Source organism: Ailuropoda melanoleuca, chromosome 2 (genome assembly GCF_002007445.2).
Source record: "Ailuropoda melanoleuca isolate Jingjing chromosome 2, ASM200744v2, whole genome shotgun sequence".
Taxonomy (NCBI): Eukaryota; Metazoa; Chordata; class Mammalia; order Carnivora; family Ursidae; genus Ailuropoda; species Ailuropoda melanoleuca.
In genome coordinates, this window is record NC_048219.1 from 7,378,151 (window position 1) to 7,449,034 (window position 70,884).

General features: G+C 48.0%; 2 protein-coding genes and 1 long non-coding RNA gene across 9 annotated transcripts in view; 1 reads left to right on the top strand and 2 right to left on the bottom strand.

Moving 5' to 3' along the window:
* Window positions 1-1,413: 1,413 nt before the first annotated feature.
* PTAFR (platelet activating factor receptor) lies at window positions 1,414-50,521 on the bottom strand. 7 transcript variants are annotated; one of them, XR_004621961.1, is made up of 3 exons: window positions 50,370-50,469; window positions 22,068-23,920; window positions 1,414-1,846 (listed from the first exon to the last, which is right to left on the bottom strand). XR_004621961.1 is itself a non-coding variant. In XM_011229101.3 (2 exons), the coding sequence occupies exon 2, from the start codon at window positions 29,714-29,716 to the stop codon at window positions 28,688-28,690; it is 1,029 nt and encodes a 342-aa protein (XP_011227403.2). In that variant the 5' UTR covers window positions 29,717-29,761; window positions 50,370-50,521; the 3' UTR covers window positions 26,489-28,687. The 7 variants fall into 7 exon arrangements, 3 of the variants coding, with proteins under 3 accessions (XP_011227403.2, XP_034503549.1, XP_034503541.1); XR_004621958.1 differs by lacking the exon at window positions 1,414-1,846 and having other exon boundaries at window positions 19,610-22,250; window positions 23,780-23,920; XR_004621960.1 differs by lacking the exon at window positions 1,414-1,846 and adding an exon at window positions 19,610-21,012.
* A 17,815-nt stretch (window positions 50,522-68,336) lies between these two features.
* Window positions 68,337-70,003, top strand: LOC105239027. The gene is made up of 2 exons (XR_004621966.1): window positions 68,337-68,518; window positions 68,905-70,003. It is a non-coding gene; the product is annotated as an uncharacterized LOC105239027 (long non-coding RNA).
* The window catches only part of DNAJC8 (DnaJ heat shock protein family (Hsp40) member C8), a 23,983-nt gene continuing 22,733 nt past the window's right edge, over window positions 69,635-70,884 (bottom strand). Inside the window, exon 9 of the mRNA XM_002913328.4 lies at window positions 69,635-70,125. Within this exon, the coding sequence (XP_002913374.1) occupies window positions 70,003-70,125 (123 nt within the window). The 3' untranslated portion in view covers window positions 69,635-70,002. The remainder of the gene's footprint in view (window positions 70,126-70,884) is intronic.

Consider the following 70,884-nt stretch of genomic DNA (forward strand, 5'->3'; position numbering starts at 1 on the left):
AGTGAATATCTTAAAAACCACCGAGTCGTGCTCTTTAAAATGGTAAGTTTTGTGATATGTGAGTTATATCTCAAATAAAATTGTTATTAAATACATATATTTACACATGGGCAACTAGGTACAGTGTAGCTAGAAGGGGAAAGAAAATTCCCATGGTCTCTGGAACTTTGTTTGAGACAGGAGAATCATGTCTTATACTATTCTCTTGAGCTTTCCCAAAACAGGTGGGAAAGGGACCCTAGCCTAAGAATTGAATTTTATTAGCAGAAAAAAACCTGTAATTTTCAAGTGTAGTTGGTCCTTTGTTTTGAAGGGCACGTGACCAAGTGTTCAGTGGGTCAGTTTTAGCCTGACCTTTAGCCTGGGGTCTGGTACAGAGAAGAAAATCCTTTGTGTTAGGGAGTATGAGAAGTTTCAGAGTAGACTTCAGGAAGCCGGAATGGAGCTAGGGAGAGGCTGGAGGAGATGGGAGTGAGCTGAGTCCCAAGGAGGGATACAGCCAGAAAGAAATTCCTCTTGGCAATAATGGCCCATCTAATTTCAGGACAGTGATGTCTTCCGGATCATTTTAAGTTGGTGCCCATACTATGCTGAACTTGCCCTGTTTCCCACAAACCCCAGCAGAATCTGCTAAGTGCTAGTGATACTTGGATGAATGGAGGAATCAGGAATGTGTCCAGAAGTGTCTGAGAGGGCCTGTGAGAAAAAACAGTACCAGAGGAGCAAGAGTAACTGTGAAAAACACTGTTCTTTGGGCTTGCCAAGAGGTTGTCCCCCTACATCCATGCTATTTCTTGCCAACAGCCCAGAAATTAGGGGGAGAAAGCTGGAGATCAACTTAAGGATGGCTTTGGGGGTGCCTGGGTGGCTCAGTGGGTGGAGCATGTCACTTTTTTTTTTTTAAGATTTTATTTATTTGAGAGACAGAGAGAGAAAGAGGGAGTGCACAAGCAGGGGCAGGGACGGAGGGAGTGGGACAAGCAGACTCCCTGATGAGTGGGGAGCCCAACGTAGGGCTTGATCCCAGGACCCTGAGATCGTGTCCTGAACCTAAGGCAGACACTTAACTGACTGAGTCTCTCAGGCACCCCAGGAGCATGTCAGTCTTGATCTCGAGTCATGAGTTCAAGCCCCATGTTGGGAGTAGAGTTTACTTTAAAAAAAGGGGGGATGGGGGCCTCTGGGGGGCTCAGTCAGTTGAGAGTCCGACTCTTGATTTCAGCCGAGGTTGTGATCTTAGGGTCCTGGGATCAAGCCCCAAGTAGGGCTCCATGCTCAGCCACAAGTCTGCTTGAGATGCTCTCCCTCCCTCTCCCTCTGTGCCTCCCCCCACTCTTTCTCTCTCTCAAAAAAATAATCTTAGAAGGGGGGGGCTTTGGCTACATGTCATAAAAATAAATCAAACTCCAAAAATAATTAACCAATAAGGAAATTTTATTTTTCCACATAACGAGAAGGCCTAAATTAGATGGGCCCTGGGGTTGGTTAATTCAGCAGCTTCATGAAGTGGTCAAGGGCCCAATGGTCTTTGCCTCTGGCTTCTCTACTAGTCACAGCTTGTTGGCTTGTCTTCAGGCCACCAGAGACCCAATTACTCTGTTTGCATATTAAAGTGAGCCAATGTGTTCGTGACCAGAATTCTTTTGGGTGCAAATGTCAGAAATCCAGTCTAGACCAATTTAAGGAAAATAGGAAGCCCATGGGACTTGAGGCACGTCTGGATCCAGGAGGGCATCAAACTCTCTTTTCATTCCATCTTTCAGGTTTATTTGATTCCGTTTGGCTTTGCTCTCAGGCAGCAAGATGGCTGCTGGCATACCAAGTCTTCAATGCCATGTATCTCATGCTTTGCGGGATTATGGGAAGGGCAGGGAGGGAGAGGTGGGGGGAGGAAGAGAGAAAAAGATTTTCTTCCTTCTAATGTCCATATTACAAATTTCATGAAGGGATTCTGATTAAGTCACAAGCCCAAACCTGGACCAATCACTGGCGACAGAAGACACAGACCTTGGATTGACCAGCCTGTGTCTTCTGCCACTCCTGGGACTTAGGGTCAGGACCACCCAAACTGCAAAGACCGAGCTGAATTTAGGGAAGGAAGAATGATTTCCCACGGGAAGACTGGCTGAGCAATAAAAATGTGTCTGCCACTTCCCAGAAGACTGCAAGGCATGAGGACACCAGGATTCCAATGCAAACTGAGCTTACAGTCACCTTCCAAGAAACCAGAAGGAAAGAGTGAGAGAAACTGGAATTCTTGGAGGGCCTTTTATGTGCTTTCCCAAGGTCACAGAGCTAGGATATGACAAAGCCTGGATTTAAATCTATGCCTTTTTAGTTCCAAAGTCCATGTGCTTATGGGGCACCTGGGTGGCTCAGTGGGTTGGGCGTCTGCCTTTGGCTTGGTTCGTGATCCCAGGGTTCCGGGGTTAAGCCCCACGTCAGGCTCCATGCTCAGCGGGGAGCCTGCTTCTCTCTCTCCCTCTGCTTGCCCCTCCCCCTGCTTGTGCTCTCTCTGTCTTTCTGTCAAATAAATAAAATCTTAAAAAAAAAAGTCCATGCACTTAGCACTGAGGGGACTGCACCAAAGCAGAGGACTCAAGATGGAGAGGAGCTATACTCTTGGCAGAGCACTTAGCCCAACCTGGGAGCATGAATCAGGGAGGCCTTTCTGGAGGAGGAGATACTTATACTGAGGCTTGAAGGACTACAGGTGTTTGTCAAAAAAGTAAAGGAGAGGAGCAAGAAAAGCGGTTCTCTGGGTAGGCAGGGGAGGTCCCAAAGGCCTGAGTTTCAGCTTTGGACAGTCGCTGCCTCCATGGGGTGGGGGCTTCCTCACCCCGCCTCCTCCCAGCTCTGCCCCGCGCCATTGCACCACGACAAGCCATCATTTTTCTGAGACACACAGTTATTCCCGTGGGGGTTTCCAGACGCATTCTCACAGTGGTTAAGGCAGTGGCCTACATATTGCCAACTACTCTCTGTATGACTATTGGCGATTCACTTCCCTCTTTGGGATGGAGGAATCCATAAAATTACATTGGGCAAATTGACTGCCGTGATGGTTGTACATATCTGTGAGTATACTGGGAACCACTGAATTATACACTTGAAGCAGGTGAAATGTATGGTATGTGAATTATATCTCAATAAAGCTGTTTTTAAAGGACCCCTAGTGGGCTAGGTGATGGGGCAAGTTGCAGAACTACTGCCACCAAGGCTTTGCTACTCTATAGCCAGGGGACCCTGCGCTGTGTTTTACGTTCTCTCTCTGAGCCTCATTTTCCTTGTTGTAAGAAGGGAATTATATCCTTATCTTATTTGGGTAGTTAAGGAACAGGTGCAGCATGGGATGTTGGAATGTTTGGTTAAAATTCTGTCTATCACTACAGTTGCTCTGTGCCTCTACTTCCCCATCTGTTCAATGGGGATAAGAGGACCTGGTTCATAGCATTGTTGGGAAGATTGAGTGGATACCCATCCAGTTCTTGGAACTATGCCTGCCACGTGATTCAATAGTTCAATAAAAATAGTGGCTCATTTATGATATCCTTTTCATATCCTGGATTCTCTGTGGGATCTTCTTTATGAGGTTAAACTGCCCATTCAAACCTACTACTGGATTCCCTGAGAACTGAGGATTCCCCGCCCCTGAGTCCTGCCCTCAAGGTACTACACAATTTGGGGAGGTGGTCGGCCAGCCTGTGCTCCTCTTCTCTGAAAATGCCTTTTCCCTACCAGCGGGCTTTTGTGGTTCCCAGCCATGGCCAAATGGACAGGGGCAGACCCCTCACCCGGGCTGGAACAGTCACCTTCTTTCTCCCGGAAATTTGGAATTAGGACCCTGGTATGTGTTAGCAGGTGGCACTGGAGCTGAGAGGTGCCAGAGATTCAGGCTAGGGCAGCCATTTTGTGCTACGTGACTGGGGGTGCTGAGAAGCCAGGGAGGAGCCAAGGAACAGAGCCACAAAGAATGATAAGAAATCCCTAGCCTCAGAGGGAGAAGGAGATTGTGGTTCTGCCTTGAACCCTGGTGCATTTCTATTCAGTCATTGAACAAATATATTGAGTATCTACTATGCTCCGTGCCCAGGGCTACAGCAGTGAAAAAGAGGGACAAATTCTTGCCCTCAGTTATAATGGAAAACCACTGAAAAGTTTTGTGGAGAGAAACAACACAATCTTACTACACTTTTAAAAGCTTGGGGCAACTAGGTGGCTCAGTTGGTTGGGCATCTGACTCTTGGTTTCAGCTCAGCGCGTGATCTTATGGGTTGTGGGATTGGGCCCCACACCAGGCTCCTAGCTGGGTAGGGAGTGTGCTTGAAGATTCTCTCCCTCTCCCTCTGCCCCCCCCATGCTCACTCACGCTATCTCTAAAATAAATAACTAACTAAACCTTTTATTTTAAAAAGATTATTTATTTTAGAGCATGCATGCACACCAGAGAGCATGTGAGCATGGGAAGGGGTAAAGGGAGAGGAAGAGAGAATCTCAAGCAAACTCCACACTGAGCGCAGAGCCCTATGCGGGGCTAGACCTCACAACCCTGAGATCATGACCTGAGCCAAAATCAAGAGTTGGACATTCAATCCACTGAGCCACCCAGGAGCACCAAAAAATGAATCTTTAACTTTTTAAGGGACCTCCACACTGTTTTCCAGAGTGGCTGCACCAACCTGCATTCCCACCAACAATGTAGGAGGGATCCCCTTTCTCCACATCCTCTCCAGCAAAGATACAGACATAGTGAAGAGAAGGGCCATATGCACCCCAGTGTTCATAGCAGCATTGTCCACAGTAGCTAAATCATGGAAGGAACCAAGATGCCCTTCAACAGATGACTGGATTAAGAAGCTGTGGTCCATATATACAATGGAATATTACTCAGCTATCAGAAAGAACGAATTCTCAACATTTGCTACAACATGGACGGCACTGGAGGAGATAATGCTAAGTGAAATAAGTCAAGCAGAGAAAGACAATTATCATATGATTTCTCTCATCTATGGAACATAAGAACTAAGATGATCGGTAGGGGAAGAAAGGGATAAAGAAAGGGGGGGTAATCAGAAGGGGGAATGAAGCATGAGAGACTATGGACTATGAGAAACAAACTGAGGGCTTCAGAGGGGAGGGGGGTGGGGGAATGGGATAGACTGGTGATGGGTAGTAAGGAGGGCACGTATTGCATGGTGCACTGGGTGTTATACGCAACTAATGAGTCATCGAACTTTACATCAGAAACCAGGGATGTACTGTATGGTGACTAACATAATATAATAAAAAATTTTTTTAAAAATGAATCTTTGAAAAAAAAAATCACTCTGGCTGCTATGTAGAGAACGGGTTGCAGGGGAACAAGGGGAAAATCGGAGAACATGTCGCAACAGTCCGGGCAAGAGACGATGATGGCTCGCACTAGGGCAGCTCAGAGTGAGTGGTAAGCACGAGGGGAGTCTGGATCTATTTTGAAGTTTCTAGTTCCTGGTTCTAGTTCCTCATGAGATCTGTCTACTTCCTGCCTGTGAGCTCAATCCAGATCTCCCCGCCCTTTCCCTTCTCCAACATGTTTTTCTTGCTAGGCTAGTGTGCGTGGTGGGATCTATTATTTGCAGTTGAACTAACCGTAAGTCACCTTGGCTCTTCCGGTTGGTTTAATTCACCCCTCGCTAGGACATGCCCGGTTTTATTTTCCCTATATGTATGAGTCATACGTATAGGAATTAACAGCCTTCCAAGGAAAATTGTTCTTCTGGAGAACTTTCAAAGGAAACAGTCAAAGAAGATTTATTTCGTGATATGGGAAAAATGTGTATGATGTATCATAGGCTCCCTCCTGTTATGCCTACAGCATCAGATAAGGGGAACGGATCATAACAACACTTGCTAAAATGTTTGACTATTGTGTGCCAGGCCTTGTCCTAAAAGCTTTGTATATATATTTTTAAAGATGTATTTATTTATTTGAGAGAGAGCACACACACGTGCACAGGGGGAGGGGCAGTGGGAGAGGGAGAGCAGACTCCCCACTAGCACGAGCCAGATGCGGGGTTCCATGTCCTGACCCTGAGATCCTGATCTGAGCCGAAATCAAGAGTTGGACATTTACCAGACTGAGACACCCACGCGCCCCAAAGCTTTGTATATTTTAACTCATTTAAGCTTCAAGGCAACCCCCTATGAGGTAGGCAATCATTGTTCTTATTTTATGACTCATTTCATTGCCCTATTTACAGATGAGAAAACCGAGGCACAGAAAGGCTCAGCAAGTGTCTAAGATTGTGAAATCTAAGTGGTAGATCTGTGATTCAACCTAGGCATTTGAGCTTCGTGCTCTCAGCCAGTGTTTCTCAACTAGTTCTGATGGCACTTTGGGTGGGATGATCCTTGTACAGGACTGTCCACCTGATTCGTTGTGGTTCGTTTAGTATCCCTGACTTTACAGACATTAACGCAGTATAATCCTCCCCACAATGCTATGAGTTAGGCATTACTATCTTCATCCCCATTTTACAGAAGAGGAAACTGAGACCCAGGGAGATTAAATAACTTGCCCTGAGGGATCCCGCTCATAATGTGGGGCGGGGGGAACAGTGGCAGGGGGCGCCACAAGTGTTTTAATCCAAGCAGTCTGGCTCCAACTCTTGCTTTTAACCATTCTGTCATCCTGCCCCACTAAGAGTTAAGAGAATAGATGAAGGTGTGGAGTGCCCAGGCCAGATAGCACCGTTAAGTAGAGTCCAGCAGGCCTTTCTTGGTGGGCTCAGGAGCTCAAGGGAGATACTCCAGGCTGGAAAGGTAAAGAGTGGCAGGAACCAGTGACCATTTCTTCATACAGGACTAGCCAGCTGGTAAAGGGGGAGGGAGATGTGGTTAGAAAAAGTCTAACCCTGCAAAGCCCATAGGCCAGGAACTGGGGATAATCAAGAAGTGGGAGTCAGGAATCCACAGCAGAGCAAAGCCAGAGGAACGCCTGGAACACTGGTGTGCTGGGCGGGTGCCTTGTCTTCCCCAGCCTGATTTTTCCCCAGTTCCTCCTCCTCCTGCAGCTGTTCCTTCCCCAATAGCTATCAGGTTGCCTGGCGGCATCCTGGGCACTCTTTTGTCTGTAATTCTGCCCTTTTATACCCCAAGATATGCCCACACATGGCTAATGGCAGGGCCCATTGACCCCACTTTAGGGAAAGCCATTGGTAGCAGATACCAGATCAAATCCGTGACTCTATAATTTCACTCTGAAAATAATTCGGCAAAAGCCGAAGGCTGAGGGCCTGGAGATAATGGTCGCTGCCCTCCCAGACCTTGCACTTCTAAGCAGCAGAGTTGAAACAGTAAACTTGTGAAAATTAGGAGCGGCCCACTGCCCAGGATACGGCCTCACTTTGAATTCAACCTTCTATCCTTCAGATGCAGCTGGGCTCTGGGACCGTCGCCCGGCCCCGGAACTTTGTCTTCATTTTTCTGTCCCATTTCAGAACTTTGAACTTGAGGGCAATTTGGACACAGACTCTCTGCTCTGATTCCTCTTACTCCCGCCTACTTCAGAAGGAGCCCCCCAGCCTGGCTGAGGTCGTTAAGACCTGCGCCTTGGTCAGCAATCGCCTGTTTGCCAGTAGGAGAAACCCACTCGAACCAGTAAGAGGAGAGAATTTCTTATGAGAACCCAGGGGTCTTACAGAACCCAGGCACTAATTGCAGCCATGTAGTAGGATCTGGACACGGGGCCTTTCCCTGCCTCTGTCTCTAGAGAGGTGCCAGAACATAGATATCGTGTCCCAAGGCGAATGTGAAGTCATCTTTAGAAGAAGTTACAAAAGCAAAGTATAGAACCTGTTTTACCACTTTTGGACCTCAGTTTGCAGAATGTAGACAGAGGAGGGGTTTGATGAAGAGAGAGATTTGGGGAGCTTGGTCTGTCCTGTTGTTCCCACCATCTCACCGCCACCGGCAGAATGACAAGGGCGAGGGGGAGAGAGGCATAGCACACACTATTTCAAGCCCAGGGAGGTGGTTCTTCAGTGTCGGGGAAGCCTCTCCACACTGTGGTCTGGGGCGGGGGGTGCTGACTTCTCCCTAATCAATCCTGAAGATGAGAGAGGGCTCACCAACTACTTGGGTACCTCTTATCAAGAACTTCATGTGCTGGGGGGCGCCTGGGTGGCACAGCGGTTAAGCGTCTGCCTTCGGCTCAGGGCGTGATCCCGGCGTTACGGGATCTAGCCCCACATCAGGCTCCTCCGCTATGAGCCTGCTTCTTCCTCTCCCACTCCCCCTGCTTGTGTTCCCTCTCTCGCTGGCTGTCTCTATCTCTGTCGAATAAATAAATAAAATCTTTAAAAAAAAATTTTAAGAACTTCATGTGCTGGATACTGTTATATATGCTTTACGTGTATTAACCCATATAATCCTCCCCATAACCCTGCATGGTAAGCGCTGTGTATTGAAGCCTGACGCTTTCCCTCACCGACATGCTGTAAATATTTTCCCACAGCAAATATTCTTTCCCGTGTCAATAAATATTCACACGGATTTAATGGCTGCAGTTTTCCTTTGCAAAGCTGCAAAGCATCATGGTTAAGCACATACACTCTGGAGTCAGACTGCCTGGTTCAAATTCCATCTCTACCAATTATATATGGTTCGGGACCATTTTTATAAAGGAAGTGAATACATGTAACCTGAAGTTGGCAACCTGAATGAGCCCCACATCTCCAGCCCATTGGGGTCACTTTTTACTCCATTAATATTTCTGAAACACCCAACATCTTCTGGAAACTAGAGCTATATCAGTGAATGAGACAGATGTAGTCCTTGCTTTCAGGGAGTTTATATTCTAGTAAGGGAGACAGACATTAACCCATAAAAATGCCAAAGAAAACAAATGCAAAATAATTCAAATGATAAATTCAATACAGAAAAAAAAACAAGGGGCCGCTGAGATGGGGAAAACAGTCTTTCCTGGGAAGTTACATAAAATTGGCTTGAACTCCCAGAGCCTGAAGAATGAGATATTTAGAGCAGCTCCCTGGACGGCTAGGGATGCATGTGATTGAGGGTGGAGGACAGTGAAGCTTCAGCTTCTGGTCTTCCCTGGCTCCAGTTCCCTTCTCTTGAATTCTTTTTTTTTTTTTAAGATTTTATTTATTCATTCGACAGAGATAGAGACAGCCAGCGAGAGAGGGAACACAAGCAGGTGGAGTGGGAGAGGAAGAAGCAGGCTCATAGCAGTGGGGTTCGATCCCATAACTCCGGCCGGAGCCGAAGGCAGACGCCCAACCGCTGTACCACCCAGGCGTCCCCCTTCTCTTGAATTCTTAACTCCCTCCCGTTCTACAGGTTCCTGGGATGAGCAAGCAGGGCATTGAGAACCACGATGCTGCTTGGTCTTGGCTTACTTCCCCCTCCCCCCAAGAAGTGTTTGTTGTTTTGTTTGTTTTAGAGAGAGGGAGAGACGATGTGCATGTGCGTGCAAGGAACAGGAAGGAGAAGAGGGAGAGAGAGAATTTTAAGCAGGCCCCACGCTCTGCATAGAGCCAGCCACAGGGCTCAGTCTCCAACCCTGAGATTAGGACCTGAGCCAAAATCAAGAGTCCGACGCTTAACTGACTGAGCCACCCAGGCTCCCCCTCCCCATCTTGGCAGGCCCATGAAGTGGCTCCCTTTCAAACATAGAGACCTTCGGAGATTACCTCATCCCAACCTCCCTTCCATTTTACGAATGGAGAAACTGAGTCTGGTCACCTTCAAAAATTTTGTAGAGAAATTAAATTTCTCCTGAATCCGAAAATTGTCATGATAAAATGCATGTTCCAAGGGACACAGAGGGGCACCTGGGTGGCTCAGCCAGTTGAGCATCTGCCTTCGGCTCAGGTCATGATCCCGAATCCCTGGGATTGAGCCCCAATTTGGGTTCCCCGCTCAGCGGGGAACCTGCTTCTCCCTCTGCCTGCCTCTCCCCCACCCCCAACCACCCCGCTTGTGTTCTCTCTCAAATAAATAAATAAAATTCTTTAAAAAAAAAAAGCGGGGGGAGGACATAGAAATTGATCTGAAGTTTCATCAAAAACTATTAAATCGTCCTCATCATTGGGGGCATTTCCACATTCCATATCTACAATCGAAGCCGAGGGAACTGAACAAGATGTATAGAAATGGATGTTTCAAAAAAGAGAAGTAGCAGCAGTTGACAGGAAGAACAACATCCTCAATTTTCAAGATATTTACCAAGTGTGCGTATGCTTTTCTCTAAGTTCCCTCTTCAAAGAAAAAGTATGCCTCCCCAGTTCTAATAAATGCTACTCATTGGCACACCCTGTTCACCTTTGCTGTCAAAGGGACGAAAACTAAGTTAATTATGAGAAACCTCATATAAAACTTTAAAAATTATAATAACCAGTGCTGGTGAAGACATAACAAAACCAGTATTTACACAATCTGCTTGTGACATTGTAACTTGAAGAACCCTTTTGAAAGCAATTTGGCAATATGTTTTAGTAGACAGTAATTCCTCTCCTGGAACTTTCTCCTAATTAAATCAAATAAAGTAGCAAAAACCTGGAAATGACTATGTATCAAAGGTGTTTTGAGCGCTGACTTTGTGGCAAGTCCCATGTTGTATGCTTGACACAGATTATCTCATTTAATCCTGAGAATGCTTCTAGGCAGTATATGCTAATTTACCCCTCATATCACGAGTGGGAAAACTGAGGCTATGGGAAATACTGTAGTTTGCTGATGGCTCAAGGAGTTAAAGCTGGGATTTGAACCCAGGCAGTCTGCTTCCCAGGTCACATGCTCCCCCACTGTTTTGCTATCTCTGCCCAGTGTCTCACATCAGAGGCCTGTTGCTCCAGTGCAGTTTCCTGTACCCAGGCCCAACCCCCCAGCACGATGCTGATATCTTGATTTGATAATAAGTTTATGAAAAGCTTCGGGCAATGGATGACTTCAGTAGTTAGGGAGTAATGATGATCCGGAACTCCTTTCCCTTCTGCAGGGGTATGTGGAGGAGGGGCAGCGGATGGCAATTTCTCAAGCCTTCACAACGTGCTAGGGGCTATGGATAGGTTGCTTCATGAGTAAGGGATCATTAGCCTCCTTGACAGGTGTGGAAATTGAGACTCAGAGAGGGTAGGTGACCAGCTCAAGGTCATACAAGTTAGTGAAAATGGTCCCAGAATCCTAGCCCAGAGGGTCTGATTCTAGAACCCACACTCCCTCTCCAGGTTGTCTCTTTGACAAAGACTCAAAATATAATTACTGCAATCAACTCAGGCATGGGGAACGTTGAGCTGGTGGATGTGGAGAGGATGTTGGCAGGTAGGTCTTGGGGGTGACCCAGCTCTGGGGACACATCCTAGATAGGAAGTCAGGCAGTCCCAGGTTTGGGATCCAAGAAAAGGTGGGAAACTGGATGTGGCCTTGGCAGATGCTTGACTAGTGCAACTAAGAAGAAGGCAATATGAAAAGGCTGAAGATATGTTCATGGAGCCACTGGAGAACTACGTAGGGAAACTGAGGCAGGATCCCATTCAAGGACTGGGCCAATATGGTAACAACCCAGAGATTTATGGGTCCTCAGAATCATCTGCCAATACTATCCCAAGTCTACAACTGTTTTCCTCACAGGAGAGAAGGGGCAGGGGAGGGACAATGACAGCAGCTACCTCATGTCTGGGGATCCCCCTCCTGCCTGTCCAGAGGCAAACGGACGCAGGAGACAAAACTACCTCTAGAACTTCCCACCCTACTTACCCATACCTCCTGCCTCTCCTGGGCTTGGCCCAGGGGCTGGGCTGGGTGGGCTTAGAAAAGGGGCCTCAAAGGAAAGAGCCGGAAGGCTGAGGAAGCCAGCCCAGAGGAAGAAAACCTCCCCCATCATGGCCTTGTTCTCCACCCCAGAATATTAAGGTTTTTTTTTTAAAGATTTTATTTATTTATTCGACAGAGATAGGGACAGCCAGCTAGAGAGGGAACACAAGCAGGGGGAGTAGGAGAGGAAGAAGCAGGCTCATAGCAGAGGAGCCCGATGTGGGGCTCGATCCCACAACGACGGGACCACGCCCTGAGCCGAAGGCAGACGCTTAACTGCTGTGCCACCCAGGCGCCCCTCCACCCCAGAATATTATCACACGCATCAAGAATTTTCTGTCCACATCTCCAAGCCACTTCCCTCTGTCCTCCTAAGCCAGTGGCATACCTTTCTCCCTTCCTTTGTATCTCCCAAGGACCAGGAAAGGGATTGTGCCAGCAGGGGACAAATGACGAAGACTGGGCTCATCTCTCTGTCCCCTCCCCTCAAGGGCTGCTGGGCCCTGCAATGAGAAGATCTAGAGTGCATCCAGAGATGAAGTCTTCCTGAGGGAAGGCACCTCAGGATCATGGATTCACTCCTCTGAGTGCAGAATGAGGGATCAAGACGTGTGGTTCTAAGTACTTTGTCAGAGAAGATCAGACTGACCTTGGAAAGAGGCCAAACCCACCTGTGAGCAAGACCACCCACACCGGGAGCACCATCTCCCACACTTGGCCCCCCTCTGGCCAAGGTGAGTGAACATGGCCAAAGCCTGTGGTAGGAAGGACGGGAAGCGTGCAGACACTGAGCACCTGCAGTGTGCCAAGGGTTTTGCTCATCTCATTTAACCCTCCCTAGCACTCTAAGAACTCAGATTCTCAACTTTCCCCATTGCACAGGGGGAAAAAAGATATTCACTCAGCTTCTTTGCGTTGGAATCAACAGACCACTGAAGTGAGCTTTTCCTAAAAAGGCAGGGGATTAATTTTAAGGACCAAAGGGGGTGACCTGAAATTCATGGACGTGTGTAATGATAAGAAGTGCTTACTTAGTGCTCACTATATATTAGACATTGTTCTATACACTTTTATCTAATCACTATGGCAACCCCATAAAGTAGGTACTAATACCATTCCCGCTTTACAGATGAGAACTGGGGCATAGAGAAGTTCCATACCTAGTCACATGGCTAGTAAGTGATAAAGCCAGAATCTGAACCAAGGTAGTCTGAAACAAGAGACTATGCCCTAAACCATTATACCAATGGTTACCTAGCTACCTACCTAGCTGTCAGACAGGTGGCTGGGCCTAAGAAATAATCTGGAATGAGGGCTTTATTTCTCTCTCCTGCCATAGACCAGCTCTCTCTAGTGGAAAATGGCCATAGCCACCCCCCTGAGTTCCTATCTCCTCCATATAAGAGGCCAGCCAGTTTAAAACTGGAATTCCAAATTCCTGGAGAAGAGACTCTGATTGGCCATGTTGGGATCAGATTCATACCCCTGGATCAGTTGAGATAGGGTCGAGGGAGGGGTACAGGCTCACGTAATATTAGAAACCTGATCACATCACACGTATGAAGATGGGAGGGACAATTAGCAGAAAATGGAAAGATTGCACTGAGAGGTGACCCCCAAAGATTTCCACTACAGGAAACAGGCTCAGGAAGAATGGGGAGTTTGCCCAAGTTTACCATTAACTAAGTAAATGATGAAGCCCAGATTCTAACCCAGGTTGGCTTGTCTCCAATCTAACTCCTTTCCTCCATAGCACGCAGGCTCCTCACAAAAGTGAAAAGATGTGGTGAGTTCACATAAGGTGAGTTCACAGTGTAGTTTTCATTCAACCACCTGATACATAACAGGTGCTGTTCTAGGCAGTGGGGTTACATGGTGAATAAGACAGACAAAACTCCCTGTTCTTGCAGATCTGACACTCTAGGGATACCACTGAATGTGAACAGAGGCCCATCCCACAGAAAAGCATTTTTGGCTGGTGTGGAACATGAGAACTTGGAATTCGATGTCTGCCATAGCCACTGGCCCCTTGTAGTGGCACACACCGTTCTCTCTGTGGGTTGCCAAAATGGCACCAATTCTCACCCCCTTTGCCATGAAAGCTTGCAGTGCTCTCTCTGATGCTGGCCTTAGTCATGTGACTTGCTTTGGCCAATAGAATATTAGCAAATGTGATACAAGCTGGGACCTAGAAAGAGCTTGTGTGAGGGTTTGCCCCTCTTGTGCCTCCACTATTACCCATGAAAACATGCCAGAACTAGCCTACTGGAGGAGCAGAGCCAGAGGTCCTTGTCTTCCCAACCAAGATCAGACTAGATCAGCCAGCAGCCCACAAACCTCTAGACATGTGAACAAGTCCGATCGAGAGCAGCAGAGCTGCCTAGCTGACAACCAGATGCATGTGCTTATTGCTCTTCTGACGCATGGGATCGGCTACTCTGCACCGCCATGGCAGTGATGGGTAACTGGCACACTGCCCTCCCTCCGATGTATTAATTTCCTTTGTGGTCTTGATGGAAAAGTAACTCCAAATGATCCATTTCACTAAAGGAGCCATATGCTTCTTCTTGCCCTGGAGGACAGGGCCATGATGGAAACTGATCTCATCAAACACCTTCTCCTGCGAATTTGAATTTTGAGACAGCGTGGCCAAGCTAGCAGATCTTGTTGGAGGTCATTCATGGTGGTGATGGTAGCAGCACTTGGGCATAAATGTATCTGCAAGCTAATCCGGGGCCCTCCACCTCTCCTTTGGTTCCTGGATGTCCCCAAACTTGCTTCTCCGGCTACCCATAAATTCTTTGAGCCCTGCCCACATCCTTCCGATAAATTCCCCGAAATAGATTCCCTGAAAATTGGCAGAGGGGGTTTCTGCTGCTTGCAACAACCTGAATGACGACTCCACCATCTAGACTCAGATTCAGGTCACAGCCCTGCTACTTAGCCCCTGATTATCATCCAGGGACTTGATGGATAGATGACCTCTCAAGAGGTCCTTTGGCCTTTGTGCCAACCAATAACCATAGGGAAATGAGGGCAACAGGGTCAGGAGCTCTGAGTGCTAACTCCCATCCTTCCCTGAAAGGGAGCAATTACCTCTTTCCCTGCATCCACGGGATGCTGGAGTCTGGTCAAGTAACCAACCAAAGCTTTGTTCATGGGATGCTCCCACATGGGTCTTTGAATCTTGAGGGACAGTCTCAGAGACAGAGGGATAACTGGAGTAATCACAATGGGGACAGTGGCAATGCCAGTGCCTGTGACATTGATATCACAGGGTAGTTCCTAGAGTATGGACTTGGCTACATTAGTTGCCCACTGTCCTGTTCCCTGAGGCGGTTATCCTGCTTTCCTTTCAATCCTGGGATCCATCTGATGTCCATTCTAGAGTTAGTTTCAGTTACTTGCATCCAGAAAGTCTGACAAGCGTAGTAAGGAAAATGCCCATTTTAGAGAGGAGGAAAATATACTGGGTTAAAATTTATTGACTTGACCTAGAACTCAAACAGACTAGATTTGAGGGGAGATACTGTGGTTGATTCATCTCTGTGTCACCATCTTCCAGAACAGGGTCTGGCAGTAAGCAGGAACTTAGGAATATTTTAGAAAGTTAGGAAAGGAGGGAAGGAGATGCAAGGGAGGAAGAAAAGAGAGATGTAAATGAGAGAAAAGGAAAAGGAGAACTTCCTCCCACCCCTGAAAGTTCAGGAGAACCGTCACTCTTTTCAGATCCCTTTCCAAAGACTTCAGGAATCAGATAAGTTTTCTAGAGCTGCACACCCAGAAGTGGTACAATCCTAACCCTTCCCCATCTCAGAGGACGTTAGAGTGAAAAAAAGAAAAGGCAGTTTGAAGAGGCAGATTTGCAGTCTACCCCCCTCCCCGCTGCTTGTATGACCTTGGAACGAGCCTCGGTGTCCAGATCCGACAATGAGCATGTGCATCCATGTTTTTAAGAGACAGTAAATGCCTACAGAACAAGGTGCTAGGGATTTAATGGTGAACAGACACAGACAAGGCCCTTTCTCCCTTGGAACTTACAAACTAGTAGTGGTTGTGTTGGGGAGAACAAGTATTAAACAAATGCATATACAAGTAAATGGAAAATTAGAATTGAGCTAGCCCTATCTAGGTGAAATATACCATCTATAATGTTTGTAATGGAATGCAATGAGAGTTTATATTGGGAGAATATGCTCTAGTCCAGGGATCCCTGGGTGGCTCAGTCGGTTAAGTGTCTGCCTTCGGTTCAGGTCATGATCACACAATCCTAGGATTGAGTCCTGCATCGGGCTCCTTGCTCAGCAGGGAGCCTGCTTCTTAAAAAAAATAAAAATAAAAAAGGAATATGCTCTAGTCCAGGAGGCTGAAAAAGGGTCTATGGGGATATGAGGGTTGAGTTACAGGTAATCCACCAGACTGCACAGAATACCCATGATTAAACAATGAGAGAGAACATGACAAGTTTGAGGAAAAGAAAAAAGGTAAAGGACCAACAGAAATCTGACGGAAGGCAAGACTAGAGAAATAGGGAGCAGACCTTCTCCCTTTGCCTCTGTCCCACATAAGTCAAGATTTCTGTCCCTTGATAATCAAGAGAGACCCCATCATATATATGTGATGGACTATTACATGGCCATAAAAAAAGAATGAGATCATGCCATTTGAGACAGCATGGATGGACCTAGAGGATACTATGCTGAGTGAAATAAGTCAGACCGAGAACAACAAATACCATATGATTCCCCTCATTATGGAATTTGATTCCACAATGAGTGGAATTAAAGAACAAAACCTAGGGGGTGCCTGGGTGGTGCAATCGTTGGGCGTCTGCCTTCGGCTCAGGGCGTGATCCCGGCGTTATGGGATCGAGCCCCACATCAGGCTCCTCCGCTGGGAGCCTGCTTCTTCCTCTCCCACTCCACCTGCTTGTGTTCCCTCTCTCACTGGCTGTCTCTCTCTCTGTCAAATAAATAAATAAAATCTTAAAAAAAAAAAAGAACAAAACCTAATGAATAAATAAACAAAAAGCATAATCAGACCTATAAATAGAGAGCACAAACTGATGGTTGCCGAGGGTGGGGGCGTGGGCAAAATGGGTGAAGTGGAGTGGCAGATATGGGTTTCCAGTTATAGAATGAATAAATCACAGGAATGAAACGCACAGCATAAGGGATACAGTCCATGATACTGGAGAAGCAATGTAACAGGGCAGACGGGAGCTACACTTGTGCTGAACGCAGCATGATGTATAAACTTGTCAAATCACGAAGTTGTACCCCTGAAACTAATGTAACATTGTGTGTTGACTATACTCAAATAAAAATTTTTAAAAAAATTTTTTTAAAAGAAACTCCACCAACATCAGGAAAAATGTGAGGTCACAGAAGTCAGGTGATGAGAGAGTTTTGAGAAGAAGGGAACGGTCCACAGAGTCCAGTGCTTCTGAGAACTCTAGCAAGAAGCCTGAAACTGGGGCGCCTGGGTGGCTCAGTCGTTAAGCATCTGCCTTCAGCTCTGGGCGTGATCCCGGCGTTATGGGATCGAGCCCCACATCAGGCTCTTCCGCTATGAGCCTGCTTCTTCCTCTCCCACTCCCCCTGCTTGTGTTCCCTCTCTCGCTGGCTGTCTCTCTCTCTGTCAAATAAATAAATAAAATCTTAAAAAAAAAAAAGAACAAAACCTAATGAATAAATAAACAAAAAGCATAATCAGACCTATAAATAGAGAGCACAAACTGATGGTTGCCGAGGGTGGGGGCGTGGGCAAAATGGGTGAAGTGGAGTGGCAGATATGGGTTTCCAGTTATAGAATGAATAAATCACAGGAATGAAACGCACAGCATAAGGGATACAGTCCATGATACTGGAGAAGCAATGTAACAGGGCAGACGGGAGCTACACTTGTGCTGAACGCAGCATGATGTATAAACTTGTCAAATCACGAAGTTGTACCCCTGAAACTAATGTAACATTGTGTGTTGACTATACTCAAATAAAAATTTTTAAAAAAATTTTTTTAAAGAAACTCCACCAACATCAGGAAAAATGTGAGGTCACAGAAGTCAGGTGATGAGAGAGTTTTGAGAAGAAGGGAACGGTCCACAGAGTCCAGTGCTTCTGAGAACTCTAGCAAGAAGCCTGAAACTGGGGCGCCTGGGTGGCTCAGTCGTTAAGCATCTGCCTTCAGCTCTGGGCGTGATCCCGGCGTTATGGGATCGAGCCCCACATCAGGCTCTTCCGCTATGAGCCTGCTTCTTCCTCTCCCACTCCCCCTGCTTGTGTTCCCTCTCTCGCTGGCTGTCTCTCTCTCTGTCAAATAAATAAATAAAAAAAAATCTTTAAAAAAAAAAAAAAAAAAAGAAGCCCGAAACTACATGGGAGTGGAGACCCTGTGAGCCCATAGCGGAGCTCAGTAAGAGGTGCCTTCTCCCCATTGGTGTCTTCCGCGCTCCCTCCAGCAATATTCGGGTATGTCAGATCTGCTCCATATAAGGAAAACCCCAAATAACAGAGACTTAAACAAGAGAGAATTTTATTTCTTTCTCCCATAGAAGTGGTCCAGAGGTAGACAGCAGACAGCGGGAATAGTACCCCAGAAATATCATGGCCCCAGGCTCCTCATATCATTCTTTCTACCATCACAGCAAATAGTTTCTAGCTTCAAGGTCCCTTCAGGGCCAAAGATGGCTGCTGCAGCACCAAATTCCAGGCAAGGAGGAAGAAGGAGGGAGAGGCCAAAGGGGATCCCTTAGCTGAGTCAACTCTCTTGAAGCAGCATTTCCAGATCTATCAAATCTTTCACTTACCCTCTCATGAGTCCCAAGTCTACCCCTAGCTATCAGAACTGTCATCTCTAAGCTAGATGCCTTGTTACTCCGAGTAAAGTAGGGGCTCTTCTATCTTGGAAGAGGGAGGGGATAGATACTAGGCAACCAGCAGTGCTGCCCCAGTTAGCTGCTCCCATCTGATGACACGTGGAAGGCCCCCTGACAGATTACAAATGGTTTTCCCTCCATTACTTCCCCCGAAACTTCTAACACATCTGTGTAGTCGTTGCAGTCTCCCTTTTTACAGATGGGAAAACTGAGGCTCAGAGATAGGCATTCAGTTACCTAAGACCAAACCGCTAGTGCTAACAGCCCTCGGAGATAGATCTAGACCCAACTCCAAGGCCCGCGTTCTTCCCATTCCGCATCATGCTCGCTGACTGGGTTTGGGGGCTGCTTGGCTGAGGTTCGTTTGTTGTGGAACATCTGTAACGTTGGGAGCCACCATCAGTCATACGGTCAAGTATAAACAATGAAACAATGAACTGTGGAGAGCAGTAACTACCTCCTTCCTTTCTAGTCTTCCCCTTCCTCTCCCCAGGGTACATAATAAGTGCCCGTGGAGTTATTTCTGGACAGTTGCTTTCTCCGGACAACAGCAGCCCGGGGAGACATTGCTGCCAACTGAGGAGAGGGGGGAGGTGTATCAGCGGTTATCTGGGGCTACACAGGCTCCCTGTCATCCAAGAACAACCAACGCCCCATCCCAAGTGTCAAATTATCCCTGTCTGAGGAAAGGGAAGAGAAAGGAGCTGGTATTTATTATATTCATTTTACAGAGAAAGAAACAGACTGGGGAGGTGACGTGATTTGCAGGAGCACAGAGCCAGTGACAGAGCTGTGGTTCTAAAGAATTGTGGCATTCGTTCGTTTCTGTGGCGGAAGTACTCCCAACAGGGCTGATTTCGAGCTACCAGCATGACAGCCGGCAGGAGCAGACCACGGAACAGCAGGCATGAGGCTCTGTTGCATTTTTAACACATCTGCCACTTTGCTGAAGTGTGAAGACAGAGACTTCTTTTTTTTTTTCTAATTTGTGCTCACAGTCCATGACCGAGTGCTACCTATTGGCAAGGAATCACTAAACGTTGGTGAAATGAAGGACAGACTCCCATTCTCTTTTCCCTGGACGGGGCGGCCTCAGACAGGCACACATGCCAAGGACGTCCCACGTGCACGGCTCTCTCACCCACGGCAGCTCCAGTAGAGTTGGTTGAATCAATGGCAGGCGGCCCCACCTTGAACACGGTGGGCTTACCCTGAAAAAGGATACTTTGGGAGGCAGAATTTCTCCCTTCTCACCCCACTTCTTCCAACCCTGTCCTCCTTTTTTAAAAAAGGCTATGTGTGTGTGTGCGTGTGTGTGTGGTAACATAAAAGTTACCATTCCAGCAGTTTTTAAGTACACACTTCAGTGGCATGGAGTATCTTCATGTTGTTGTAAACCATCCACACCATCCGTCTCTAGAACTTCTCCATCTTCCCAACTGAAACGCCATACCTGCTGCACAATAACTTATTCCTCTCTTCCTCAGCCATGGCGCTCACCACTCCATTTACTGTCTCCATGACTTTGACTACTCTAGGCACCTCCTCTAAGTGGAATCATACAAATACCTGTCCTTTGTGTCTAGCCTCTCTCATTCATCATAATGTCTTCAAGGTTCATTCAGGTTGTAGCATGTGTCAGAATTTCCTTCTCTTCTAAGGCTGAATCATATTCAATTGCATGTGTATACCACCTCTTGTTGACCCATTCATCCCTCATGGATACCTGGGTTGCTCCCACCTTTGGCTGTTGTGACTATTGCTGCCATGAACCTTAGTGTTGAGTCCCTGCTTTCAAGTCTTTGGGGTAGCGTTGGGTAGCGCTGGAATGACTGGTCATGTGGTAATTCTGCGTTTAAGTTTTTGAGGAACTGCATACCATTTTCCACGGTAGCTGCACCATTTTCCCTTCCCCCCTGCAGTGCACCTGAGTTTCATTCCTCCGCAGCCTTGCCAGCTCTTGTTATTTCCTGTTTTCAACTCACTGTGGCTTTCATTTGCATTTCCCTCATCAGGAGTGAGTTTGAACATATTTTCCTGTGCTTCTTGGCCATTGGTACACGGGCCTTTGCTTTAGTTTTTTATTGTTGAGTCGTAGGAGCTCTTTCTATGTTCTGTGTATCAATCCCCTATCAGATATATGGTTTGCAAATAATTTCTTTCATTCAGTGGGTTGCCTTTTCACTCTGTTAATAGTGTGCTTTCATGACCTACCCTTTCTTTTAAGGAACTGATTCATCATTTCCTTCTGAATGCCAAAATCCCCTGACTCATGCATGTGACAATTCTTGAAACATTCTCTGAAAGTCCTTTAGAATGACCTGAGAAGTTAAATAAGAAAGCCGGACTAGTTACATTCTGTTTTCTTTTTTATGGTTTCACATTTCTGAGGGAAATTCAGGGTTACACAATATGAACTTTATGAGCAGAGGTGAGGAAACAGGGTTATGAGCTGGAATGAACAGAAGGCCTGCATGAAGAATGACACAATCTATCCACACAGGACACCACATTCACGGGTACTTATTCCATGCTGGGCATTATTCTAAGAAATCTTAAATCCTCGAAACCATCCTATTATGTCAACAGTAAAATGATTCCCATTTTACAGATGAGGAAACAGAGGCTCAGAGAGGTGAAAATCACAGACCAGGTGAATTCGAACCCTGGCCAATGGCCCCAGAGGCCACTTTAATAACCACTATGTGATACTGAACAAGCTTTGGAGTCGAAATGACAATGAATTGGAATTCAAATGGCTAATGAGTACATGATGAGAGACCCGTGAATGATCTGAGAGGAATTCAAACCAAAAACAATATTTTACTTAACACCTATCAGCAATTTAAAAGTGGGACAATGCCAAGTGTGGGTGGGGACTTGGAGACATAGAAACTCTCCTGTAACTCTGGGTGCGAGTGTAGACTGGTGCAGCCATTCCAGAAGTGATTTGGCAGGTCTAAGTTCAATTATGTAGGAGTGAAGCCTCTGACCTAGGAATGTTGTCCCTGGGTATACATCCCAGAGAAATTCTCATTGGTACATAGGAGAGCACCTGGAAGGATCTCCTCACAGCATTGTTTCTAGAAAAGCGAGCGGAAGACAACCCAACTGTCCATCACCAGGGGAACAGGTAAGTAAAACGTAGACACACATGCTGGAGGGCCAGGCAGATGTTTGCAACCGTGAATCCGACGTGCTCGCTTCACCATGGTTAAATTGTAAAAATGATGCTGAGTGGGACAATTAGGAGACAGAAGGAGGTCCATAGCCCAACTTACGTGAATTGTGCCTTTCATGTAAATTTTAAATGAATACTTTTAAAGAGGCTAACACTACATTTTCCAAGGATACAGACAAAGTCAAAGATACTCACTGAGTGCTCTTGAGCCGTCATGGGGGGTGAGACTGAAGAAAGGTGGTGACGGAAAATAACAGGCATTCAGACAGAAAAATGCCCAAGGGAGGCGTCCAGCAAAATGCAGGTGAAAAAAGGATCTATGCTTGCTCAGCCCTAAAAAAGGATGAGGTCTTGCCATTCACGAGAACACAGCTGGACCTAGAGGGTATTATGCAGAGAGAAATAAGTCAGACTGAGAAAGACAAATACCATATGATTCCACTCATAAATGGAATCTTCATAGAATGAATAGAAAAAATGACAGACTCAGACCTATAAATACAGAGAATACACTGACGGGCACCGTGCATGTCATGAAAGGAGCCTACAGAGGACGTCAGTGTGCTAGAATGAAAAGCGCATGGCCTCTGGAGCCAGACAGACCCAGCTGTTTACTGCGTGGCCTTGAGAATCACTTCATTCTTTAAGCTTCTGCTTTAAATAAAGTGGTCAAACCGGGCTTCACTGAGAAGGGGACATTTGAGCTGTCTTGATGGAGGGGAGGGAGTGAGCCAGACAGCTAGAATCTGGGGAGAAAAGTAATTCAGGCAGAGGGAAGAGTCAGTTTCATCCTGACTAAGCGATGATGTGAAGCTCCCCTCGCAGTGCCTGGCACACAGTAGGTGGTCAGCAGCTGCGAGTGTTCACCCCTTTCCCTCCTCTTACGGAGATGGCAGCATCCAGGTGACCGCTGAATGCACCTTCTGACTTTAGTGACAATGACACTCTGGTTTCAGAAGTTCTTTGAAACACTGCTTTCATGTACACCATCCACCGGCAGCAGCACCCCTAACGGACCACAGGAGTCTCAGCCCAGAAAAAAGTCCCTGCTTCCGGGGTTTTAGCCTGCATGGGGAGCACAAAAGCCTTCAAAGAGGAAATTAGAAACAGCAAGGTGGGGCCCTCGCCAGCCGCTGTTGCCCTCAAGAGACCTCTAACCCTGCACGCACCAAAGCCAGGACAGTGCTTACAGGGACTTGGGCGAGGCTACAGTCACATGGAAGGGAGGAAAGAAGGGAAGGGACCCATATTTACAAAGGCAGCTCTGAGTTTGAATATTATTCCACCACTTAGTCACTCTTATAAATCACTGGACCCCTCTGAGCCTCAATTTCCTCATCTGCAAAATGGGCATGAAGCTATCAATTCTGTACAGAGGCTATAAGGACTCATTGAGATAAGACTTATGGAAGTGGCAAGCAAATATCTGGGCTCAACAAAAAGTAGGTCCCTTTCCTTTTATACCAAGTACCTAGGAGGTAGCCACTGTCTTATTCAGTCCTTATTTTATTCATTTCTAGGGGGATAAAATCAGCTACCTTTCAGTGCAGAGTGTGAGGTTTCTTTAAAACAACGGATAAAAACTGTGCTTAGCATAGTTACTGGACCAAAATAGGTACTCTATATGTGTTTTTTTTGGATAGCTGGATGAATGGATGGATGGATGGATGGATGGATGGATGGATGGATGGGTGACTGGGTAGGTTGGAGAATGACTTGCTAGCAGGTTGTCAAGGGAAGCAAGATTTGTATTTCAGCAACACTAAGTCTGCACAAAAACCAGGTGTTTTGCAAGAGGGTTTTGTTATATCTGTTTGTAGCCTTTGGTCTCAAAGACAAATATAACACTGATGAGTGAAAACGAGCATAAATATGCCCAGTTCTCATCAACTGTGCCCTACACTTACCACTCTGTGTCTGTGCGTCATCTTGCTGCGGTGAGAGGCCACATCTTGCTTCCATCAACATCCTCTAACTGAGATCACTGATGTGAGTCTGAGGTCAGGGCAGAATGAAGCCTTCTTGACACACCAGATGGCTTGGAAATCCTGATGGGTGATGTTTCATCAAAAGAATTACAACTCAGGGGCACCTGGGAGGCTCAGTCAGTGAAGCATCTGCCTTTGGCTCAGGTCATGATCCCAGGGTCCTGGGATCAAGTCCCTCATCGGGCTCCTTGCTCAGCGGGGAGCCTGCTTCTCCCTCTGCCGCTGCTCATGCTCACACTCTCTCTCTTAAATAAATAAATAAAATCTTAGGGGTGCCTGGGTGGCACAGCAGTTAAGCATCTGCCTTCTGCTCAGGGTGTGATCCTGGCATTGTGGGATCGAGCCCCACATCAGGCTCCTCCGCTATGAGCCTGCTTCTTCCTCTCCCACTCCCCCTGCTTGTGTTCCCTCTCTCGCTGGCTGTCTCTATCTCTGTCGAATAAATAAATAAAATATTTTTTAAAAAAAATAAATAAATAAAATCTTTAAAAAAATTACAACTCAGCTTTTCCCATAATCCTGTCACCAAGAAGAAAAATACACAAGCGAGCAGCCAGCTCTGTGTTCACTGCAACTTTGTGCTGTGCGATTTCTGCAATCACTTAGCCCTTCTGAGTCCCATGTTTCCCCTCGTGAGATGAAGGGATTGGACCCTCCTAGCTCCACAATGTTCTGATCTTCTGAAGAACCCCTGACATTTCTTTTCAAATAGGGACATGGAACTTTGAAAGAATGTGTATTAAATTCCTTCCCCGTCTATCTCTCCAGAGTCTCCTTAATCCTGTCTTTTTTTTTTTTCAATTCTTAAGCAAGCGAGTGTTTAACAGTGGTCAAAGCAAAAGTAGCCTTTCAAGGTGGGAGAGCGCACAGGCCCAGAGCTGGCAACTGCCTCCTTAAACCCTTTCAAAGCAAGTGCATGTATATGTCACTATGTCTGCTGATGCTACCCCCCGGGGGAACAGTAAGCTTTGCAGACAGACAGATCTCAACCCTAGACCTTGTGTGAGAAATGGTGGATACATAGATGGTTAAGATTCAGGTACTGGGGGCGCCTGGGTGGCACAGTGGTTAAGCGTCTGCCTTCGGCTCAGGGCGTGATCCTGGAGTTACGGGATCGAGTCCCACATCAGGCTCCTCTGCTATGAGCCTGCTTCTTCCTCTCCCACTCCCCCTGCTTGTGTTCCCTCTCTCGCTGGCTGTCTCTATCTCTGTCAAATAAATAAATAAAATCTTAAAAAAAAAAAAAGATTCAGGTACTGCCCCCAGGATCTGGAAGACAGACAATGAGGTGGACAAACCTCAGTAACTATAGTATTTAAGACATAAAAATGGTGGCCTCTGGGGTGCCTGGGTGGCTCAGTCGGTTAAGCACCCGACTCTTGGTTTCAGCTTAGGTCAGGATCACAGGGTCTTTTTTTTTTTTTTTAAGATTTTATTTATTTGACAGAGAGCAGGGGAGAGAGTAAGAGAAAGGACAAGCAGGGGGCGCAGCAGAGGGAAAGGGAGAGGGAGAGGGAGAAGCAGGCTCCCCATCAGGCAGGGAGCCTGATGCTGGGCTCGATCCCAGGACCCTGGAATCAGGACCTGAGCCAAAGGCAGACACTTAACCAACTGAGCCACCCAGGCGCCCATGGATCTCAGGGTCTTGGGATCAAGCCCCAAGTGGGGCTCCATGCTCAGCCTGGAGTCTGCTAGAGATTCTCTCCCTCTGCCTCTGCCCCTCCCCCAGCTCATGCGCATGCGTGTGTGAGGGTACAGTCACATAGAGGGGAAGAAAGAAGGGAAGGGACCCATACACACGTGCTCTCTCTCTCTCTCAAAATAAATAAATAAAATCTTTTTTAAAATAGTTGTATTTTATGCTTATATTCATCTTCTATGTGTGGCAGGTGCCACTGGTTTTCACCTATAATTTAGTTATAAAGCATCCTTTTAAATAAAGTTTTTTTTCTTTTCAACTTTTTATTTAAATTCTAGTTAGCTAACATACAGTGCAATATTGGCTTCTGGAGTCGAAGTCCATGATTCATCACCTACATACAACACCCAGTGCTCATCATAATATGTGCCCTCCTTAATATCCAATCACCAATCTAGACCATCCCCCATCCACGTCCCCCCATCCACCCTCAGTTCGTTCTCTATTGTGAAGAGTCTTTTATGGTTTGTTTCCCTCTCTCTTTTTCTTTTCCCCTCCCCTATGTTCATCTGTTTTGTTTCCTAAATTCCAAATATGAGTGAAATTATATGGTATTTGTCTTTCTCTGACTTATTTCGCTTAGCTTAATACCCTCTAGCCCCATTGGCCTCATTGCAAACGGCAAGATTCTATTCTTTTTGATGGCTGAGTAATATTCCACTGTGTATATATACACACCACATCTTCTTTATCCATTCACCAGTCGATGGACATTTGGGTAAAGAGATAAAAAGTGACGCTGGGGGCGCCTGGGTGGCACAGTCGTTAAGCGTCTGCCTTCAGCTCAGGGCGTGATCCCAGCGTTCTGGGATCAGTCCCACATCAGGCTCCTCCGCTATGAGCCTGCTTCTTCCTCTCCCACTCCCCCTGCTTGTGTTCCCTCTCTTGAAGGCTGTCTCTCTCTCTTCAAATAAATAAAAATAAAATCTTTTTTTAAAAAAGTGACTCTGTTTAGAGCAAAATATTTATTAAGTAAACATACAGATGATACACGGGTATTGAAACATTGTGTACGGGAGAGATGTACACAAATGACTGAAAGGCAAGAAACACCGAGCTTTAGCATCTAAGCATTCACCTGATTCAGAGATGAGATGCAAGTCATAGACACTCACTCAACTAGGCTTAAGCAAAATAAGAGAATGCATCCTGACGAGGGAATCTCACAGGACCCAAAGGAAGGAGTGCAGATGTTGGGCTTAGAGAAGGCCTGGCCCGGAGGAAGACGGCAGCAGGCCCGGGAAACACCTGCCCTCCTCTCTCCAGGCTTCTGGTCTCCCTCTGGTCTCTGCTTTGCTCTGCACATTCCCATCTTCTCTCTAAGCAGGTCACCCACCCTCCCCAGCCCCACCTCATACACATAGACACACACACACACACACACACACACACACACACTCACAGCTCCAGACTTGTACGTCTTCAGGTTAGTGATCTCCAGAGCCTGAAATAGCAGCCCTGGTTCTGGCTGCTTATTCCTGAGAGAGAGAACCTGACTGGCCCAACTAGAGCCAGATGCCCACATCTCCTCCATTCAGCTCCTATCAGAGGATCAAGGGGAACGTGTTCTCGGAAAAAGGGAGACTCTGGCACGAGCAATCACCCTGACCAAGAGCATTCACCGCTCTCAGCAACCCCGTGAGGTAGGAAATTGAGCTCACAGTCCCTTGGTAGGAAGTAACAGAGCCAAGACTTGAACCTGGGTCTGTGCGACACCAAACCTCAATTCTGCTGCACTGTCCACCTCGTCACCATTAGCTGAGTTCAGCCCATAGCCACCATCCCAGACCCAAGCAGGCTATTGGCCCAGGGGGAAGTGGTTATCAAAATCAGCCTCCTAGACAGGAAACAAGGATCTCACTTGACGGGGTTATGGCTGGAAGGGAGGAAGATGTCTCAGAAGGAACACAGGGCTCTGACAATCAGGGAAGTCTCCTCCAAGCCCCTGAGTCTGTGGCTGCCAGGTTCACACCGCGGGTGCTCAGGGGGCGAGAGGAAGCTCATTTGAATACATTTGCCGAAAATCACAAGGAGGCATCTAGAGATCCTTAAGAGAAGCTGACACCTCTCTTCTGCACCCAAAATTCAAAGTGCCTGCTGGCCCTTGGGACCATAACTGCTCCTCTCACATTTTGGAAGCTAAATTAGGAGGGCTCCCCATCCCCCACCCCCCACCTCCCTGCCCCAGAAAGCCAGGTGGTAGATGAGACCTGACAGGCTCCTCCCACTCTGGAGGCCTCACCCACACACAGGTCCTTCTCTGCCTAAGTGCCCTTTCTCATGGAAACCTCTGAGCAGCGTGGTGCCCTGGATGCCCCCAACTTGGCTTTGAGCGGTCTCTGCCCACGCACAGTGGGGAGCTGCCCCACAGGAGGTAATTCATCAGATGAGGTCATCATCAGAGACAGATGGATGTGGCAGTCGTGTCTCTCCCACTCCCCCAGCACTGACCGAAGCTTGAGGCAAGGCCTGTGCAAAGAGACCCATTTGCCTCAGGAGACAACCTCAGGGAGGTTGTCTCTCCATCCTAGCTTTTGACCTGTGCATGTCTTACCTTCTCTGACACCATTCAAGACAGGTGGTTGGATGAGTGGGAAAAGGTTCCACTGAACCATGTTTCCTAAGAAGTGTCACAAAGACCTTGTGCCTCTGAATGGAGACAAGGTGGCACTATCCTAGCTCAAAAGTCTTCCCCAGAGACACCACCACACAACCAAGAGAGGATCCCTTTCCCCAAACCCCCTTCTCTGCCTTTATGGTGACAAAGGTAGTAGTTGCCCCAAAATGTCAGGCCATACTGGCTCGGGGCAGCTGCCTTGGTAGGGTGAACAGGGTGGCTCAGAGTCTGCCCCCAAGGTCTGCGCCTGGCCCTGACATTCCCTGCAGAGCTATCAGATGCAGGGATTCAGGATGAGGTCACCAGCCAAGGTTATTATTCAAGTCCTGGATTTCCCAGCGGTCTGGCCCTGCCATCACCCCTACCTTGGTGAGGTAGCCTCCATACTGAAAAGGCCCCTTGTGCCCAGGGAGGGGGTGCCCAGACCACAGCAGAGACCCCTTCATCCCCCAGGGCCTTCTGTGACATCCCTGAAGGAGAAGGCCCTGGGCCTGGCCCCAAGAATCAGGCACTACTTTTTGAGGGACTGGACAGGGAGGTGGTTGAGCGGCATGACCACCTCAGTGCCGGTCTCCGAGGTGGCCCGGGAGCACTTCCGGCTGCTGCGCATGCTGTAGAACTTCTCTGTGAGGTGCTTGCGAAACTTCTTGGTGAGGAAACAGTAGATGATGGGGTCCAAGACGCAATTGGTGCTAAGAAGGCAGAGGGTGACCTGATGGGCATCGTTGATCGCCTGGTGGGAGTGAAGGTTCTGGAAGCCAAGCTCGGCCAGGGTCCAGGGCAGCTGCACGAGGTGGTGGGGCACGAAGCATATGATGAACACAGCCAAGACCGTGCAGACCATCCACAGAGCCCGGCGCTTGACCTCGGCGTTGTGCTGCAGCTGCACGGGCTGCGAGAGCAGCCGGCGGATGATGACCAGGTTGCAGAAGAAGATGATGAGAAAGACCAGGAAGAAGCTGAACACGAGGAAGACGTGGATAATGAGGACAGGCACGCTGCGCTGCTCGTAGTGCTCAAAGCAGCGGGTGACGTTGCCCGAGCCGGCCTTGCTGGGCACCACGTTGGTGGAGTCCAGGATGAAGAAGTAGGAGGCCGCAGCCACAATGGCCACCCAGATGACCAGGGACACGGAGAAACCACGCCTGCGGGTGGTGGCCTGAGCTGTCTTGATGGGCCGGGTCACGGCCTGGAAGCGGTTGTAAGTGATGACAGCCAGGAAGGCCACCGAGCAGTAGGTGTTGATGAAGAAGAAGCAGCCAGCCAGGTTGCACAGGAACTCAGGCAGGATCCAGTTGCCCTGGTTGTGGTAGTAGATGATCCACAGGGGCAGGGTGACCAGGAAGAGCAGGTCAGCCACCGTGAGGTTCACCATGAAGATCTTTATCTCGTTGAGCTTCTTGGACGGGTACAGGCAGGTGAAGACCCACAGCACGTAGCTGTTGGCGGTGACCCCCAGCACGAAGATGATGCCGTAAGCGATCGGGAAGAGGGTGTATCGGAACTCAGAGTCCACACGAGAGGAATCGTTCGCCCCCATCGCCGTGGCTGAAAGGGGCAGCTGGTCATAGAATCCTGCCCGTGCCTGGAAGACCACACAGGAATTCTGGTTAATGAAGGGTCAGAAAGGGCCTGTCTTACTTAATCAATTCCAAGACTCTCATTTTGCACATTTTAAAAACTCTAAAGTCGGCGGTCTCTTCCAATGAATTGGCGGTATTTTTTTCTACATAAAATAATGGTGTGTTTTTAAAATGAATGGCGTCTGTGATTCAGTGAAATCAATGGCAATTCGGTTTCTTTTCTCTTGTTCCATTTTATCTATTTATTTTTAAAGATTTTATTTATTTATTTGACAGAGACAGAGACAGCCAGTGAGAGAGGGAACACAAGCAGGGGGAGTGGGAGAGGAAGAAGCAGGCTCATAGCGGAGGAGCCTGATGTGGGGCTCGATCCCACAACGCCGGGATCACGCCCTGAGCCGAAGGCAGACGCCCAACTGCTGTGCCACCCAGGCGCCCCTCTTGTTCCATTTTAAAACATACCCTTTCATTCTGTGGCTTCTTTTGACTTAAAGTTTTAGATAATCTATTTCTGATGATAAAATACATGAAAATTTATATTATAAAATTTTTAATTTTCTAATAACATTTAAATATTTTCTATTGATGAAATTTGAAATGCAAATTTTGATGGTAGATGTTCTACATTAAAAAATAATTTATGGGGGTGCCTGCTTGGCTTGGTTGGTAGAGTATGTGACTCTTAATCTCGGGGTCAGAGGATTCAAGCCCCACACTGGGGGTAGAATTTATTCAAAATAATAATAATAATTAATGTGCTCATACAAAATCTGGAAAATACAGAGAATTATATTAGGGTGACCCAAAGATGAAATACTAGCCAGTCTTCAGAAAGAATGAATTATATCTGATTGTACTGACATGGAGGGACGCCTGGGTGGCTCAGTCAGTTAAACATCTGCCTTCCACTCAGGCCATGATCCCAGAGTCCTGGGATCAAGTCTGCATCGGGATCCTTGCTTAGCAGGGAGCCTGCTTCTCCCTCTGCCTGCCACTCCCCCTGCTTGTGCTCTCGCTCTCTCTGACAAATAAATAAATAGAATCTTTGATTGTACTGCCATGGAGAGTTGTCCCTGGATAATATTTTTTTAAAAGATTTTATTTATTTATGTGACAGAGCCAGCGAGAGAGGGAACACAGCAGGGGAGTGGGAGAGGAAGAAGCAGGCTCTCAGCGGAGGAGCCTGATATGGGACTCGATCCCAGAACACTGGGATCACGCCCTGAGCTGAAGGCAGACGCCCAACGACTGCGCCACCCAGGCGCCCCCCTGTGTAATATTTTTAAGTAAAATAAAATTTTAAAAATTTGTGTGACACCATTATCTATGTGTAGTTGACATCTAGAAAGTGATCTGGAAGGCTATAGCTTCAAGAGTAGACAGTGGTCAGTAACCTTTGGGAAGGTGAGATGGGCTGGGTAGGAAGTTTACCTATTTTATGCTTCCTTTGTTTGAACTTTTTTAGAAGGCTTTATTGCTTTAGTAATTAAAAGAAAAAAATTTAATGAGAAAGAAAAATATTGGGGGACTTGGCTGGCTAAGTCAGTGGAGCATGAGACTCTTGATCTCAGGGTTGTAAGTTTGAGCCCCTTGTTGGGTGTAGAGATGACTTCAAAATAAAATCTTTTAAAAAACAAAAAGGAAGAGATGAAGAAAAGTATATAGTGTAGACCCTGGTAGACAATACTTCAATCAAATGATTAAGATGCACTCATGATTCGTGAGACATATAGCAGCATCAGGCCCTCGATATGATGCACTGAAAAGGCTGTAACATCGTTTCTGTGGTTTTCTTGCCAGAACTGCATAATCTCAATTTAGTCATGAGAAAACATCAGACAGACCCAATTGTGAAACATTATACAAAATGATCAAAAATGTCAAGGTCATGAGCAATAAGGAAAGACTGAGGAACTGCCATAGATCAGAGGATATTAAGGAAACGTATGACAACTAAGTACAATGTGGGATCCTGGATTGTATCCAAGAACAAAAAAAGATCGTTAGTGGAAAAACCAGTGAAGTTCAAATAAGCTCTCTAATTAAAATCATGTCATATCAATGTTCATTTCCTGGGTTTGATCATTGTATTATAGTTTTATAAATTGTTAACATTAGGGAATGTGGAGTGAAGGGCATCATGCACTCCTTGTACTATTTGTACTATTTGGCAACTTCCTGGAAGGCCTAAAATTATTTCAAAACAAAAAGCCTTTTTAAAAGTATATTAAAGGGGCGCCTGGGTGGCTCACTGGATTAAGCAAACAACTCTTGATTTCGGCTCAGGTCATTATCTCAGGGTCGTGAGATCGAGCCCCGAGTTGGGCACTACACTAGGCGTGGAGTCTGCTTGAGATTCTCTCTCTCCTCCCTCTGCCCCTCCCCCCACTCATGTGCTCGCTCCCTCCCTCTCTCTCAAAAATTAATTAATTAATAATAAAAAAAAGATTTTCCCTTTCCCTCTGCCCCTCCCCACCACCACTCACTCTTTCTCTCCAAAAAAAAAAAAAAAAAAAAAAAAAAAAAAAAGTATATGAAAGAAGATGAAATTAACCCTAATCCCACTACCCACAGTCTGGTCCGTTTTCAACATTATCTTCCCCACCACCCACTCTCCGTCAGCACCAGTTGCTCCCTCCTCTCCTGTTCCTGCCACTCTGTTGCCAGCACATGAGCCCGGAAGCCCCTCTGATGTTTGTGCTGCAGCTGGGGCGCGGGGCATGGGAGGGCAGGAGGCCCAGATGGGGTGAAGCAAGGCCCAAGGCTCCCCGTCCATCCCAGCCCAGTACAAAGAGAACAGCATTGGGAGCGAGACGCTCCCTGGGAGCCAGGGGCTTCCCCGAGCGCTGCTTCATCGGAGTCTCACGAAAGCCCCTGCGATAGGCAGTAAAACCCCATTTTTACAGACTAGGAAACAATCTAGGGTGTTTATGTGGTTGTTCAAGGTCACACAGCTACGAAAGCGTGGAGCCAGCGTCTCACACCCAGCTCTGCGCGTTTGTTCGTTCACACATTCCGCCTACGAAGATTTCGGAGCCCCAGGTGCACGGCCGGCCCCCCGCGGACGCAGGGCGCACCGGACCTCACAGGCCTGCACTCGGGGAACCGACGGTCTCACGCGGCAGATGCGCAAAAGCAGTTAAACAGAGCTGCTAGACAAAGAAAAGGGGGTGCTGGTATGGCGGATACAGAAAGATATACCTAGAAGAGAGGTGACATTTCCTGTGAGCCCTGAGAGAGGAGTGTTCCAGGCAGAGGGGTCTGCACGGGGCCAGGCCTGAGTCCGGAAGGAGCAGGGGAGGGTGTAGGAACTGAGAAAAGGACCACCAGTCGGGTGGCCGTCGCCCTGACCTCTAGCTGCCATTCCTTCCTCATCTCCTGCTATCGTCCCACCAGGGTCCAGTCAAAATGGAGCTCCCCGGTGGGTCTTCAAACATGCACAGGCCTTTCCTGCCTCGGCCTGCCAGCATATGCCCATGCCAGCGGTGGAACCCTCTTCCCTAACCGCACCCCACATCCACCTGGCCACCCAACTTGTGCTCCAGACTTTACCTGAATTTCACATCTTCGGAGAGGCCTTCACCAGGCCAGGTCAGGCCCCGCCTCAATGCCCCCCGTCCTTCTGCGTAAACCCCAGCGCAGTTGTGATCACATTCCTGCTTGTGTGATTCGTAACACTCTCCCACTTGACGGTGAGCACCAGGAGAACAAGGGCCTTGCCTGTCTCTTCAACTCTACTCCCAACACCATGAACCAGTAAAGGAGTGGGTGACAAGCCTCGTTGCTTACAACCATCTCTTTGGGAGCTCTGGAGCAGTGGAATCACTTGAAGAAGCCTCTAGATACTTACAGGCGAGTTTAAAGAACCAACTGGCTCTAAAAGCAGAAACAGACCCACACATCAAGGGGACAAGCCATGGTTGCCAGAGGGGACAGTGGTGGGGGAGAGGCAACATGGGTGAGGGGAGGGGGAGGTGCAGACTTCCAGTCATGGAATGAATGAGTCACAGGGATGAAAGGCCCGGCACAGGGAATGTAGTCAATGGGACTAGAATAGCGTTGTCGGGTGACAGATGGCAGCTACACCTGTGTGTGAACGCATCACACAGCTGTCAAATCACTATGTTGTACAAAACTAAGAGAACATTGTATATCAACTGCATTTCAGTTGAAAAAAAAAGAAAAAAGAAACAACTAGCTCTAATTGGAATTTTGATAATTCAGGGAATTTGTATGCTTTGCCCCATTTAGTGTGGTGGTGGCGTGTCTATGCTAAATTCAATAAATGTAGGTTTCATTATGCCGATAAATAATTGTGATTCCTTTAAAAACAAAAAACTCAGCTTCAAGTCACATGGTGAGTTACATAGTTGTTTTGAATGACGTAGCTCTGTGCTGCTTCCCCGGCAGCGAAATTGCTAACTTCTGCTCGGCTGGGGTCTCTTCCCCTCCTAACCATGGTCCTGCCATCCGATCCCAAAGCTCTAGGATAATACTTCTCAAAGGGTGGTCCGCAGAAGTGAGAGAGGAGAAAGGAATAACTCTGAGAACTTTCAGGGGATTCATGAGGTCAAAACTATTGTCATAGCGGGACCTGGGTGGCTCAGTCGGTGAGGTGTCTGCCTTCAGCTCAGATCATGATCCCTGGGTCCTGGGATCGAGCCCCTCATCGGGCTCCTTGCTCGGCGGGGAGCCTGCTTCTTCTTCTCCCTGCCTCCCCCCATGTTCTCTCTCTGCTCCTGCTCTCTCTCTGTCTCTCTCTCTCAAACAAATTTTTAAAAAAACTATTGTCATAATAATACCAAGACATTATTTGCCCTTTCATTGTGTTGACATTTGCATTGATGGTACAGAGTGAATAAAACCGCTGGTTCTCAAGCACAAATCAAGGCAGTGGCACCAAACGGGAGTCGGAGCTGTATTTTTACAGCCGGGCACTACTCAGTGAAAAATAAAATAAAATAAAATAAAATAAAATAAAATAAAATAAAATAAAATAAAATTTAATTTAATTAAACTTAAAAAAAGCAAAGCAGCCAATTTCCTTGATAAAGCAAGGAAATTATCAGTTATATTAAATCTTGAGTACACATCTTTTTAATATTCTGTGTGTCTAAATGGGAAATGCAACGTTTCTGCTCACTGAAGTCAGTGGTTCTTCAGGAAAAGCGCCTAAGCCATGGAGTCGTAAGCTGAACCTTTCCACAGATCATCACTAGCACTTGAAAAAACGACTGTCCGACTATGGTTTTTCAGATGTGGGTATCCTATTTGCTCAAATAAGAACAAAGGGAACCCATCGCTTCAAGGAAAACAAACAGTATTTGTTGCCAATGATAAAATTTGAACTTTGGAGAAAACTAGTATCTTCGGAAAAACTGTATCTGCTGGTAGGAGTTTGACAGCTTCCTAATCCTTGAAGAATTTTCTGATGAGATTGCTGGCGATATTAATGAATGTAACTTTAAAAAAATCCTTTAGGGACAGGTCAGTGTTTGGAAAACCTGCATAACTTAGTGAACCGATAGTTTCCAAATGAGGAAGGCCAGTTTCATAATTGTGCATCGATAAAAGAATCAAAGGGCGAGACATGTCCAAACATAGCTGCGGAACAGATTGCAGAAGGTTCACTGGTATGACGTAGGGTCCATATTGCAACTGACTTTTAAGAAACTACCATTTCTGGAGCTTTGTTGGCGTATCAAAGAAGAGCACCATCAATTATCTGAAAAAGGCAATAAAATATCCCTCCCACTACAAATACATATCTGTGTAAGGGCAGATTTTCTTCATTTACTTCAACCGAAACAACATACCACGATAGACTGAATGCAGGGGCAGATATGAGAATCTAGCTGTCTTCTATTAAACCCATGGTTAGAGAGATTTGCAAACAAATGTAAATCAAGGCCACTCTAAAGTATTTGTGTTTTGAAATTGTTAGCTAATTTTTGCTAAAAATGTTATTTGTGCTGCCATGGAACGAGCTTATCATTGGGTTTTGTATTTAAAGACAAAAATTTTTCAAAAGTCTTAGTTTTAATTTTGAATATGGAAAATACGGATGGGGGTGCTGCCTGGAGGGCTCAGTTGGTTGAGCGTCTGCCTTCAGCTCAGGTCATGATCCCAGGGTCCTGGGATCCAGCCCTGCGTTGGGCTTCCTGCCTCTCCCTGTCCTCCTGGCTCGTGCTCTCTCTTGCTATCTCTGTTGCTGTCTCTCTCAAATAAATACATAAAGCCTTAAAAAAAAAAAAAAGAAAATACTGATGGATATGATCCATGTAAACAAAAGCTCTCTGAGGCCCTCAATAATTTTTAAAGATATAAAAGAGAGGTACTGAGACCAGAAGATTTTAAAATTGCTGCTCCGAGAGAGAGAGAGAGAGAGAGAGAGAGAAACCAAGAAAGACTGTCAACTATAGTGCACACGCTGGGGGTTACCAGAGGGGAGGTGGGGGGGGGGAGGAGTGAAGTAGGTGAAAGGGGTTAAGAGGACACTTTTCACAATGAACACCGAATAATGTACAATCGTTGAATCACTATATTGTACACCTGAAACTAATATAATACAGGATGCTAACTCTACTGGAATTACAATGAAGAACTTAAATAAAAAATAAGTAAATAGAGGCGCCTGGGTGGCACAGCGGTTAAGCGTCTGCCTTCGGCTCAGGGCGTGATCCCGGCGTTATGGGATCGAGCCCCACATCAGGCTCTTCCGCTATGAGCCTGCTTCTTCCTCTCCCACTCCCCCTGCTTGTGTTCCTCTCTCGCTGGCTGTCTCTATCTCTGTCGAATAAATAAATAAAATCTAAAAATAAATAAATAAATAAATAAAATCACAGTCCCCTCACCTTTCCTTTGAGCCCAAGATGCCCATTTCTCAGGGACTGGCCCTGTTTCTTTCTCCTGCTGGACCTTCATGCCTTGGGGGACCCTCTTCCTGGGACCTCAGAAAGACGCAGAAGGAGCCCACAGCTGGGCAGTGCGTGGGGTTCCCTCTGACTCTTTGAAGAAGTCCCGTCCCTACCCATCCCCACCATCCAACCCCACCCCTAAGTAAGTCCCTTCCTCTTCTTGGGTTTAGGCTCCAGCTTAGTGGGGTGGGGGCAACACTCCACTGGAAATAGTCCTCCTATAGCCAGAGGATTCAAGCCAGGATATCTCCTTGGGCCCTGTCTCCTGTGCCATGCCTGTCCAGACCTGTTGAGAAAGCCTTCCCACCAGGATCAGGACTGGTGTAAGGCTTGTGGAGGCGCCCACCTAAGTGCAAAATGTAAGGGGTTGCTGAAATCCTCAGTGATCAAGATTAATAATATTTTAACGTACTATCTTAAAAAAATCAAAATCAGTATTTCACATTGTTCCTTTTGCCTCAGGGTCTAACGTGGCTCTGCCTGGCACTATTATGATCCTGTCTTCATTTAAAATTTTGGTATTTGCTCATCATGAATTTTTTTGGCACTCATTTAAAAATTTTTTTCTCATTATGTGAATGGAGCACACACCCAGGTGAACCCAACTCACCCATTCAGTCCCTCATCCACGCATTCGCTCGGCAAGCACCCACTGCTCCCGGCCCTGGGCAGGGTGCTGAGGCCTCAGAGACCAGACCCAGTCTCTGCCCCACCAGGGCCCACAGCCCGTTCTGCAGAAGAGAGATTCAGAAGTAGGCAAGCGACAGTTGTTATGACGGTGGAGTTCCCAGAAGTCGGGCTGATTCTGAGATGGTGCCCCTACCCAGACCTGAGGGTCAGGAGTGACCTCCTGCCAATGCGGAAGGACGAGAAGGAGTTAGCCGGATGAGAAGCCCCGGGCAGAGGGACCGCGCATGCGGAGTCCTGGAAGAGGAGAGGATGGACCTTGTCCTCGGGGAACTGGAGACACCTGGTCTAGCTAGACCTTAAAGTGCATGGGGGGGGGATGGTGAGGAGAGATAGGGCCCACAAAGTAAGTATGTATTGGTCAACTTAAGAAAGGTCTTGAATATTAGGCTAAGGAGTTTGTAGAATATGGGGGTTCACTGAAGGGTATTGAACAAGAAAGGGACGACCCTGGATCTGGGTTTGGGAAGAGGGCTTTGACTGCCATGTACATAACGAACCAGAGGGGCTTCAGACCAGAAGGAGGGAGAGAACATCCAGACAACTGCTGTTGTCTGCGGGGCCAGAGGAGGCTTGGAGCGCGAAGGGGCAAATGGAGGAAATGGATGGTTGTCCAAGTTATTTGGGAGACTGAATGGAAGGAACTTGGTGATGGATGGAAGATGGATTGGGACTGCCAGGTTTCTGGCCCAGATGACTGGGGCTGGGGGTGGCACCCATCTTCATGGAGAAGACACTGAGGAGGGACAGTGTGGGGGTGCAGAGGATGAATCCAGCCGGGGACATATTTGGAGAGCCTCAAAATTCCGAAGGATCCAGAGTTAAACCCTGAAGAGCCCAAAATTCCCTGAGAAGTCAGAAGGGGAGGAGAAACCTGTGAGGGAGGCAGGGACAGGACAGAGAGGTAGGAGTGCCATGCTGGAGAAGCTTTCAAGAGCAGGGAAGTGGGGGCCAGCAGCAGGAAGAGCCACGGGAGATCAAGTAGGATGCAGACAGAAAAGTAGGGACGCCTGGGGGGCTCAGTTGGTGAAGCGTCTGCCTTCGGCTCAGGTCATGGTCCCAGGGTCCTGGGATGGAGCCAGCTTCTCCTTCTCCCTCTGCCCCTCCCCTTGCTCATGCTCTCTCTCTCTCTCTCTCAAATAGATAAAATCTAAAAAAAAAAAAAAAAAAGGAAAAGGAAAGCAAACACAGCGTGTGGCGACAGGGAACTCCAGCTCCCACCATAGTCGTCAGGAGAGCTTCGTCCAAAGCATGAGTTGAGGAAGGAGGGAGAAGCAAGGAGGTGGAATGTTAAGTTCTCATTCAAGAAGCTTAGTTGAGCAAATAATTGCTGTGTGTACCTTGCTTGTATCCTGATTCAAACAAAGTAACTGTAAAAACTAGTTTTTAGACAATTGGAAGAACTCAAACACAGACTCGGTATTAGCTGGACTTAAGAAATCAATGTTAAGGGGCACCTGGGTGGCTCAGTTGTTAAGTGTCTGCCTTCGGCTCAGGTCATGATCCCAGGGTGCTGGGATCAAGTCCCGTGTCAGGCTCCCTGCTCAGCAGGAAGCCTGCTTCTCCCTCTCCCACTCCCCCTGCTTGTGTTCCCTCTCTCGCTGTGTTTCTCTCTGTCAAATAAATAAAATCTTTAAAAAAAAGAGAGAGATCAATATTAATTTTGTTAGCAGTGATAATGATATTATGGTTCTATATTTTTATATGTTTTAATTCCTCATTTATAAGATACACGTAGTGAAGTATTTATAGGTAGAAGTATACAGTATCTCGACTTTGCTTTAAAACAGTTCAGGAAAAACGTTCCTGCATGCTAATCTCCATTCCAGAGTCAGCTTCCCTGTAAACCCAACCTGTAACAGTATGCCATCAGGTCTGTCTGGGCCTAGAGCTTCCCCAGCCCACAGGCCCCCACAGGAAGCCCAGCATAGGCCTCTTCCTTCCCGCTACAGGACCAGAATCAGTGTGGGGGCTCTTGGGTGGAACCCCTGCCTTTGCCCAAAGCCTTGCACTGGGGGCCTCCAGTACCTGTCACCCTGGCTTTTCCTACATCTTCGGTCTTCCCAGATCCTGGCCTTCATGGGACTCCCAATCTCTTAGCCTTCCTCCCAAACTTAGCACCCAGCCGTCCCTTTGCAGTGGAACCCTTTGACGTCACCCAAAATGTAATCAGCTGAGTTTTTTCTGGGCCTGGCGGCTCAGACCTCCATGCCTTTGTTCATGCTTCTCTCCCTCGCTCTGCCTGGCTACCTACTGATCACACTTGAAGACTGCCTCGGCCTCTTTCCCTGCAGCTGGTTCTTCCTAAGCCTCCCTGCCTCTCTCACACCCTGCTGTCTGCCCCCAGACCCAGTTAAGTCTTCATCCTCTGAGCTCCCATAGCATATGGCTTCTTATACCATTGAAATTGCCTGTGTGTCCTCTTGCCACACTAGACCACAGCTCCTGGAGGGCAGACGACATGTCCATTCATTCACCTGACAGGGACGGATACCCTGCTGGGGGCTGGGCACTTCGTAGGGGATACTGCACGAAAAAACCAGGCAAGACTCCTGCCTTGAAGAGCTTACTCCCTAGTAAGGGAAAACAGACCAAAACAGAGAGATAAAAGAACACAATAATTTCAAAATGTGATGAATTCAATAAAAGAAATAAAGATAGTGACATGACAAAGCTTGGGTGAGGGGCTGCTTTAAATAGAGTGACCAGGGAAGGCTTCTCAGAGGAGGTGACCTATAAACAAAACCAGAGGAAGATTTATCCTGAGGCCAATGAAGCGTAAGCTTCAAGGCCCCCTCCTAACTCTGGTGTCTAATTGTGTATTTGCAGTTTGGTCACTTTTCTGCAAGAGAGCCCCCAGATTGTACAAGCTTTAATGTCCTGTCAAAACCCAAATCTTCTGCTGGCTGAAATCTAAAAAGTGAGAAGGAACAAGTCAAGAGAAAAATCTGGAAGAAGAGTATTCTAGGCCGAGTGTCTCATGTGCAAAGGGTCCGCAGTGGGAGTAAGCTCATCACATCCTAAGATAGGCACAAATGTGTCGTGTTCAAGGAACTGAAAGCTTCATGCGGTCCTAGGGGAGTAAGAACTGGGGACAACTGGATGAGATCTGAGGGTAACCAACCCCAGACGGCTCCTAAGCCATGGTGAGGAGGTGGAAGTTTCTTTTACGAACACTGGAGAGCCGCCGGACTGTGTCAGGCAGCCGAGCAACAGGGTCTGACTCCCTGGCTGCCGGGCAGCAAAGAGATCGTCGGGGACAAAGGGCAAGCAGAGAAGCCATCAGCCATCTTGGAGGCAAGAGGGCGTGGTGACATGGACCACAAAGTGGCCTTTCCAATTCCCGTCTGCATCCCCAGCCCCCGGCACACGCGTGGCCGGAGCAGGAGCCTGGTAAGCGTTTGTTGAGTCAACAGATGTCTGGCAACCAATAAGTTTGACCTCTGTGCCCTCTCTGTGAGAGCTGCAAGAGGACCGACCCGAGGAGATGGAAGAGGCCTGACCTACCCCGTGACAGAAGGGCACCGGCAGCGGCCGGCTCCAGAGAGCAGCCTCCCCGCGACCAGACAGAGTGAGCCTCCACCGCCTCACAAACTCAGATCGTGGTCCTCGGCCCAGCGGGACCCGCTGAGTTTGTTGGAAACACGGACTCTCCCCCTCCACCCAGACCTGCTGCACCGAGTCTGTTTCCACAAGACGGCCGGGTGATCCGTGGGTACGCTGAAGTTTGAGAGGTGCTGCGCTTCAGCCCACCGTCAGCCCCATACTCGACTAACCTCCCACCTTCTATGGCTCCCCATTGCCCAGGATCAAATCCAAGCTCCTTTCGCACCTCATCTCCCTCCAGCCTCTTTTACTATGCGCCCGGTATTCCAGCCACACTAAACTTCCTGCTGCTTCTCTGAAAACTCCGTTTCTTCTCAAACCTCTGTGCCTTTGCACATGTGGCTGCCCCCCTTCTGAGAGTGCCTTCTGCCTCTTGCTTGACCTACTCAACTCCTACTCTTCCTTTAAGACCCAATCTAAAGAATGCTTCCTCTAGGATGCCCTCCCTGATTTCCCCAGGCAGAGTGAGTTAGTTGCCTTCTACTTTTGGTCACCATGGAACTGGGCATGTTCCTCAGTATAGCACTTGATACGGTGTGTTGTAAGTATTGATTTCTACGGCCATTTCCTCACCACGCCGGAGCTTCTGGAGGGCAGGGACTAGAACTTTTTCATCTCTTTATCCCCGGTGTCAGACATTGAGTACTGAATGAATGAATGACCAAGCCCCTCATGACTATTCAGCGGAAACTGGCATGAAGGAAAAGGGTCCAGTCTCTCTGGGGAAGGCACAGAAGGATGGGGAGAATGACCCCTTTCTACGGTCAGAGAGACCTGGGTTCATACCTGCCGCTGCCATTTGTGTGCTGTGTGACCTTGGACAAGTGACTTCGCCTCTCTGAGTCTGTTTCTTCATTTGCAAAATTTTACAGTTCTAACAGTGGTTCCAAAAATAAGCAAAGTGGTCACAATGGTCGAGCTTCCCTCTCTCCATTGGCTCAGCCACATGAAGTGAGGGGAGGGGACTATGGTCACCACTGTCCCAGGGGCTCTAACGCACATAGTGACTTCCCTGTCAGCTCCAGACAGGGCCTTAGTCTAATGCCAACAAAATTTTTAACGGGTCAGGAAAGGAATGAGCATTTGGTGGGAGAAGGCAGCCACAACCCCGACCAAACAATCTTACATGAGGGCACATTTCCCTGATGCCTCAAGTCTGGACAGCAGCCCAGGAGCAGCTCTCAACTAGGGGTAGGCAAGGAGAGCCATAAATATTCATAGAGAGAAAAGAACTCTGCCATTTGGATATCCCATCCTCTACCCTGCATAGCATTCAGTCCCAACCCCCTACCATTCCCATACTGTCTGGGAACGTCATGCCCCTAGGGAACCTGGACTCCCATTCTCAGCTGAACAGTCAGAGGGGAGGGACCACCTGGATCTGGAAGGAAGTATGTGCTGGTTACTTCCCCACTGTGGACTGTGGGTTGGGAAGTTGGGTTTACCAGTCAGCCCAGCTCCTAACATCTGTGGGGCCATTCAGGGTCAAAAATACAAACATCAGGCCCCAGGGTGGCTCAGTTGGTTGAGCATCTGGCTCTTGATTTTGGCTCAGGTTGTCATCCCTGGGTCATGGGATTGTCTTGCCCCCGACCCCCACCCCCATCCCAGAGGGTTGTACACTCAGTGGGGAGTCTGCTTCTCTCCCTCTCCTTCTGCCCCTCACCCCTACACACAAGAGCGCTCTCTCTCTCCCAAATAAATAAATAAATCTTTTTTTTAAAGTACAAATGTCTAAATATTTATAAGCTATAAATCACTCACATTCAAGTTCATGCAGATCTCATGCACCAGCAGCTCCTTGCAGTGCTGCAAGCCTTGGGGTACAATCACCAACACAACTCGGGCTAGAAGTGGGGTGTGGGAGGGTCTCAGGCTCCAAGTGGACATTTGCACGTGGATCCAGAAGCTCCTTGCTGTGGGTAGGGTATGATGCAGCCAGCCTACTTAAGCTCAGGGGCTGGATTAAATATACAGACACTACATACCCATTAATACATTTCCTCCTCAAGTCGCTCACTCTCTCTCACTGATAGAAAGAAAGAAAGAAAGAAAGAAAGAAAGAAAGAAAGAAAGAAAGAAAGAAAAAGAAAGAGAAAGGAAGAAAAAGAAAGAAAGAAAGAAAGAGAAAGAGAAAGAGAAAGGAAGAAAGAAAGAAAGAAAGAAAGAAAGAAAGAAAGAAAGAAAAAAGAAAAGAAAAGAAAAAAGAAAAATGAGTCAAAGAGCCAACTGGGTGGCTCAGTTGGTTAAGCGTCTGACTTTGGCTCAGATCATGATCTCGGGGTCTTGAGATGGAGCCCTGAGTCGGGAATCCATGCTCAGCAGGGAGTCTGCTTGTCCCGCTGTCCCTCCTCCAGCTCGCAGCGCCCCCCTCAAATAAATAAATAAAATCTTAAAAGAATAAAAATGGGTCAAAGAGAAAAGGAAATTAAGAATACAATCCCATTTATAATGGCATCGAAAAGAATAAAACACTGGGAATAAACTTAACCAAGGAGGCAAATGACTTGTACGTTTTCAACTACAAAGCATTGCTGCAAGGAATTACAGAAGACACAGATAAACGGACAGACATCCTCATTCGTAGCCTGGAAAACTTAATATTGTTACAGTGTCCATACTACCCGAAGCCATCTACAGATCCAAAGCCCTGTCAAAGTCACAGTGGCATTTTTTGCAGAAACAGAAAACAAAACCCTAACATTCAGATAGAATCTCATCTTGAAGGACTCCAAAAAGTCAAAACACTCTTGAGAAAGAAGAACAAAGCTGGAGGCCTCACACTTTGTGATTTCAAAACATATGACAAAGTACAAAAATCAAAACAGCATGGTATCAACGTAAAGAGCAATACATATAGACCAGTGGGACAGGACAGAGAGCCCAGAAATTAAACCCCCACACGTATGGTCAAATGATCTTTGGCAAGGATGTCAAGACTACACAACGGGAAAAGGAGAGCCTTTCCAACGAGTGCTGAGGGGAAAACTGGAGATCCACACACAAAAGAATGAAGAGGGACCCTTCTCTTATTCCACATACAAAAATTAACTCAAAACAGATTAAAGATCAAAACATAAGATCCAAAAATGTAAAACTCCTACAAGGAAACATAGGGGGAAAGTGTTGTCCCCCAAACACAGGAATGAGCAATAATTTCTCAGATATGACACCAGGAATGCAAGAAACAGAAGCAAAAATAGACATATGGGGGGGGGGACATCAAACTTTAAACATCTGTAGCAAAGGAAACAGTCAACAGGGAAAAAGGCACCCCAGAGAATGGGAGAAAAAATTTAGAAACCATACACTGGGTAAGGGGTTAATATCCAGAATATTTAAAGAACTCTTACAACACTATAACAGCAACGACAAAATAATCATAACTGATTTTAACGTGGGCAAAGGACTTCAGTAGATTTTTCCAAAGGAGATACGCAAATGGCGAACAAGCACATGAAAAATGCGCAACGCCACTCATCGTCAGGGGAACGCACGTGAGCCCCACGGTGATACAGCTCCTCGCACTTGGTACGACAGCCACTCTCAAAAAGGCAGAAAATAACAAGTCCTAGTAAGGACGTAGAGAAATTGCAATCTTTGTGCGCTGTTGGCGGGAATATAAAATGATACAGTCAGGGTGGAAAACAGTACAGTTTCCTCAGAAAATTAAAAATAGAACTACCACATGACCCAGAAATCTTACTTCTGGGTACAGTTCCAAAAGAATTGAAAACAAGATCTTGAATAAAGAGTCACACACCCATGTTCATAGCAGCACTATTCACAACACCAAGATGTGGGAGCCACCCAACTGTGCGTCAGCAGATGGATGGGAAACAACACGGGGCATATATGGAGAAGGGAATACTATGCAGCCTTCAAAAGGAAGGGGTCAGGTCACGTGCCACAGCAGGGATGAACCTCGAAGCTGGGATTAAGTGAAACAAGCCATTTACCAAAAGGCAGGTCCTGAATGATTCCACTTACACGAAGTATCTAAAGTGTTCAAACTCAAAGAAACGCAAAGTAGAATGGTGGTTGCCAGGGACGAGGGGGAAGGAGAAACAGAATTGTGGTTCAGTGGGTATGGTTTCAGTCAGGCCAGATGGGAAAGTTCTAGAGACCGGCTCTACAGCAGTGTGCGTATAGTGAACAATACTGCTGTAATGTGTACTTAAAAACTGTTAAGAGGGGACATTTATGTCATGTGTTTTTACAATTAAAAAAAACTTTTCTTGGGACCCCTGGGTGGCTCAGTTGGTGAAGCGTCTGCCTTGGGCTCAGGTCAGGATCTCGGGGTCCTGGGATCAAGTCCCACATCAAACTCCTTGCTCAGGGGGGAGCCTGCTTCTCCCTCTGCCTGCCTCTCCCCCTGCTTGTGCTTGTCTCTCTCTGACAAGTAAATAAATAAAATCTTGAAAAAAAATTTTTTCTTGATGGACCCAAGCAATGGAGGTTTGAAAGTACATTGTATATCCTTAACTTAGAATCCTAGGGCTCAACTTTAAGACCACTGCTGTGCAACTTTGGTAAAACTGTGGACCCTCTCTGGGCCTCATCCGTAAAATGGGGACAATGACACATGGGGTTTTTGTGAGCATCCAGTGAGATAAAGGATACGAAGTGTTTGGAAAGAACAGTGGTTAAGACCACGGACTCTGCTCAGACAAACCTGGGTTCGAATTCTGCCCCTATCTTGTCCTAGCTTGTGACCTTCACCAAGGACATCACTCTCTGAGCCTCAGGTCCTTCTTTTGTGAACGGAGCTGATGATATTCCAAGCACATATCTCCCCAGAGTGCTATGAATATTCGATGAATAATGCGTGTAAAGGGCTTAGCACAATTCAAGGCATTCACAATCAACAGCTCTAAAAAACTCTATCTACAGGAAATCCAATTTGCTAATTAGATCAGATCAAATGTTTCTCAAAATAACAGCACAGTCATTGCAATTGCTCACATCGAGCTCACGGCAGCCTGAAGCCACTTACACCAGGCTTCCAGATGTATCAGCTCTGAAAGGTTCCGGGAACCAGTCACATCTTTCTGGCAAAATGTGATAGTGATAGTTGGCAAAATGCCATCAGCTGATTCTTACCCAAGATAATTCATTTAACCTCCCATGGGCCTCTGCTTACTCATCTGTAAAAATAATAAGAAGAATACTTCGTAGGGCTGTTGTCAGGATTAAATAGAAAATGCTTGACCCATATCACAGCTCAAGGCACGCTGGCTGCCGCAAGTCTGACGTCTCCACCCCAGACAGTTAGAGATGCCACCCGCGGTGGCCGTAACACAGAGCATCACCCTGTGTTGTAATGGCTGTTGGTTTCTTTTTCCTTTGAGTTTAGAATTCCCTGGGTTCAAGTCTTCTGGCATTTCACCAGAATGTTCTACAGGGCCTCCTCCACAACAAACACTCAAGAAATATTGACTAATAGGGCCATCTGGGTGGCTTAGTCAGTTAAGCATCCAACTCTTGGTTTTGGCTCAGGTCATGATCTCAGGGTCGTGAGATCGAGCCCAGTGTTGGAGGGCTCTCTCCTCCTTCTCTGCCCCTCCCCCCGACTCGCGTGTATGTGCTCACTCTCTCTGTCTCAAAAAAAAAATTTTTTTTACTAATAGATAAACACACACACACACACACACAGTGTCACATTGTCCCTCATCCTTCACTTCCAAACCCTCAGACACCAGCCTCCGTCACTCCCAGCCCTTAGATTTCCTGAGGCCTCTCAAACACGACAGTTTAATCATTTCTCTTCTGTGAGTCCTACTCTTCTCGTGTATAAAATGAGAATAATATCAACGTTGACCTCACAGGACAGCCCTGAGGTTGAAGGCAGGTAAACCTCTAAAGTGCCCGGTGCATAATAGACGCTCAGTGAATGAGTTACTCCTATTCTGACCTCCGCCGTTGCTGGGCATTTGGGCCCTGGCCCGGCCATGCTGGCCATACTCTTTAAAGATTCCCCTCATGGAGTGCTTTCGCTACCATTTCTCCAAGAAGCGGAGGGATTTGGGAAGGGGGGGCAGGAATTGAGGGAGCAAGTATCCTGACCTCTGGGGAATTCTGGGCTCCCCACAGTTTCGAGTACAAGGAGTCCAACACCATGCCGGGCACATTTCTGGGTGGAGAAATGGAATTCCTTGTCTAGGAGAGGTCAGGGACAAGGCCTAGGGCCCTTGAGGTGGGAGTGGCCAGGGTACCAGATTTTCCCAGTCTCCCTCCTCACAGAGGGCCCTTCCCTGACCCCAGGAATACATATTGCCCTGGTGAGACTCGGTCTCTGCTCAGCTGGGCTAGGACATCCCCATGGAGGTGGGGGACCCTGAATGTGGCCTGGGTCTTTCCTTCTGGCTCCCAAATACCCAGATGGTATCTGTGAGTCCCCTCCCCCTCCCTCCTCCTTGCTTCTGGGAAGGAGGCCAGGGCAGGGAGGAGGGAGTGGAGAGGCACTTCTTCCTGTGGGCTTCCTTGTACTGGGCTTACCCCTCCGTTTTACCAGGAATCACACCAAAGGACTACGCCTTCCAGCCTGGGAACTCCTGTATCCCTTCTGCTAGTGCCCTCATGGGTACCCAGGGCCCAGCCCAAGGGAAAAACGTAGGATACAGGGCCTAGGCCTTGGGGTCCCACAGACCAGGATCCACATGGGGCTCTGCTCTTCCCTACCTGCTCTTTGGCTCTCAGAGTCTCCCTTTCCTCGTTTGAAAAATGGGGATAATAGAACCTTCCTCACCAGGCAGTTTTAAGAGCAGAATGAAGCGGTCTATGCAAGCAGCTATTGCTCAGTAACTGTGAGCTCCTCCCCACCCCTCAGAAAATGTTTGTTGAATGAATGAATGAGTGAACCAATTGGCCGTGCATCAAACCAGCTGCAACCAGGGGCAGCTGAAGAGAAATCACAGGACTGGGGATCAGAGGATCCGGACTCTGGTCTCAGCCATGCCCCGCACCACCTTGAGTGAGTGAGTCTCTTCCCAGTTCTGAGCCTTGTGATCTGTATCTGAAAAATCGGCCTGGGGGGCTGGTGGTGGTGAGGGAGCTGCAGAGGGGGCGGAGGGGCAACCTCAAGCATTCAAGCATTGTTGTAAAAAGAAAATAAGATGGGTGGGAGTGATAAAGGGTTTGTCAACAGTAAAGCCTTTGGTCAATTGAAATGGACTTTAGAAACTATTAACGGGCCTGCAGGAATGTTTGACATGCTTCTCCCACCAGCCAGCTGAGCTCAGCACCAAACCCAGGCCCTAAGGGTCCCCCTCCTACAGAACTAAGGGGGTGGGGAGGGGCTGCTGAGTGGTGGTCCTCCCCCCACATATTCTCTCTCTTTTCCTCTGTCTCTCTCTCTCTCACACCTACACACACACACACACAGAGTCTGGCTTGGGATCGTCTTTGGCTGAAGACACAAGGGAAGAAAGGTATACCAACCTCTCAGCTGGTTTGGTGGATGATTCTGCTTCTGGGAACTGCTGGGCTGTACCAGACCGTCCTGCATGTTGGTCATGTTCCACATGTTCTGCGTGACTATAGCTGAGCCGACGCCCCCGTATAGCCCACACGACCACAGACACACGCACATACAGACACACAGCAAGAGGCTTCTCTCCCCACCCACCCTGCTGCCAAGGAGCCCAGTGGGGGCTGCTCAGAGAGGTGGAGCTGTTGGGGACCCAGCATTTGCCCTTCTGGGAATGGGCTCCACGCCCATCCCAGACGCCCTCCCCCAGGACCAGTCAGGGCGTGCTCCTGGGCCAAGCCTCATGGGGGTGGGGGAAGGAGGGGCTGCCCCCGACAAAGAGGAGCACCCCCTTCTCCTCGGCGAGGCGTGGTTCACAGGCCTAGTGTGGGGAGGAGGGGTCCCTCTAGAAAGGTCTCCCTGTAAAAGGACAAACAGGACCCCCGCCTCTCATCACACCCCCGCCCACCCCAATACCAACCAGGAGCAGGAACTCAGTCCTGGAGGCTGATTTTGTCATGAACCCCATAGACTATAATTCCTTGTCCAAACCTTTATTGGACAGGTGGGGAAACTGAGGCCCAGAGAAGAGAAAAGATTTGCCCATGGTGACAACAGGACCGGGGGCAGAACTGGGACCAGATGCAGGGCCGCCGGCTTGCTGTCCATTCTCTTTTAAGTACCACGTATTACTTCATCATCCATCTATTCCATTCATATTCTAAGATTGTACTGCTCACCAAACACCGAGCTAAGGGCCAGGACACAACAACGGACGAGACAAGTCTTCCTCTGAAAGGCATCGACGGTAAGGAGGACGGTGTCCGGATTCGTAGTTCGCTTTTGAGCAACATCTCACGACTGACAAAGCGGTTTCCCACCCAGCCTCTTACTTAATCTTCCCCCACAAACCCAAAGGTCAGAACTGTAAACCCTAATCGACGAAAGAGGAAAGCGAGGCTCCTGAGTTGCCAAGGCCCACACTAGACACGAGAGCTAAAATCAAAATCCTGCCAATCCCGAGTGCCCAGCTCAGGCCCAGGGCCGTCGCCCTTTGTCCAGAGCAGACTTCTTTCTCTGGCTGCATTGTCAGTACCTAAAGGAAGGGACATCTCTTTCCTTTGTTTCCCTAGCCCTTGCACACATTCACACACTCACACACACTCACACACACTCCAAGTACCTGGAACACAGCTGCACACTCAGAGCTAAATCAGAGCTGCCTGAAGGCTTACGGAGACTCTGCGGGCTCCCTCATTCTTCACAGGTGAGCAAGTGTCTGGACAGTGACCCTGGTTCACCGGGTCCACGCCTGGACCTCCTGCCCGCAAAGGACAAGGAGAGACTAGCCTGTGCCCTGTCCCTCCCACTTGGGACCTGTTGGGGGAAACCTGTTGCAGGCCAGGCCCTTTGTCCCAATAACCTGGTTGTCTTCATCATTCCCCAGGGACACCTGGCCTCTCCTGAGTTCCTCAGTGCCCAGCCCTGCACCAGACCCCGTACTTCTCCCGACAGTCCTGCTGGGGAGGCAGAACTATCCTCATTCGACAATGCAAGAAACTGAGCTGCAGAGCGAGAGCATAACTTGGCCACCAGACCGTGTGCAGCTGGTCAGGCCGATGGCATTCAGCTCCCCGAGATCTAGATAGCCCCTTCTCATCACCATCGTCAGCTCCCAGTGAGGTCTCTGGGGTCACTTCAGCATGGCCCTGCCCTCAGACAACCAAAGTGGGGAGCTCGATTTCCTGGCAAGTTTGGTCACGAGAAATCCTTTCTAAACACCAGACTCTGAGCCTGAGGAAGATGCCAAGAGTCCCTTCAGAACAGAACCACCCGTTTGCTCAGGCGCAGGTGAGGGGCACGACCTTGGTCTCCTGAGGACCTTGTCACACGCCTCCCCCTTGCCCAGCCAGCGCTGTGACCCCCCCTTACCTTTGTCAGGGAAGGCTGAGCGGCAGCAGCAGGGTCTGAGTGTCTGTTTGCAGACCCAGCCTCCGTGCTATCTGGAGATTGCAGAAGTGAGGAAACAGAGCACACCACTGCCAAGTCACCCCCAGGGAGGAAATGCTGTGACCCGAGGACTCCTCCAACGGGTGGCACAGAACCTCCAAGCTGGGTGGCCAGGCCCTGACCACCACTCAGAGGGTTCTCACAGAGCCAGGGGAAGGCTGGGGTGTGGGCAGGGGCCAGCGTGCCAGGGAGCTGGGACACAAGAGAGAAAGCAGAAAGTGAGAGCATGCACTCCCAGGAGAGAGACTCAGCATGAGAGCGAGGAAGAGAGAAGAGAACTGAGGGACCGAGAAAAACAGAATAAGAGAGGGAGAGAGGGGGACAGTCAGGAAAACAGTGAGAGAAGGAGAAAGGCACACAGAGAAAGACAGACAGATGTAAACACAGACAGCATGAGAGGAATGAGGAGACATGAGGCCAGAAACGAAGGAAATTGGAAGAGAACATGATGAGACCGTGAGTATGTGCCTGGTGTGTGTGTGTCTGTGTATGAGCGTGAGAGGAAAAATGAAAGAGAGGGAGAGAGCGAGGAGAGGGAGAGACAGCAAGAACATGATAAGGATGAGAAGATGGGGCTCCTGGGTGGCTCAGTTGGTTAAGCATCTGCCTTTGGCTCAGGTCACGGTCCTGGGGTCCTGGGGTCCTGGGGTCCTGGGATCGAGCCCCACCTGGGGCTCCTTGCTCGGTGGGGAGCCTGCTTCTCTCTCTGCCTACCCCCACTTGTGCTCCCTCTCCCTCTCTCTCAAATAAATAAATAAAATCTTTAAGAAAAGAAAAGAAAAAAAAAAGAAGAGAAAGGAAAGGAAAAGAAAAACAAGGAAAAGAAACGAGAAAAGAAAAGGGTGAGAAGGGAGGAGCTCAGAAGAGCTGCGGTGGTCTGCGGAGTAACTGGGCCCGGCATCCCCAGTCACCCAGAAGCACGGAGCCCCAGGAGCCCGTGGGGACAGCGAGGTGTGGGCAGGAGTGGGCATCAGAGGCCCCCATGCAGGAGCGCGGCAGTGTGGGAGTTCGCGGGAATGAGTGAGGGTGAATAGGTGTGGGCAACGGAGTGGGTGAGGGCAGGTGAGTTTGTGGATGTGAGTGAGTGAGAGCGGGAGAAGGTCCGTTGGCTGGAGGCTTTGGGTACATACATGACGGACGGGCCAGAGCTCCCTGCCTCAGCTTCCAGTCCATTTACTGACTCCTTCATTCAATGAATAAACATGTATTAAGTACCACCAGGCACCAAGCACGGTAGTAAGCACTGCCTACGGAAGCAAGGTGTTCACATTTCAGCCAATCCAACACCCTTCCACACAGAGAGGGAAGCGGGCCTAGCAGGTCCCAATGCGAGGCAGGTAGAAAGAGCCAGGAGTAGAGGCTCTGACCACCACCACCGTCACCCCTCCAGGGTCCAGCCTCAGCCCTGCCCTGCATGTCTGGGCTAGCCTCCTCCTGCTGAAGGGGTCACCACGACTACCAAAAATGGACCTCAAAAGGCAAATCACCTTTTTCTTTCTTAAGCAGGCTCCATGCTGGCATGGAACATGGGCCAACATGGGGCTTAAACTCACAACTCTGAGATCGAGACCTGAGATCAAGAGTCAGGTGTCCACCTGACTGACCGAGCCACCCAGGCGCCCCCAAATCACTTTAACATGTACCTCAGCCCTGAAGAGCTAGAGCCAACATTCTGCCCCTGCCCCAGCTCCACCCCCGTCACACACAGGCAGACATGCTCAAATCTCTTACACGTTTAACCCTTGCATGATCACGTATGCTCCATGCACACCATCATGCAAACACACCCACCCACAATCACATCCCTCCGCTCACATGTCCACTCATACACTCAAGTGCCCAAATCTGTCATTACTCACATCTGCCCAGTCGCCTCCTTCCTCCTGACCATTCACTCACACTTTTCCACGCTCACTCACCGCACACACTCCCCTCACATCCCAGCATGTGGCCCAGGCCTCCTGTGAGGGACGTCAAAGAGGCCTAGTTTGGTCATCCCTCCCCAGCTCCCTGAGAGGCCTCTTGAGTCTTTAGTGCCCTGACACACAAGGGAACATTGTCTAGTCATTGCATTTAACCTTTGAACTGAAAAGCCAGGGCCCTAGGTCTGTTCCCCAATTCAGATCCTCTTTCCCCAAACTGGCTTCACCTTCTCAGCCATCCCCCAGGCAACCACACTCCATGACAGACATCAGCCCGAGGAACCTCCGGGATCCACCAGTCCCCATTTGACCACAGACGCCAAGGACCCTTGTCTCAAATCTGGGACTATTGGACTCAGCCTGTTTTTCAATAGTCCTTTACGAATGTTCTTGTAGCAGGGGTGTTTCAGTACTCCTTTTGAGATGACCAACAAGCAGGGTAGGTAGGCAGAGATTATCAACATTTTACTCCTCCTTTAGTAGCACCCACATCCATTCCCTTAGCAAATTCTGCCAGTTCTACTCTAAAATATATCTAAATTCGAGTCTAATCAAGCCTTGAGGGAAACCAGGTAAGGGTACTTGGGATCTCTGTGTACTGTCTTTTTTTTTTCTTTTAAGTAATCTCTACATCCAACATGGGGCTCGAACTCACAACCCCAAGATCAAGAGTCAGGCGCCCCTTCAGTGTACTACCTTCGCAACTTCCCGTGAATCTATGATTATTTCAGAATAAAGGACTAAAAAATAACTAAAACTTCACACCCACACAAGAACACAGTGGAAAGGGCCTCAAGAGGAATGCGTTCAAGGAATAACGAAAGCGCTAGCCGTGATAATCACAGTGCTATTTACCACGTGGTGGGCATTTACGGTGCTTCTGGACGTTGTACCCTATGTGATTGCCTACAGGAGTTGTCCTGTAAAGTAGGTGCATTTATTATTATCTCCAATTTAGAGACAAGGAAATTGAAGCATAGAGAACTGAGTAGCTTGTCCAAAGTCACACAGCTTATACGTGGCAGAACTAGGATTTGAACCTAGATAATCTGGCTTCATAGCCCACTCTAGATCTTAACCACTGTGCTGAAGTGGGAATAAATGGGAACAAGAAAAATGTTAAAAAAGAGAGAGCGAGAGAGAGAGCGAGAGAGAGAGAGAGAAAGTTAGAGCCCGGAAAAGAGATGCACACTCGAATGGGTGATCTGAGGACTAGGACTACTTACAGAGGTGAGGGCAGGGCTTCAGAACCACAAGGAATAGTGTAGTACTCCAAGGCTGCCAAGAGTGGGCGCCCTTATCATCCGAAAGGCTCAAGAGAACGAGCAGTTCCTGGAACTCAAGAGTAGCTATTTGGAGAGGGCTGCCTGGCAGGAGGTGTGACCTTGGGTAGGAAATTGCAGCAATCCCCGTTGAGCTGGCGGAGAGGGAACTGGGAAATAAATACCCAAATCTCTCTCTTCTTCCACCCTCTGATGTCTTACCAGTGCCTACCCTTAGCTGAGTTCAACCAGAAGCAAAGGACATGGGTAATATAGTCCATACAGATCAGCTTCCAGGGACACAGAGTGGGGTGGAGAAGGGTGGCGAGGGTATCTGGAGGGGAAAACAGAAGATATCCAGGACAGACATAGTTGAGAAAATTGGGGAGAATTTAATATGGACAGAATTTTAGATGATTCTAAGGAATTATTGTTAATTGTATGAAATGATAATAGTGGTGTGGTTATGTAAGAGCATATCTGTATATATGGAAATATTTACAGATGAAGTTTACAAGGAATTGCTTTAAACTATTACAGCAAAATAAAGAGAAAGAGAGAAGACAAAGGGAATGGAAAGGATGGATTGGGAGAAAGAGAGGAGAAGGAAGGATGGAAAAAAGGAAGGAAGGACGGGAGGGAAATCATGGGCAAAACACTGAATCTAGGTGATGGGTATTGTAGCAGGCGGAATAATGGCCATCAAAGGTATCAGGTCCCCATCCTTGCAGCCTGTAGGTGTTACTCTATATGGCAAATGTTTTATGGGTGTGGTTGAATCAATGCTCCTGAGATGGGGAGATTATCCTAGATAATACAAGTGAACCTTAATGCAATCACGGTAACCGAATAAGAAGCCAAGGGGCGCCTGGGTGGCTCAGTCGGTTAAGCCTCAGACTCTTGATTTCCTTGGGTCATGATCACTGGGTCGTGGGATTGAGCCCCGCGTCCAGCTGCTGCTCAGCAAGGAAAGTGCTTGAAGATTCTCTCCATCTGCCCCTCCCCCTGCTCATGCGCACCCACTCTCTCTCTCTCTCTCTCTTTCTCTGTGTCTCTGTCTCTGTCTCTCCCTCTCTCGGATAAATAACTAAATCTTTTTAAAAAGAGAGAGAGAGGGAGAAGTCAAGGGAGATTTGATTACAGACAGAAGAGGAGAAGGCAGTGTGGCCGCAGAGGCAGAACGACATGGCCAGGAGCCAGGAATTCTGGCAGCCATCAGACACTGAGAAGGGAAGGAACAGATTCAGTCCTAGAGCCTCTGCAGGGAGCACAGCCCTGCTGACTCCTTATCTGTCGATACCGATTTTGGACTTCTGGCCTCCAGAACGCAAAGAGAAGAAATGTGTGTTGTTTCAAGCCACCAAGCTTGTGGCCATTTGTGACAGCAGCTGTAGGAAATGAATACAGGTATACAGGGATTTATTATACTCTTCCCCCTCTTTTCCTGTCTCTTCAAAAGCCTTTCTAGGGGGCACCTGGGTGGCTCAGTCAGTTAAGCATCTGCCTTTGGCTCAGATCATGATCTCAGAGGTCCTGGGAAGGAGCCCTGCCTTGGGCTCCCTGCTCAGCAGGGAGACTGCTTCTCCCTTTCCCTCTGCCTCTCCCCCTGCTTGTGATTTCTCTCACTGCCTCCCCAAAATAAATATATTTTTAAAAAAGAAAACCTTTCTGGGGCACCTGGGTGGCTCAGTCGTTAAGCGTCTGCCTTCGGCTCAGGGCGTGATCCCGGAGTTATGGGATGGAGCCCCACATCAGGCTCCTCTGCTATGAGCCTGCTTCTTCCTCTCCCACTCCCCCTGTTTGTGTTCCCTCTCTTGCTGGCTATCTCTCTCTCTGTCAAATAAAAGAATAAAATCTTTAAAGAAAAAAGAAAAAAAAAGAAAAAAGAAAATCTTTCTAATAAAGTTGGTGTTTGAACACACCCAAATCACAACATGACCTATGAAACAGTATTACGAAGGAAATAGAATGAGCAAGTTCAACCACCAGTTTACAGGAAATACAGAAGAGGAGTAGAGCATAGGACTCACTCTGCGGACGCAGCCAAGAGAAAGTGCACAAGACAAACAACCTGGTTTCTTCAACAAATAAATTTTAAGGGAGAAAAAGGGTGATGGAAGAGCCTATGGATTAAATGAGAAGTAAGTGCTACAGCAACTAGTAGCTACATGTGAGCCTTTTTTGGATCTTGATACAAACAAACTATAAAAGAGGGGGGCAGAGGGAGGGAGAGAGGAAGGGAGAAAGAGAGGAAGGAAGGAGGGAATGAAGGAAGGAAACGTACAGAGGAAGGGAAGGAGAGAGAGAAAGAAAGAAAGAAAGAAAGAAAGAAAGAAAGAAAGAAAGAAAGAAAGAAAGAAAGAAAGAAAGAAAAAGACGAAAGAACGAACTTATGAAACAATCAGGAATTTTAACACTTACCAGATACTCGATTATATTAAAGAATTAATGTTAATTGCTCACAGTTACCTTAAAAAGAATTCTTATCTTTTAGAGACACATACAAAATATTTACAGATAAAATTGCATATTTGGGATTGGCTTCAAAATAATACGGGACATACCTCAATGGAAAAATGGGTTGGTAATTGTTGAGGCTGGCTGGTGGCCCACGGGATCCATTATACCAGTAAGTGTTTTCAATCTTTTATAAGGGGGAGGGGGTTGTTTGTCTTTAGAGCGATTTAGCCGTTGTTTAGATTTTAGACATCAGAACAACAGTGAAAAAGAAAACTGTCCCAACGTTATATAATGGATAGTTCTGTCTCAGGACGTAATTTTCCCATGACGGCATCTTGTTAGGATGTCAGGGGCTGGATCTCATATAGTGTAGATGGAAGTGAAAGGATGTAACCTGGGAAACTCTGTTAAGTGACAGAGAAGAACGAGAACAATAAAGATGCCGACATCAGTGATGCATATAAAAAATTGAAATAAATTTGTTTCATGAGACTTGAGAGTGTAAAAAAGCAAAATGTATAAAATAATAAATTACTTCCCAAAATATTTAAGTATGTAACTAAAAGGATAAATTAAATACTGCATAAATTAAATACTGCAAGTAGGCATTTGACTTTATCAAGTGGTTCTTAATGGGGGCTACTTAGCCCTCCAGGTGTGACGTATGCCAATATCTGAACACATTTTCAGTTGTCCCCACTGGCAGGGGAGGGAGGGGCAGGGGTGCTGCTGGCATCTAGGGGTGAGAGGCCAGTGATGCAGTTAAACAGCCTACAGTGCACGGAACAGTCCCTACAACAAAAATTCATTCAAAATGTTGTGTGCTGGCTTTGTGAAACTCTGGACTATTTCATCTACATTCTTGAGAGTGTAAATATTCAAGCTGGCATAAAAAAATCTTTTGGGGATCTTATCAGGAAGATTAGGGGATTGTTTATTTAAGGAGTTGCCTTACGTTTGGGTTTATAGAATATTTTTATTTTTTTTTAAATGCAATCTCTACGCCCAATGTGGGGCTTGAACTCATGATTCAAAGATCAAGAGTTGCAGGCGAGTTTACAGAATATTTTAAAATTTCCTTCATCAAATAAATTTATTTTTCATTGTAATTAAATAAATAAATTTACTTTACTTTTTAAATGGTAGATGATAGATCGATCGATCGATCCAAAACCTGGCCACTTTGCACCATCTCCACTGCAATGGCTCTGGTCCATGCCACCATCGTCCCTCACCTAGATGTGGCCACTCACTGATCTCCCTTCCACCCTTGCACCCCCTTTTAGCCTGTTCTCAACACAGCAGTACAGTGGATCCTATTAAACAGCAATCAGATCGCATCATTCCTCTACTTGAAACTCTCTAGTGGGTTCCGTCACACTTAGGAAAAAAGCCAACATCCTTTGCGCCTGGGTGGCTCAGTCTGTTGAGTGTCTGTCTGCCTTCAGTTCAGGTCATGATCCCAGAGTCCTGGAATTGAGTCCCTGCTTGGTGGGGAGTCTGCTTCTCCCTCTACCCCTCCCCCTGCTTGTGCTCGCTCCCTCTCAAATAAATAAACAAAATCAAAGAAAGAAAAGAAAAGAAAAGAAAAGGAAAGAAAGGAAGGAAGGAAGGAAGGAAGGAAGGAAGGAAGGAAGGAAGGAAGGAAGGAAGGAAGGAAAAGAAAAAAGTCAACATCCTTTAAAATGCCCAGAAGGCCCTGTAAGACTTGACCTCACTCAGTTCCTACTTCTTTTTTTCCCACCTTTTAGTCACACTGGCCCTCCTCTGCCTCAACGCACCGGGCACGCTCCTGCCTCAAGCTTTTGCACCTGCTGTGTTCTCTGCCTGGAACATTCTTCCCCAGGTACTCAGAGTTACTCAAATGCTACTTTCTCAGTAAGGACTTTCCCAATAACCCTAATAAATTGCAGCCATCCTCCAGCAGGTTCTTGGCCCCTACCTTGCTTTATTTTTCTCCACGGCACTTACCTAACACATCATATATTTTAGTTATTTACTTTGTTCATTATCTGTCTTCCACTAAACTGTAAGCTCCTTGAGAGCAGGAATTTATCTGTTTGTTTATTACTGTATCCCATTATCTTAGAACACCGCCTGGCCCATTGCAGGTGCTCCTCGATAAAGCTTATTGGATGAATGAATGAGGTTAGAGAGAGGAAGTGACCTATCCAAGGTATCATGGCTGGTTGGTGGCAGCACTGGAATTAGGACCCAGATTCCCTAAATGCTAGTTCAGTCCTGCACAGCTATCATAAAGGTTTTGTTTGCTTCTTTCTTCTCTCTCAATCTGTCCTTCCCACACAGTCATGTAGACGCCTTGCTTCTGTGAGCAATCTTTCCTCATCTGTAATGGAGGCTAATGTGGGAGGAAGAATCTCACGGGGAAGAGAGCGTGGGTGTTAGAATCAGGGACACTAGAGCTCACAACTTGACTGCCATCACCTCTCTGTGTGAATTTGGAAAAGCGAAGTTATTTCTTCAAGCTTCAGTTTCCTTATCTGCAAGCTGGGAATAATCATGAGTATCTCCCTCTGTTGTGAAGAATATGAAATTTTTAAAAGGTTATGAAGATTGTGGGGCACCTGGGTGGCACAGCAGTTAAGCAGTCTGCCTTCGGCTCAGGGCGTGATCCCGGCGTCATGGGATCGAGCCCCACGTCAGGCTCCTCTGCTATGAGCCTGCTTCTTCCTCTCCCACTCCCCCTGCTTGTGTTCCCTCTCTCGCTGGCTGTCTCTATCTCTGTCAAACAAATAAATAAAATCTTTAAAAAAAAAGGTTATGAAGATTGAAAACGCAGGCAAAACTGTCATTTTCACAAGCCACGTGACTGTTTGCATAGAAAAGTTAAATTGCATGGAAGAATTATTAGAGCCAACAAAAATGTTCCACAAGATTTCTGAACATAATATCAATATATAAAAATCAATCATGTTCCTATAAACAAACAATAAACATAAAATGTCATTTTCTTTAAGTAGGCTCCACACCCAGCATGGAGCCCAATGTGGGGCTTGAACTCACAACCCTGAGATCAAGACCTGAGCTGAGATCAAGAGTTGGACACTCAACCAACTGAGCCACCCAAGTGCCCCCGTAAAATGTCATTTTTAAGAAAACACAATTTATAATAGCAAGAAAACTATCTTGGCAAATGTTTTTTGGGTTTTTTTTTTTTTTGGCCAAAGATGTGCAAGATCTTGATGGAGGAAATTATAAAATCATTGAAAAGTAAGTAAACAAGAAGTAGTTGAACAGACAGATGTAACATTCATAACGATGTAAATTCTCAATTTCATCTATAAATTCAGTGTCGGTTCAAGCAAAATCTCAATAAGTGTTAATTGACTAGATGGCGGGGACCCTTTCACAATGTGTCCATATATCAAATCACCATGATGTACACATTTTTTTTAAGATTTTATTTATTTATTTGAGAGAGAGAGAGGTGGGAGGAGCAGAGGGAGATGAACGGGCAGACTCCACTCTGAGTGCCGAGCCTGACGTGGGGCTTGATCTCACAACCCTGAGATCATGACCGGAGCCAAAACCAAGAGTTGGTTGCTTAACCAACCACCCAGGCGTCCCTCCATGAGGTACACCTTAAATATCTTATAATTCTATTTGTCGGTCATGTCTCACTAGAGCTGGAGGAAGAAAAAAAGAAATAGCATATGTAAAGCGCTTGAAAAAAAAATTCCCAATAGGGTTCTTAGGAAATGTTACAACTGATCCTAAAATTCCAAATGGAAAAGTAAAGACTCTGGACTAGCTGAGAAATGTTTGAAGAACAAGAACATATGAACAATAAGGACAAATGATAGGACTTTCCCTATCGTAACAAGTCTTATTATAAAGTTACAGTATAATATCAGGCTGGTATTAACAGAGGGATAAGCAATAGTCCAAAGAAACAGAAGAGAGATCCCAGAAACAGAGAGCACACATATGGAAACTTGCTACATTCGACAGTTACCGTTACGGATCGATAAAAGAAGAGTAGTTACTGGCGTAAATCAATGGCTATCCATTAGGGAGAAAATAATAAAAATAATAAAATTATGACGTTACATGATGCCCAGAATTAAATTCTAACTGGCATAAAGACCTAACTGTGAAAGACAAAATACAAAGAGCTTTAGAAGCAAATAGAGAACAATATCTTTATGACATGAGTGTAGGGGAAATTTTCTATAATTAAGACGTAGGAATTTTTTTCTTTTTTTTTTTTTTTAAGATTTTATTTATTTGACAGAGAGAGAGTGAGAGCATATGCAGGGGAAGTGGCAGAGGGAGAGGGAGAAGCAGGCTCCCTGCTGAACAGAGAGCCCAATGTGGGGCTTGATCCCGAGACCCTGAGATCATGACCTGAGCCAAAGGCAGGCACTTAACCAACGGAGCCACCCAGGCACCCCTTCTTTTTCTTTTTTTAAAGATTTTATTTATTCATTTGTCAGAGAGAGAGAGAGAGAGGGAACACAAGCAGGGGGAGTGGCAGGCAGAGGGAGAAGCAGGCTCCCCACTGAGCAAGGAGCCCGATGTGGGACTCGATCCCAGGACCCTGGGAGCATGACCTAAGCCGAAGGCAGATGTTTAATTGAGCCACCCAGGCACCCCAAGACATAGAAATTATAAATAACAAAGAAAAGTTGGATAAATCTGATCACATAAGGATTAAAACTGTGTACATTAAAAGATATGATAAAAAGAGGAAGAGACAAGTCACAGACCAGTAGAAAATATTTGCAACACATATACCAAAGAATTCGCAAACATAATCTGGTTTTTTTTTAAGATTTTATTTGTTTATTTGAGAGAGAGTGAGAGAGAGAGAGAGCGCATGGCGGGGGGAGGGTCAGAAGGAGAAGCAGACTCCCCACTGAGCAAGCAGCCCAATGCTGGGCTCGATCCTGGGATGCTGAGATCATAACCCAAGCCAAAGGCAGATGCTTAACCAACTGAGCCACCCAGGCACTCCTTCAAGCATAATACAACATAAATTCCTTCAAGTCAATAACTTAGAGAAAAGACCAATAGAAAAATGGGTCAAGAAAGGAGTAGGCAATTCACAGAAGAAAAAGCCTGAATGTCTAAGAAACATAAAAATTTGATCAACATTTCGGGAAATCAGAAGTTCAAATTAAAATGATCAACACCAGGTTGGAAAAAATTAAAGTCTGGCAGTTCCAAGTTTTGGGGAGGATGTAGAACGATGGAAATTGTCATCGCACTACTAAAAAGATAATACAAACGGCACCACCGTTTTGGAAATTAATTTCATAATAAAATTGAAAATGTGCACATCCTTCCTAGGTACACACGGGAAATATTAATATTTCCTTGTATACAAGGAAACGTACATTTGTATATTTCTGCAATGTAATCCCATGTATATGTTAGTACAAACAGAGCCACATGTCATGACATAAACAATAAACATAAGGCTAAATGAAGAAAGTAAGTTGCAGAGGGATAAACACAGCATAATACTATTTCTTAAAGCTTTATTACTGTCGGTGGACACAGTACATATGCATCAATATATAAAAGCAAATTCAGGATATGATTAGTTCTGGGGAGAGAAGGAGGAGGCGGAACTGGTGAGGTACACAGGAGGTTTCTATTATGCCTGTACGTTCTGTTTAATCAGTGGTGGGTACACAGCCATTTGTCATATTTATATATACAAGTCACAAAACATGCCACATCATATTCCGAGATTTACTGGAAAGTTACAGTAATTAAGTCAGATAGTGTAAACACAAGGATAGACAAATAGGGCAAATGAACAGACTAAAGAAAGAGTCACTGGAGGCGGCGGGGGTGGGGGGGGATTACCACAAAACCAGAGGCCCCTGAGAGCTGAAAAGTAACTTGGGTGGTGGGTTCCGTCTGAGACCCCTCTCTGGGATGCCAGCCCCGATGCCTAGCAGCCTGGAACCCTCTCTTCCTCCTTATCACAACCTCAGTTTCTCTCTCTCACTCTCTCTGGCTCATGGTCTCTCTCTCTCTCTCTGCTCCCTCAAACATTGGGAGTTTGAATCCCCACTCTGCCACTCAACAGCTGGGCCACCTGAGCCCGAAACTCTTCATCTGGAAAGTGAGACCAGCACCACCAACCTCACAACGAGAGCAGGTCTGTGGAGGCCAGTGCCTGGCAGCTAGCCCCCATTCTCCTCCCTCCTCTTCCTCCTCTTCTCCCGCATCCTCTCCCTCCCCTGGTCAGGCTGAGTCCCCTCCTGCTCCCTCTCCAGCCTGGGCCCACCTGCCACGGTGCCTGCTCCCCTCCCCCAGCTTGTAAGAGGGCCACCTCAGCATGCACAGAAGGAGGCCTCGGGGACGTGGCCAGGGCCATTGAACTTTTAACTTGCTTATTTGCTACCTCTTAAAACAACACAAAATTAATTAAAAATTAATTCAAGAGGGGGCGCCTGGGTGGCTCAGTGGGTGAAGCATCTGACTTTTGATTTCGGCTCAAGTCATGATCTCACGGTCATGAGATCGAGCCTCACATCAGGCTCTGCACTAGGCATGGAGCCTGCTTAAGATTCTCTCCCTCTCCCTCGGTCCCTCTCCTTCCCCCTCTGAATAATAATAATAACAATAAATTAAAGAGAGGTGGACTGTGGGGTCAGATTTACCTACGTCTAAATCCCATTGCTGCCCCCTGGCCGTGGCATATTGGGCAAGTTTCTCAACCTCTCTGAGCCTACACCAAAACACAGCTATCAAATGAGGATAACGGCATCTACTGCAGAGAGGTAGTGTGTAACTGAATACGATAATGCTTGTACAAGCGCCGCGATCTCGGGCCCACGTAGTCACGTGACGAATGCTAGCTAGCTTTGTTAATTCCCAGCCTGAGCCGAGTCCTGGGGCCGTTCGGAAGCAGCCCTCGGCTAGGACGGTGGTGTCTCGCGTCACGGCCCCAGGCTGTGGCCAGGACCCCAGCACTTCTCCTGGCCGTCCCCCGACGCACAAGCAGGACCCGAGGTGGGAAGTGAGAAGTGGGGATGGTGTTGCTGACGGGGCCCCAGCCCCTGCCCCAGCTGAGCAGCAGCCCCCAAAGATCTTGGGGACCTGTTTGGGGGTGAGGAGAGCTTCTGTGACACATGCCTGTGGTTGCGTGTGTGTGTGTGTGCAGGGCGGATGTTTGTGTGTCTATGTGGAGTAGGGTTGTTTGCAGCAAGCGAGCAGAGGGACTTTCATGTGTCCTGCCAGGGCTTATGTGTTGTGTCTGCCAGCGCTGTTGTGCCTGTCGTATGTCTATGAAGACATGTGTTCCATCCCGTGGGTAACAATGTGCATCACACGAGGGGAGAGCGTGTCAACTGGGACAGCTTGTATTGTGTGTAGTGAAGGGTCATGGGTTCTATCAGTAGATGTCAAGGGTCTGTTGTGTGTTGTGTGCTTGTGAAGGGCCCTGGGCTATGCCTGTGGGTGATGAGTGTGTTCTGTGGGATGTGTGTGAATGCTATGTCTGTTGGTGATTGTGTGTCAAATGTCTTTGAGGAGTAAAAGGAGGTGTGCTGTGTCTGGTGACAAAGGAGGGGCGTGTGTCTCGGGGGGTGTGCTGGTGGGAGGAAAGTCAAACATAACCCAGCTCTGTGGACCCCTCCAGGGCCTGGACGGCCTCAAGGATTCTATGGGGCAGCTAGACAAAGCAGCCAAACCTGACCCTCTCACCCAGGCCACCAGACTCTTACCTGAGAAACAGCAGAAACAGTGGTCTAAAGGGTGACAACAGGCTGAGGGAGAGATGGGGGCCACTGAGAGCATGTTTCCTGGTCAGCTTCTCAGAGAACTCAGGAACTGGGCTAGAGAATAGGAGGGAAACAGAAGGCAGGCCCAGACCCAGGTGTGTGACTCACTTTACGCTCCAATCCCCATTGAACAGCCAAATAAAGAATTAGTGGAGGCCTGCCTGTGGGTTCTTCTGGGTATGACATAAGGCAAGGAAGTCAGCTCCTTGGGTGGGCCCCCACCCCAAAGTCACTGGGAATACCCACATATAGCCAGGGTGTCTCTCTGCACGCCAGCGCAGCCAACAACACTGGGCTGGTCCATCTGATACAGAGCTTCTCTGGGAGCAAGTGTTGGGCTCAGGCTGGCAGAGGAACTGGGTCCCTTGTCTGAAGGGGAGATGAGCCCTGACCTAGAGAAGGTCCCAACCCCGCCCAGAAGCCCCCAGTCTGAGGTGCGGAGTGACACAGCCCTTCCTCAGAAGCCCGAGTTTCAGTGGTCACAGCCCCAACTCCAGTGAGCCCCAAGCTGATGGAAAAGACTGAAAGCTGCTTTCAGAAGATAGCCCTGTCTGAGAGGACACACAGCCAGCCTTGCCCACAGGGAGCCACAGTACAATGGGTGTGACACAGCCTACCCACAAAGGCCCCCCAACCAAGGAGGAGACAGCCTTGCCCTCAGGGATGCCCCGTCTGTTGGAAAAAAAGAAATTCTGCCTGATGAATCCACCCCTCTGAGGGGTAGACACGGCCATCGCTGCCCTTGTGAGCTGCCAGTCTGAAGGAAAAGACAGACCCTTGCTCTGAGGAGTCCCTAGTCTGACCAAAGCCAAAGACCATTATTCTGTCAAAAGCCTCGAACTGCACCAGCCCTGTGGGCTCTGGGCTAAAAGTTACTCCTCGTCTCCACGTCATCCTCACCAAAATACCTGATTGGGCTTTAGCAGGAAGCAGAAGTGTCGAGGCACAGACGGAAGCAAACTAGGCCATTGCGCAGATGGACACTTTCAAGTACAAACTCTGAGAATCCACTAGACCAGGGTCTTCAACCCGAGCCCACTCGTGAGCGTCTCCAAGCCTCAGTTTCTTGGGTGATAGCTGCACATAGTCCCCACTTTATACCTAGCATGATGCCTGGCCTGTAACGAGAACTCAGTAAATGAAAATCACTGTATTTACCCAAGTTCCTACCTGTGTGCCAGAACTGGGGGTCCGTTCCTTTCTCCACATCAGACTCAGTTTGAAGAACTTATTAAAAATGAAGGTTTAGGGGCGCCTGGGTGGCACAGCGGTTAAGCGTCTGCCTTCAGCTCAGGGCGTGATCCCGGTGTTGTGGGATCGAGCCCCACATCAGGCTCTTCTGCTGTGGGCCTGCTTCTTCCTCTCCCATTCCCCCTGCTTGTGTTCCCTCTCTCGCTGGCTGTCTCTCTCTCTGTTGAATAAATAAATAAAATCTTTAAAAAAAAAAAAAATGAAGGTTTAAACAAAAGTGGCTTCTCAGATTCCACTTTAAGAGATTCTGATCCAGCGGTGTTGATGATGGGACCCAGGAAATGAATTTTTAACAAGCACCCATTGATTCCAAGGTGGAAGGCCCGTTTTGCAGAGCAGGCCTGGAGGGACTACAGAGGAAGCCAGGGACGGGGCAGGGAGTTCCGATACCCAAAGGCACTTTCTATGCTTACCTCACTCCCCACCAAGCCACAGGTAGAGGGCCAGGATACTGGCATCTCTGACAGAACCCCAAGTTCTACCCATCCACGACCTCGCGGTGGACTGGCCATTCTTTTTTTTTTTCTTCCAACTTTTTATTTAAATTCCGGTTAGTCAACAGAGTGTAATGAGTTTCGGGGGTAGGCTTTAGTGATTCATCACTTACATACAACACCCAGTACTCATCGCGAGTGACCTCCTGAACACCCATCACCCACGTAGCCCCTCCCCCGCCCACCTCCCCTCCAGCGGCCCTCGGTGCGTTCTCTGTAGTTGAGTCTGTTTTAAGGCTCGCCTCTCTCTTTTCTTCCCCGCCCCCGGTGTTCATGTTACGTTTCTTAAATTCCACCTGTGAGTGAGATCGTGCGGTATTTGTCTTCTCTGGCCTGGCCGTTCTTGCCTGATGTTCCAGCGCTGGTGGAGTTCACCTGGGGGCTCCTGAAAGATCCGGCTTGTCTGTCTCCCCAGCCCCGAATCCTCACTGGTGAGCTTCAGGGACACCAGAGGCCGTCTTTTCACCAAGTTTCCCAGGTGTGCTCCATTCTCTGCTCTTTCACCGGATGCCTGGGGCAGCCAGGCTGGAGGAGGGGCAGGGCGGCCTGCTCTCTGTGCGCCCGCCCCGTGCCAGGCACCCGGTTTCCCTGCTCCCCTTAACTCTCGCGGCAATGGGCTGAAGAGAAGAGGAAGCAGAGGCTCAGTGAAGTTTTAAGGCTACAATCTGGCACCAAATGCAGGCCTGTTGCCTCCATTTACAAGCTTTGTTCTTTTTATAAGACACAGAAACTCACCAGACTTCGTAGAACAGGAATGGAGAAAGTATTTTCACCCTCATTTTACCAAAGAGGCGAAAACTAAAGCCCAGAGAGGGGAAATGACGTGCCAGGATTTGCAAAGCTAATGAGTGGAGGAGCAGATACTTGGTAAGGTGACTGCAAGCCCTTTCGGAACTCATGCCTCATTACTCAGGGTCCGGCAGCCCCTCGTTCCCCCAGTCCACGGGGAGAAGCAGGGACAACCTCCAGCAAGGGGCAGCTGAACCAGATGTGCCAGGAGGGGAGGGGGAGGGGTGGGGGAGAGGGAGGAAATGGAGAGGGGCAAAGCCTGCTTCGCTTGGGCACGTCTCCACTCTCTGTGCAGGCCCGGACTCATCCGCAGCCTCCCATGCTTGCTCCTACCCCAGTTGGGGCCCTAGAGAAGCAAGAGAGGCCAGGAGGCGGGGCCTGGTGGAGAGCCACAGCCACTGGGGTGGACTGAGGTGGGCTGGGATGGGAGGGTTTAGGTGACTGGGCTGCCAAAGGCAATGACTGATGCTTTAGGTGGTCACAGCTCTTTCCAAAGGTCCTATTCCCACTCTGCCCATGAGGAAGCTGATGCTGAGTTGAACCCCCCCTGCCAGGATTCGAACCCTCCCTGTCTGGCTCCTTCCGTTTCACCTCTGCCTGCGGAGGTCCCACAGGCAGCAGTGGGCCGCACAGGGGGAGAGGTGGAGGCTGTGGCTATCTGCTCCATTATTCACAGCAAACCACAGGAAGGAGAGAAGTGGGTCCCCCAGGCTTTCATGCGCTCTGGGCCCCGGCGCTCCTCCAGGGAGCCTTTCCTGCCCAGAGAGCCCCTTAACCTGCTCACAGAGGAAGGGTCTGGAAGAGCTGCCACAGCACAGCCCTGCCCTGGAGACATCTTGGCTAATGCTGCCCGGTTCGAGGCCCAAAGCACGCTGCTCTCCCAGGTGGGTCATCACTGAAACAATGAACAGATTTATGGGAAGGGGCAGGGCCCGCGGCGATCTTCAAGTGAGCTGCCGCTACGATGTGCCAGGGAGGAAGTGGGAAGGCCTTAGTCCATCTGGGAACAGAGGATGTCAAGGTTGAAACCCAAATTCCTTAATAGGACTTTTGATGTCCCTGGCCTCACTTCAGCCGGCTTCTAAGCATGGCATCAGTTACCGCTGGCTCTCTGCACACACTGTCCCTCCGCCTGAAACATCATTCCTCAAGTCCCACCCCCCCTGCACCGCACACTCCGTGGTCCCTGGCAGCCCATCTCCCTCTCTTCCTTCCTTGCCAGCAAAACCTCACTGCAACAGTAGGTGCCCGGCCCCAAGGGGGCAAGTCCTGGTCTGTGGCCTGCCCATTCTCCCTTGCTGTTTTCCCCAATTTACAGCTGGGTGGCCACGTGACTCTGCTTCTAGAGAATGTTATCCTTGGGGGAAAATTTTGCTTCCTGGATGACTTCTGCTTGGCAGTTGGCATGAGGCGTGGCACTGCCACAACCTTCTATGAGATTGTGCAATGCTAATGACGAGCCTGCTGAGGATGGAGGGGAAGCACGGGGAGAGCCTGGCTCCTGGGTAGCACCGTGGGGCCCACGACCGATACCTGAAGCTGCCCGCCAACAGACTTCCGTGAGCAAAACATTCCCCTATTTGTTTATGCTCGTTACTCCATGCAGCTGCAAACATTCCCAACCGATGCATCAGACACGTCACTTCCGGGGCGCCTGGGGGGCTCAGTCAGTGAAGCGTCTGCCTTCAGTTCAGGTCATGATCCCAGGGTCCCGGGATCGAGCCCCGCATTGGGCTCCCTGCTCAGTGGGGAGCCTGCTTCTCCCTCTCCCCCTGCTCATTCTAATAAATAAGTAAAATCTTAAAAAAAGAAAGAAAAGAAATGTCACTTCCTCCAGAAACTTGCCTTGGCTGTAAGAACAGGATCAAGGGCCCCCTCCTTGGGGCAGTGGACACATGTGCCTCTCATGATCTCTGCACTTGCCCACTCACCCCTGGGCCCCAGCAGACTGAGGCAGGCAGCAGGGCCCCATGGTGCTCACCATTTTATTCCTGCCAGCATATCTGTCGAAGGCATACGTATACCAATGGCTGATGACTGCCACAAGCGCCTTGGGGGCAAAGCCCAGACCGGCCCTCGGGAGCTTGCAAAAACAGCTGATGTAGGACAAGCACAGAACCTCTGAGGAAGGTATGGGTGTACGCGTGCACATTTGGACGTGAGGTGGGTGGCACTTCGCTAGTCCCTGCACAGGGCAGTCCGCATTCCCTCCAGACCTGTATCACTCTGCAGGATGACAGAGTATGTCCCCCTCTCCACCTCTGTCCACGTCCAGCTAGAGCCGCACCCACCCTCTGTGCTCAGACTCATCTGCGGTGTCGACTGCTAAGCTCCATTTGGAAGGACAGTAAGACACCCAAGCTTCTGTCCCCTCCCATAGAGAAGCAAATCTAATGTGCAGTGTCTCGACACAAGACAGTGTGCCTTTGTGATTACTGTACTTCTTTCCTTATCTATAAAATATTGCATCAAGTCTAGTTCAAAGTCACCCAGTTTCTCCTATCTTCACATTTTAGGTGTCATCTTTCTATTTTCCACCTTGTATCCCACCCAAGAGCTGATCCTGTCTCTCAAGGCCAGCAGGACATTTGAGAATATACTGCAAGCTGGGTGCTTTCATACGTTATTTCACTTCATCCTTGAAATAATCGGTATCTTCATTTTACACATAATAGTGTGTTAGCAACACCCTCTGAGCACCGTGACGTCAAGCTTGTATACGCCATGGCTAACCCTCCCTGAAAGCGCCACACTCGTCTATATTCCCGTTTTGTAGATGAAGAAACCAAGGTGCTGCATTAAGTGGCAGGGAGCACGCGGGGAGCAGCTCTGTGCAACTCCGAAGCGTTTCAGAGTCGGGCCAAGGGACCCAGCCTTGGAGTAATGCCTAAGGAAGAGCACATCGATGGTTAGGGTATAAAAATTTATTACATGTACAGAACATGACCACTGACGGCTGCAGACAGGCTAGGACACAATGATACTGGTTGGAAGATGGTTGGCTCTTTGGAAAGTGAACAGGTTTGGGCGGCTCGGAGCCTCATGCCACACGGAATGGTCAGTCAGAAGGGAAAGCACATGCCGAACACTGCGGGAGGTCAGGGCATCGAGTGACGGATCTGTGTGCCCACTGCCTTCCCTGTCTGATCTGGGGCTTCGAAGGATGACACGCCCGGAAGCAAGCATATGAAGCAAAAGGGATTCCTAAGGTGGCCCAGGCTTGTCTCTGAAGTCACGGCAACACCATTTTAAGCAATATGTTTAATTGGATGATTTCCACAAACTATACACGAAGTTTCTAACCATCACAATTCAGTGAAGTACAAAACATTAAGTTACAGGCTGTGGGAAGAGAAGGCAGCACCAATGGTGGCACCTTCCAATCCTGGTTGGCCTAGGGGTAGGGGGTGGGGGAAGGTTTCGTTTTAAACTGAGCCCCTCATTTCAATGTACAAAAGAATTACTCTGATCGATATTAAATTGTATCGAAAACAAAATGGACTAAAAAGCAACTACTACTCTATGTCGGGGTGAAAATGGGAGGAAAGAATGAGTCCTTCAAAGCAGGAGGGGAGACAATTGGGGGAAGGTTCTGTGGCTGTGACCCCAGGTGGTCACTCACGCTGCTCCATTTTTACTTTCGGTGGTCTCAGGAAGGTCCGATTTTTCTTCTCTTTCTTCCCCTTTGTATTTGCTTGGAAGTTCCGCCAGCTGTCCACACGACCATCTCGACTTTCCTGAGCACAGAGGTTTGGGGGAGGAGACCAGTTAACGAGACAAAGGACCTGAGCTGGCTCTGCGTGCCCACAGCCCAGCCCGGCTCCACTCTCTGGAATAATCCAAGAGTAGAACAGAACAGAGCTTTCTTCCCACTTCCACAGGCCCACAAAAAGTGGCAACCCACCCCTAGAAGGCAGGACCAGCTGTGGGCTGGAAGAAGAGGACGACATCACCACGACCTTTGCCAGGGGCCTCAGGGCTGGCTACTCAGCAGAGGCTATTTCTAACCCTCACAATCAAGCCGCCTGCACCGGGTCGTGCCACCACCTCACAAATGACAACACCAAGGTTCAGGGTCAGGTCACTTTCTCAAGGTCATCCGGCTAGTCAGCAGCATAGCCGCTCTCCCCACTCTATCCTCCTTCGGCCCTGCAAAACTCAAACGGAGGCTCAAAGCCAGCACAATGCCTAGCCAGCTACACTGACAGGGCTACTAGGGTCTCCCCCTGCTTATCAAGAGACCCACTCATTGTCTCTCTCTGCATACAAGCAGGGGGACAAAACACAGTCCTCAACTCTGGTTAACCAATCCCTAGCCTGAGACCTGAATGTTACAGAAGACGAGACACCAAATGTGGCTCAATTCAGGAAACTGGCTGAGTCCCTGAAGAGTGTAACCAGGGTGTTAAAAAGGAGTCAAGTTCAAAAGCCAGGATATGAGGGTCACAAGAACCTCAGCTTCTGCTAACAGACCTCTTGAAAGTAGGGCCCTACTC

Excerpts from the sequence above, each read along its gene's own strand:
- PTAFR (XM_034647650.1), bottom strand. The coding sequence starts at position 42,859 with ATGTCCACTTGGAGCCTGAGACCCTCCCACACCCCACTTCTAGCCCGA. Across the intron at positions 29,762-42,733 it reads AGATCTGCATGAACTTGAAT|GCACGGGCAGGATTCTATGA; the intron begins GTGAGTGATTTA and ends GTGGTCTTCCAG.